The sequence below is a fragment of the Arachis hypogaea genome, chromosome 13 (genome assembly GCF_003086295.3).
Source record: "Arachis hypogaea cultivar Tifrunner chromosome 13, arahy.Tifrunner.gnm2.J5K5, whole genome shotgun sequence".
In the NCBI taxonomy this organism is placed as follows: Eukaryota; Viridiplantae; Streptophyta; class Magnoliopsida; order Fabales; family Fabaceae; genus Arachis; species Arachis hypogaea.
In genome coordinates, this window is record NC_092048.1 from 34,386,153 (window position 1) to 34,458,241 (window position 72,089).

At 34.7% G+C, this 72,089-nt stretch overlaps 5 protein-coding genes, 1 long non-coding RNA gene and 1 other non-coding gene across 9 annotated transcripts; 5 read left to right on the forward strand and 2 right to left on the reverse strand.

Moving 5' to 3' along the window:
• The first annotated feature begins 14,957 nt into the window (after positions 1 to 14,957).
• LOC112738016 (uncharacterized) lies at positions 14,958 to 19,124 on the forward strand. 3 transcript variants are annotated; one of them, XR_011869575.1, is made up of 8 exons: positions 14,958 to 15,489; positions 15,934 to 16,098; positions 16,458 to 16,556; positions 17,351 to 17,546; positions 17,621 to 17,700; positions 17,968 to 18,039; positions 18,570 to 18,691; positions 18,878 to 19,124. It is a non-coding gene; the product is annotated as an uncharacterized lncRNA (long non-coding RNA). The 3 variants fall into 3 exon arrangements; XR_011869574.1 differs by having other exon boundaries at positions 18,614 to 18,691; XR_011869573.1 differs by lacking the exon at positions 18,570 to 18,691.
• A 2,198-nt stretch (positions 19,125 to 21,322) lies between these two features.
• Positions 21,323 to 23,330, forward strand: LOC112738017 (leucine-rich repeat extensin-like protein 2). The gene has a single exon (XM_025788238.3). The coding sequence runs from the start codon at positions 21,885 to 21,887 to the stop codon at positions 23,172 to 23,174; it is 1,290 nt and encodes a 429-aa protein (XP_025644023.1). The 5' UTR covers positions 21,323 to 21,884; the 3' UTR covers positions 23,175 to 23,330.
• Positions 23,331 to 28,418: 5,088 nt separating this feature from the next.
• On the reverse strand, positions 28,419 to 34,713 carry LOC112738018 (uncharacterized). The gene is made up of 2 exons (XM_025788240.3): positions 34,007 to 34,713; positions 28,419 to 29,439 (listed from the first exon to the last, which is right to left on the reverse strand). The coding sequence occupies exons 1-2, from the start codon at positions 34,603 to 34,605 to the stop codon at positions 28,773 to 28,775; spliced, it is 1,266 nt and encodes a 421-aa protein (XP_025644025.1). The 5' UTR covers positions 34,606 to 34,713; the 3' UTR covers positions 28,419 to 28,772.
• Positions 34,714 to 43,099: 8,386 nt separating this feature from the next.
• LOC112733467 (uncharacterized) lies at positions 43,100 to 43,864 on the reverse strand. The gene has a single exon (XM_025782427.1). The coding sequence runs from the start codon at positions 43,862 to 43,864 to the stop codon at positions 43,100 to 43,102; it is 765 nt and encodes a 254-aa protein (XP_025638212.1).
• Positions 43,865 to 46,200: 2,336 nt separating this feature from the next.
• LOC112738019 (derlin-1) lies at positions 46,201 to 49,989 on the forward strand. Its single transcript, XM_025788241.3, has 7 exons — positions 46,201 to 46,462; positions 46,669 to 46,804; positions 47,200 to 47,273; positions 47,388 to 47,481; positions 48,387 to 48,515; positions 48,636 to 48,796; positions 49,568 to 49,989. The coding sequence occupies exons 1-7, from the start codon at positions 46,446 to 46,448 to the stop codon at positions 49,704 to 49,706; spliced, it is 750 nt and encodes a 249-aa protein (XP_025644026.1). The 5' UTR covers positions 46,201 to 46,445; the 3' UTR covers positions 49,707 to 49,989.
• A 3,746-nt stretch (positions 49,990 to 53,735) lies between these two features.
• On the forward strand, positions 53,736 to 54,662 carry LOC112738020 (profilin-like). The gene is made up of 2 exons (XM_025788242.3): positions 53,736 to 54,111; positions 54,200 to 54,662. The coding sequence occupies exons 1-2, from the start codon at positions 53,983 to 53,985 to the stop codon at positions 54,470 to 54,472; spliced, it is 402 nt and encodes a 133-aa protein (XP_025644027.1). The 5' UTR covers positions 53,736 to 53,982; the 3' UTR covers positions 54,473 to 54,662.
• Positions 54,663 to 71,358: 16,696 nt separating this feature from the next.
• On the forward strand, positions 71,359 to 71,466 carry LOC112739856 (small nucleolar RNA R71). Its single transcript, XR_003170791.1, has one exon. It is a non-coding gene; the product is annotated as a small nucleolar RNA R71 (small nucleolar RNA).
• The last annotated feature ends 623 nt before the right edge of the window (positions 71,467 to 72,089 follow it).

The following is a 72,089-nucleotide window of genomic DNA, read 5'->3' on the forward strand; positions in this document are numbered from 1 at the left end:
TCAATTTATTCCTTGACTTTTAAAAAAGACCAACTAAATCCCTGAAATTTGAAAACGTGCATCTCCATTAGTCCCTCGCAGAAGTGCCATCTAAACATTGATGATGTGGAGCATGAACTGCCATGTAGGCATTCCAGCTGTATGCTGATGGGTACCAAGGTTGAATTTGATTCAAATTGGTATCTGGAATTTCTTAATAATACCCAAATTAGTCCATTTTCAATTATAAAGACTAATCCCCAAATTATTGTCTTCTCTTTTTCGACCTCTCTACCCTCTTTCAGTTCATCTTGATTTCTCGTCTGCGTGAGTGATGATGGGTGGTGGCGAGAGAAGCCAAAGTAACTCAAGTAGGAACAACTCTGCAGGGAGACCTTATGGCAGCAAAGGAATGCGCAATAGGGGAGGTAAGAATGCCGTTTTCTACAATTATGGGCTTCAGACGGTGATGAAGTACTCAACAACGGCAGAGAATCCTGGTAGACTATTTTATGGTTGTCCGAACTATGAGGTAAGGTTATGGCTGTGAAAAAAATGTTAAGATGGTTTCACTTTGAGTTTGGATTCACCTGCGTTTTTTACTTTGCAGTATGAAATCCATTGTAATTTTTTTGCTGGGCTGATGGATGTGAAAAACTAGTTTGTGCAACACCCATTCCACAAGAAGTTTTGCACGAGTTAAATTGGAGGATGACAAGCTTGGAGAGTGATGTTAAGACCGTGAAGATAATGACAATGGTGCTATTGGCTTTTGTAGTTACTTTTGGTGTGTGTTTAGGTTTTAGCTTGTTGGGGTTTATAGTAAAAAAATGATGATGAAATTTTAAATTTCTTAAGTGGTATGTAATGTCTTGATGAAGATGGAATGAAATGAAACACTAATTTTGCATGAGTTCAACTCTTGATGCTGCACTTGTTCTGCTAAAATTGTGATCAATTAAACAAAAAAGAGATAAACCAAAATATTCAACAAAACTAATATGAAATTAATTTAACATACCATAATATTTTTCGGAGCATGAAACAAGTGTTGTTTGTGCTAAACATACTATCACAACCCAAAACATCATAGGCTATAACAACATCAAAGGTCATGCATACAGGTTTCAAAGGTTACATCACAAAAAATACATTGTTTAACCATAGCATTTAACTACAAGAGAATGAACTCAAAAGGCCACTACACTTTGTGCTAGCTAGACATTTTTTTCGATCGGTTGAATCCTGGAGTTGGAACAAATTTCAAGAAGGAGGCCAATTTTTCAGAGGTTGCTGCATTAGCTCCCTGAATAGTCTCTCTTGAAATCTCAGTTGGATGTGGAGCAGCCGCAACAGTGGATGAAGTTGTCCTCTTGACAGGGAGTTTGTTGTGCCTCTCACTTTTAGTCCTCAGAAGCCCTTTCTTGACATTTTTTGTAGTCTTTGCAGCCTGTGATAGTAATAACAACAATACATCCGTAATGCTAAAAATAATAATAATGAAGGATTTGTGAGAAAAAAAAATGTGATTATATGGATGATGACACTGTCAAGAATCATAACATGAAACCAAAAACATATCCTCTCAAGTTAACAAAAAAACGGATTTGTTTCTAAAGATTAATATGTTCCACAAGTCAATCCAAATTGATTAACTCAAGCTCTAATTTTGATTAATGTTTTTATTAATATTATTACCTGAGTTGCAGGTTCTTGTTTAGCTCCTTGACCCCCTTCAGTAGCAACTTTTGTTTGAATTTCAATTTGTCCTCCTTCAGCACCAGCCTCACCTTCTACACCAACAATCTTACCTTCCTTACCTTTAGCACCAGCGTCACCCTCATTTGCAGCATCTTTAGCAGCTTTTGCAGCAGTTGCTATCTCATCAACTTTTTATTTTTTTTGGCTATTTTACAACTCCTTGTTGTGTGACCAACATCTCCACATGTTCCACAGGTGAATTTGTCATATTTTCTCTTCAATTTTGTTACAATGCGCTCTTGGCTCCCCCGAACAGGTGCCTTATGTGCATCTTTTTTTCTTGCATAACGTGATGGCCTGCCACGGGGCTTGCTCCTTACAGGTGGTAAGCAATGGAGGTATTGTGAGGTCTCCCACAACTCTTGGCCTCTTACCAAGTTGATATGGTACTCATAAGTCTTGTTGTATGATCCCATTGTTAGCCATGCATGGACATAATTCTTGGGTCTACCATTCATGACTGAAATTGCAACTATTACATGACGACAAGGTAACCCTAGCAAAGAATAAAATTGAGTAATAAAGTGTGTGGATAGGTATACTACCGTGCAATTACACAAAAAGAAAAAAACAAAATATTACTTACCCGATAACTGCCAAGACCTGCAGCTACATGTTTGGTTTCCCAAATCAACCACCACATTATGTGGTTCACCATGCACTTCAAACATGACCTCAGCCGCATCTCCAGACCACATTGGTGTATGATAGTTGCGGTGATACCTCTCCTTCGCAAGTCTACTTTGTTGAATCGGAGGTAGGTGTCCCACATGGCTAGAGAGTTTTAGTTTGTTCCTTGCCATACTAGTCATGGCATACCTCCTAACCTCCTCCAGTAAAGTCAAGATGGGCTTGCATCTGTATGGTTTGGTGGCAATATTAAACACCTCACACATGTTGTTACACAGATTATCAACCTTTGGAAAGTCCTTGTAGTGAACCCTGGTCCATGCCTGCCTAGGAAACTTGTCTAAATATGCCCACACCTTCTCATTCACCCTCTTTATAGACTCCATATGCCCATTAAATTCCTGGACAATCATTTCTCTAGCACACTTCCAAAGCAAACTCTTCAAGTGTGAGTCCTTCCATTGTTTCTAGAAATTTTGCCACAGGTGCCACCCACAGAAGCGGTGATGCGCACCTGGCATAACCTCACGCAATACTGGGATCAGACCCTACAAGATAGTAAAATAGTCACTAAAAAAATGAGCAAATAAAGAATTCTTGAGTTTTACCAGTTATATAATAATAAATTAAAAAAAATGGGCTAATTTGAAGTTATGCACTTAAGGATTCCTAAATTCTGCAATTGGAATAATAATAGTATACCAAATGAAGTTAATAGCATAAATATTGCTACAAACTACAAAGGACAGATAACGAATGGAATTCTTGAATCAGTATTACCAATCCAGCAAGTTTCTAATCAAGTTTTTATACTATACAAATCCATCAAGGCTAGTCACCAAAAATAAATAAAAAAAATTCCAGTAAAGCTAGTCTATATGAATTAGTCTAAGTTAATAAGGGACACCCAAAATTTAATATATCAAATGAAGTACTCCAAAAGAAGTCAACAATTACAGTACAATGCTAGAAAAAGTGATAGTAACTATGAGTTCACCCCAAACATAGCAGACATGATTATTAACAGCCTCTTTTGGCCTTCAAATCAGCAAAATGTCAATGATATTAATCTTGTAAGGGTGTGATTTCAACAAAATATTGTTAGAATTGATTTTATTTTATTTGAAACCAATTGAATTTAAAATGAATTATTGTGTTTGAAACCAATTATTAATATAAAATGGTCCTTCGAATTGTGTTCATTAATTCAAAATGGTCCTCAAAATCATATAACGTGCCTCTAATTGAAGCATATAGGTTACCTTCTGCATGTTAGAGATGAAGCACCAACCATGCTTTGTCTGGTCTCCAATGTCTTCATGCAAGAGCTCCAAGAACCACTTCCAGTTATCTTTGTTCTCAATATGAACAATAGCCCATGCAATTAGGTACACATGATTATTTACATCCTGACCCATGGCGCACAACAGTCAACCTCCATAATAGGTCTTCAAAAAAGCCCCATCTAGTCCTACTAAGGGTCTACAACCACCCACAAAACCTTTCTTATATCTATCCAAACAGACATAAAACCTTTCAAATACACCTTCTTTGTTAGGCATTGGAATAACACCTAATTTGACAGTTGATTCCGGATTAGATCTCAATAGCTACTCTGTATAATCTCTGAGTTTAGCATATTCTACAGCTTCATCCCCCTCACTATCTTCCTTGCATCACCCAAAGCTCTTGTAATTGTAGTTCTAGAAAAAAATATTCCAGTTTTTGCCTTAAAGTAATTAAAAACCTCACAGTGTCTTAAATGTAAGGAGCTTCATAACCTTCTTAACAAGTATATCAGTTACCCAAGACCTAGTTGTACATCTATTCTTGAAAGTTCTCTCACATGTATGATCATCATTAAACGTCTTAATCTGCCAACATCCATTCGGTTTGTTATAAGAACAAAATACCATCCAGGGACAATCTTCATTCTTGCATACCACCCTACATCTGGTAGTGTCATTTTTCTTGTACCTAACACCCCTACCCTCTTGCAACGTATAATTTCTAACCCCTTTCTTAAAAGCATCCCTAATAGTAAACTCCATACCTAGCTCTAACCTCACATGTCCAAACTTGGCAGCATCATTGAAGATGGGATTCACAGCTGGGTCTACATCGTCTTCAGAGTCTGGTGGAGTCTTTAGTTCATCAGATTTCCAACTATCATCAGAAAAAGACACTTCCATACAAATTCATGCATTACATCACTGAAAAAGAAAGAATAAAATCAATACATATATTTAAATGGCATTAATTATAAAAAAATATACTTTACATACATTGCAAGTTTTCTTTTTTCTCATCATCATCTACCTCCTTCTCATAATCATATGCATTCATTGAAGGGGGACGAAAAATATCTTCATCACTAATAGCCTTTTTCTTGCCTTTATCATTGTCATCGCCAGTCTTCCTTTTCTTCCTATCGTTGGAAGGACCAACATCATCATCGTTGTCACTGCTTGAGTTCACACACTCAAGTGGCATGTGTGGCTTGTATAAATTGTCCTCTACAGACTCATAAGAATCAGATGAGCTCTCAACATTCAAGTGAACTAGCTCCTTGCTTACTTGTTTCCTCCAGACTTGTGATCTTGTGATATACCTTCTAGGCATTTTTGTATAAGTGTTGAATTTAAAGTTAATAGGCTTGGCTTATTTCTTTGATGCACTAGGTTTCTTGGTTTGTGCATCGTTGGTTGAGGGGGTGGGTTGAGAGAAGACTTTATCAGATATGAGTTTAGAAGTAATAGGATTTGGTTGGGATAGAGATTTAGGGGACTTGGCCTGTGAAGGTTTTGGGACATTAAAATTGAGGGCAGTGAATTTTGGTGGAATAGACTTGGAGGCAGTGGGCTGGGGCAGTGAACTTGGGGGCAATGGGCTGGGGGCAGTGGATAGGGGGTAGTGGGCAGGAGACAGTGGGCTTGGTATAGTGGATTTCAATTCAACTGGGATAAAGGTAATTGGTTCTTCAAGTTGACTTAATATTGTGCTAGTTTCCTTCACAGCTTCAACACCTTCTACTCTACCTTCCTCCATGGCTTCCATTCCAACTTTCTGGCTTATAGCATGATGATCATCATCTTCAGTCTCAGCCAACTCCATTACATCAATTATATCAGGAACTAAAAGTCCATGCTCAAAATAGATGTGGATGGCGTTGTTATTCTCATGGCAGTGCTTGATTATACTAACAAGGTCCTGGTCCACTTGCAATCTCCTAAAACCAAACTCCAACCCATCTGCAGGGTCCAAAAACCAACATGCTTCAGCCTTGTCATACCCCAATTCTCTATAATAACCTGTTACCGGAAACACGTCAAGATAGTCTTCATCGACTCCAACCCATTTATCATACAAGTCAAATGTGTAGATGAAATTTTCACCGGGATCTGTTTCAAACTTTCCACCATGGTGAAAAATAAGTTTCAATCGATCAGGCATCTGAAGTTTATAGCACAATGTACAAAGCAGGTAGCATTTATCATTTTGTCGCAAAACAACCATGTTGCAAAAAACAAGAAATCAACACTATATTTGTAATAAGAACGCATATATTTACTTCCTATTGACTATAACTTAAACCAAATTATGATTTATGTGGTTATAAGGTTCATATCAGAAACCCTAAACTCTAACATTTGCGCCATTAACAACCAGAACATTCTAAACCACTCACTTATGTATACAACAACTCGTCACACATAAGTATCAAAAACCCTCAACGAAATACAAAAAATGGAAGAGAAGGATCAAAATGAACTCTTACCTCTCACCGTCGGCAGTGTGCGAAGGTGGTGCTTCGTCGATAAGTCCTTCACTGACCGGAGAGAATAAATTCTAAGGATGATCGCTGGCGAGAAAGTGTGAGTGGGAAGTATGGGAGAACGAACGAATAGAAAAGAAGAGAAAGCTTTTTTGAGGTTTTAGTGGGAAATGTTGAAGTGGAGGGGGGACCAGCGAGAATTGTTTATTCAAAGGGGAGAAGATGTTGAACGACGTCGTTTCACACACTTAGGGCATTCTCTCCCTCAACGACGTCATTTAATGGAATGCCCACATGGCAGTTCACGCTCCACATCATCAACGTTTAGACAGCACTTCTGCGAGAGACTAACGGAGATGCACGTTTTCGAATTTCAGGAATTTAGTTAGTTATTTTTAAAATCAAGGACTAAATTGAATAGCGATTTTAAATTCAGGGACCATTTTGGGCATTTACTCATTGAAAAAATTCCTAAAGATAGCAACAATATAAAATTGAAGGATAATGATTCAGAAGTCAAATCTTGATTTGAACTCAGAAATACAGAAAAAAAAGGACAAGAAAAAGAAAAGCATTAGGTTCCTTATGCACCTTGTGGTCTTCAAAGCAATATTTTAATGCTTCCAAGTGTCGCTTCCACACTATTTTGGTGACTAAATTCTAAAGTGGTCCCTGAGATTGACGTTATGTACCAAAATCGTCCCTGAAATTCTAATTGCACCAATTATGTCTTTGCGATTGAAAAAATTGCACCATATTAGTCCCTGACCCATTTTCCGTTAATGACGCGCTGACGTGGCTTGATGACATGGACCTTTGATGACACGTGTCATCTTAGGGTTTGGCCACGTGTAACGGTATGGTAACGTATTGGTCAGCGACCCGTGACATACTGACGTGGATAGTTATGCCACTGTCGCAATGCTATTTTGCCACATGTCGGATTATGCCAGGTGTCGCAATGTTATTTGTCCAATGTGTCATCCACTATGTCACTATTACATATGCACCAAATTGGTCTCTTACTTTGCATCAAATGACTCATTTTAATCCCTGAAATTGAATGTCGTGCACCAAATTAGTCCCTTCATCAGTTTTTTCACATTTTTTTGTAAATTTAAAATGAGTTAAGCCCCACTTTGGTCCCTGAGATTGGCGAGTTGTACTGATTTGGTCCCTGACTTTTCAATTGTTACAATTTGGTCCCCAAATTCAAAAAGTGCACCAATGTAGTCCCTTGTGTATCTTCTGTCGCTGGAACTCAACACTGTTAGTAACGTAGCTCAAGTCTTGTCACGCTAGACATATTAAAACGACGTCGTATGCGTTTTGACGCTAAAGAAGGCACTAAATGACGTAGTTTGAGGGCTTGAACAATACTAAAACTTATACCCCTCCCTTTTAGTATTGTTCAAACCCTGAAATGACATCATTTAGTGTTCTTTTAGCGCCAAGTGAACAACGTTGTTTTAATATATCCAACATGGCAAGACTTGAGCTATCTCATTAACAGCGTTGAGGATGGAGGAACTATATTGGCGCACTTTTTTTAATCCGGGGATAAAATTATAGCAATTGAAAAGTTAGGGACCAAAGCAGTGCAACTGGTCAATCTCAGGGACCAAAGTTGGGTTTAACTCAATTTAAAATTCTCAATATTTTTTTATATACTAATTTTAATTATATTTTTTATTAAACGGTTTTTTATAATAAATTTTTAATTAATAATTTTAACTTGTATCGTTAGAGCACATATTAGCTAAATCCAAAACTTTATTATTACCCCTTGTGTTTATTTGTATCTGTTTTAATACTGTTCAAGCCATGGTTACAGTAAGTGCTTATATTAATTAATAGTGTAATATATGAAAATGCCACCTAGATAAGTTATAGATAAAATGAATTATTATAATCGATAGTATAAATCTATCTTATTAATTTAGTGAGAAGTCAATTATATGGGGAATCGGACATTCTTAAAATGGACGAAAATAATGAATTTATATTAGTTAAAAAGAGTCATATTAAGTATTCTTAAAATATTTATTAAGGTGTTAAATATTAAAAAGTTTGTATTAAGAAATATTATTATACTCTTAACTTACACTCTTTACTAAATCAATATCAATATCTCATATAATTCTTTTAATAAAATATTGTAGAAAAAAAATTGTATAATTAAAACTAAAATTTTAAAAATATTTTATAAAAGTACTTGTATTTAAATAACTTGTGAAAAGATAAAATTAAAATTAGTATATTCAAAGATATTAAAAAATTTGAATTTATAAAAAAAAAAAGAGAAAAAACAGATGAAGGGACTAATTTGGTGTACAGCATTTAATTTTAGAGACTAAAATTAGTCATTTGATGCAAAGTAAAGGACTAATTTGATGCATATGTAACGATGACATAGTGGATAACACGTGGACAAATAATATTGTGACATGTGGCATAATCCGACATATAGCAAAATAGCATTGTAACATGTGGCATAATCATCCACGTTAACATGTTGCGTGTCACTAACCGACACGTTATCATATTATTATACGTGGTCAAACCATGAGCTGACACGTGTCATCAAGTTATGTCAGTACATCGTTAACAGAAAATAGATCAGAGATTAATATGATGCAATTTTTTTAATTCAAAAATATAATTATTGTAATTGAAATCTCAAAAACAATAATGATATATAGAGTCAATCTAAGAACCACTTTAAAAATTTAGTCCCACTTTATATAAGTGTTCTTTTGGAATGAATAAAGAGAATGTTATGAATTGAGATTGTACCATTTAACATATTTTATGTACAAAACGGTGTCGGAAATTACAAAGTCATTTTTTTTCTTTCATTTTAGGATTTTTTTCATAGCTTTTTATTCGACAAGTATAAAAGATTCTAAAAAAAGTATTATAAGAATAATAATATTAATAATAATTATGGCAAAAAAATAATATGTATATATAGTGCTTTTGTTATTATAAATAACAACATTTTCTTACTTTTTTTCATTTCATTTTTTTAAGTAAGAAATTTTAGAAGGCATCATGTTATTAGACATAAAATATTATTAATTAAAAAATATTATTTAAAAAATAATTATAAATTAATATTATTGTATATTTATGTTATGTATTTATTTTAATTGAGAGTAATTTAAGTCATCTCACAGTTCAATTGTTTGCTGAAGTTTTTAATTGATAATAAACGAAGAATAAAAACAGTTATAACTATAATTTGAATTTGTCAAAAATGACGTATCAAAAAGTAACGATCAATTTATATAAGATAGTCTGTAAATAAAATTTTAGACAAACATTATAAATAGTGTCATTCTTTTAAAAAATATTTATTAGAAACTCAATATTTTCAGTCTCTTTAGTATAACAGAATAAAAATAAAAAATTTTAAATAATTTTTTTTAACTCAAACATTTATAATTTTATTTTTTAATTTTTTTATTAATTTTTTTATATATTCTTTTTTTTATGTTTATATTTCTTTCTTCATAATTTTTTTAATTTCATATTTCTTTTAATATCTGCAATTTAATTTTGCCTTCAACATATTACATTTTTTCTTTTTATCTTTTAATTTCATTTCTTTCATTTCTATTGACATTGAGATATCTCACTTTCTATTAAAAATAGAACAAAACTTGAATAAAACATATTTTAGCTATTACAAGAGATTTAATGATAAAGATTTCATTATTTTACTATTGTATGTGGATGACATATTAGTGGTAGATTCCACTAAAAATCAAATTCAAAACTAATAGCATAGTTGACTGGAGAATTTGAACGAAAGACTTGAAATCAGCAAACAAGATTTTAGGGATGCAAATCTATCGAAATAAAAAGGATAGAAAATTTTGGCTATCGCAAAAGAACTATTTGAGAAAGATCTTGTAACGCTTCAACATGCAATAATGTGAGCCAATTTCGATTCCCTTTCTTATAAATTTTAAATTATCCTCAGGTTTGTGTCCTAGTAGTAAAGCAGAGATGATGGAAATATCTCGAGTACCATATGCATCAATAATGGGAAGCCTTATGTGTATGCCATGATCTGTACAAGACCAGATATTATTCAAACAGCTGCGGTGGTAAGTTGCTTTTGGAAAATATGGATAAAGAGCATTGGAATGTTATTAAGAGGATCCTAAGATACATCAAAGAGACCTCGAATGTTGCATTATGTTTTGGAGGATCGGAACTCATCGTCAATAGATATGTCGATTCAGAATTTGTAGGTGATCTTAATAAAGAAAAATCTACTACAAGATATGTGTTCATACTTATAGGAGGAGCTGTGAGTTGGCTATCTAAGTTACAAACTATGTTGTAGCTCCATCTACTACAGAAGTTGAATATATGATAGTTATACAAGTATGCAAAAAAGTTATTTGGATCCAAAGGTTAATGGAAGAACTTGGACACAAACGACATAAAATTTCTATGTATCGTGACAGTTAGAGTATCTTGCATGTTGCAAGGAATTCAATATTTCATTCAAAGACTAAATACATTGAAGTATAATATCACTTTATTCAAAAAGTAGTAGAAGAAAGACATAGAGATATGCAGAAAATTTACGCTAAAATTAGTTTTAAATGGAGATTGTAAAGTTAGTAAAGTTAATGTTATGAAAAAAAATTTAAACAATGAAAAGAAGAAAAATACTCCTTGATAATAGCCACCAAATTTTGATGGCAGAAGGGAGAGAAAGATTAACAACTTCATATTATGGGTGATTTACGTAATAGAGGTTCGCCTATAAATTAAATTTTTTTATTTTATTTTTCATCAATTTTAATCTAATAAAAGTAATAGAAATATTTTAGTTTTTTTGAGATTTTTTTTTCTTTGAAAGATATTTTCTTATATATTTAAAGAAAAATGTATTTTTTTTTCAAGAGAGAATGTTATTATAATCTCTTTTGTAATAGAAAAATTATAATTCTTAAAAATAACTATTTAATTCTTTTCATATTTTATTCAAATTTTTATTTTTTATATTTATATTTTAGTTACATCATTTATCTGGTACTTAACACTTGATTGAATATTTTATTTTATTTAATAAAATATTTTGATAATAATTGTGATATTTTTATTATGATAAAAATTTAGTTATAAAATTTAATATGATATAAAAATTTAATTGACAAAAGTTACAAAATCTAATAAAAAATCGATAAAATTATTGGAATCGGCATAGTAATTAGAGCAATTTATTAAGATGATAAAACGAAAAAGAAAACGGTTTCACAGATGTTTTTGTGCATTTTAACGCACGACCTCCTCAAAGAGTTTCCTTTAATTTAGATATGAAGCATGTCCGAAGCACATATCATCTTATCATGCATTATATTAAAGAATGGAAACAATAACATTTAAATTCCAAAAATCTTTTTAAGTTTTTGTCGTTGAAACCAAAGGTTAGAGATATCCTGTAAGAAAAGAAAAGGGTAATTAAAGACATGATAAGCGTACTATATTTCCCGTGATGTCCAAATCCAACAAGGATACATATATATGCTGGACACCAGTAAGGGTGACTAGACGTAAAAGCCAAGCAATTATCAACACATTTATTCATAGCAACTAACTCAATCGATCTAAGATAGATGGGACCTTAATCAAAACCCATGTTACAATTATTGCACAAGGAAGTGGCCACACCACCACTACTACTTAACCTATTTCTCAAGGCACATGCATCATCTGTAATAATTGGCCACCAAATCTAATATTGTGATCTCAGAGTGCCCAAAGCACAAACTCATTAATTAAACTCCACACATAAACAACCCTTAGTTATCCTCTATCCAGGCCAGGTCATGAGTTTATCAAAATTTTTAGAAAAGTGTATGCCACTCTCGAACATGGGGTTTAAATTTCTTCAAGTAATTAAGGTTTGGATCGGAATACCTAATTTAAGTACATCCATTTAAACTCCTACTTTAATTATACATCTAAGTATTTTTGGTAATTAAGTCTAATTAAATTGGTTTAAATTCAACAAAAATCACTTTGATTATACCCGCGTGTACACACGCGCGTTTCAATAACGCAATATATATTTTTCTTTGTCTTCGTCTTTCCGTTTTTCCGTCTTCTTCTTCGCTTTCCTCTTTCTTCGTCTTTGCATTCTTCCTTCTTCTTCTTCTTTGCGTTCCTTTTTTTTGGCGTGTTTTCTCTCAATCGTCATTCTTTTATTGTTGTTGTTGTTGCTGCGTTTTTTTTCCTCCTTTTAATTGAGATTTATTTGAATCCAGAAATGAATTCGATGTGTTTTGTTGATGATTGAGTCTTTTTGACTGTTTGTTCAAAATTGAACTAATTTCGGTTCATTTGTGAACTAATTGAGGTTCACTTGATACTACTGATAAGTATAGACCAATTTTTTTTATTTCTTAAATAATTTCAGTTCATTTCTTAGTTTAATTGAGGTTCATTTAGATCCAGAAATAAATTGTATGTGTTTTTGTTGATGATTGAGTCTTTTTGACTGCTTGTTTGAAACTGAACTAATTTCGATTCATTTGTGTGTTAATTGAGGTTCACCTGATGCTGCTGATAAGTATTGACCAAATTTTTTATTTCTTAAGTAATTTCGATTTATTTCTTAGTTTATTTGAGATTCATTTAGATCCAGAAATGAATTCGATGTGTTTTTGTTGTTGATTGAGTCTTTTTGACTGCTTGTTCAAAACTGATCTAATTGAATGGAACGGAGTGGAATCTAATGCAATTGAATAAAGTGATAATGAATAATTTTATTCTTCTTTGTTAAAAAATTTGGTCACTACTTATCAGTAGCATCAAGTGAACTTTAATTAGTACACAAATGAACCGAAATTAGTTTAGATTTGAACAAACAGTAAAAAAGATTTAATCATTAACAAAAACACATCGAATTCATTTCTGAATCCAAATGAACCTCAATTAAACTAAAAAATGAACTGAAATTACTTAGGGAATAAAAAAATTAGTCAATACTTATCAGCAGCATCAAGTGAACCTCAATTAACACACAAATAAACCGAAATAAACTAAAAAATGCACCGAAATTATTTAATGATGGCACCAGAGAAAATCAAAACCAATAAATATGTTTGCAAATGTTGGTATTATTGGTGATGACAATAACGAAAGAGAAAGATAACGAAAAAGAAAAAAGAAGAAGAAGAAGACGCAACATCGGGAGAGAAGAAGAAAAAGAAGAAGGAGGAGGAGGAGGAGGAAGATGAGGAGGAGAGAAGAAGGAGAACCTGCGTGTGCAAATTTGGAAGAAGAAGAAGAAGAAGTAAAAGATTTTCCGTTTACGTTAAAAGTGGGAAGTTGTTTACGTTTAAAAGTCAGTTACGTAGTGCATAGATATAGAGGAGGTTAATTATGACAACTTGGTTGGACTTAGTTAGTGAAATCACTTGGATGCAGAGTATTATTGTTAAACTCCAATCCCCTAGTGTGTGTCTCTGTATATATAGTATTCTCCACATATAAGCGCTTTTCACATACAAGTCATACAAGTCATTTATATACACGCGCTTTCACGTTTTTCTCCGTGTCTTCTTCGTAATTTTTCTCTCTCGTTATCGTTGTCATCAACACCACCTCTTTCTCTTCCTCCTCTTCTTCCTTTTTTCATTGGAATTTCTTCTCCTCTTTTCTTTTTCTCTTTCTCCTCCATCATCAGTTATCTCGTTGTTGAAGATAATAAATAATTCAGATTCAAATTGTCAATTGAATCAGAACGAAATTGATTATTGTTTTGAATCTAATCAAGTGGCTGAGGTGTGGTTCAATTTAGAAGAAAAATATAGCATTAGAAGAAACATTTTTCTATATTTGCAGTAAATTTGGGTGTAGTACGAAGATATTTGGGTGTATTTTAAGAATTTTTTGGTGTATTTTTATTCTGATATGTTCTGCATAATTCAAAACTCTTTCTCTTCCTCCTCCTCATCTTCTACCGCTTCTTCTTTTTTTTTCATCATATCACCATCTTCTTCTTTTTTTTCTTATTCATCTTTTCCTTTTTGTTTTACTCTCTCAAGTTTCTTTTTGTTTTAATCTCTTAACAAGAATAAAAACAAAAACATTAAACAAAGAAGAAAAAAACACATAATGCTGCAAAATTACTTGAAAGAGGATGAACTCACATTCATTTAACTAAAAGAAAGAAAGAAATAAGGAAAAAAAGAAGAAAAAAAATGCAGCATTAGAGAAAATATTTTTCTGTATTTGCAGCAAATTTGGGTGTAACACGAAAATATTTGGGTATATTTTAAGAATTTTTTGATGTATTTTTATTCTGATAAGTTCTGCATAATTCAAAAGTCTTCCTCTTCCTCCTCCTCATCTTCTTCCTCATCTTCTTCCTCATCTTCTTATTTCGTTTTCTTATAATTCTTCTTGGGAGGAAAAATCAAACAAAGAAGAAAAAAAATACATAATGTTGCAAAATCAATAGAAAGGAGAGGAGGAAACACTACAAGAAAAATACCCATTCAGCTACATTTTTTTAAGCTACATTTGAAAAGCGTAGCCTATTTATAGAATAGGCTACGCTTTTCTCAGTGTTGCCTTTTTTTTAGAGAAAAAGAAACACAATTCTGGCATCATTTAAAAAGTGTAGCCTTAGGTATTATAGAAATCACTTATAAAGCGTAGCCCTATGTTAATATCTATGGGTCCACTTTTTATATCAAAGGAAACGCTTTTTGAAGGTAGCCTATTTATTAAGTTTTGGGTACGCTTTTAAAATGATGCCTAATAAGCGCTTTTCCCTCTCTTTTTTTTCGATCCAAATTAAAGCAAACTCACAACACTTAGTGAAATTTTCGTTCCCTCCGAAGCTCATTATCCCCTTTATCCCCTTTCTGGAACCACATGAATCACAGCGCCTTTGTTCCCTCCAAAGCTCATCACTCATCATCGCGAAGAACCCTCGCTCATTACCCAGTCACCATTCACCGCCAGTCACCACCCACCACTCACCACATCGCTACGCCGCTCACCAGCTCACCACTCACCAGCTCACACTCTCATCCTCACTCAACACACACAAAAGAGGAAAAAAAATCAGAAAAGTGGAGAACGGGAAGAAGAAGAGAAGAAGAGAGGAGAGGGAAAGGAAGGAGAGGACGACGCCGGCTAGGGCTCCGCCGCGCGGACCATCGTCGTTGCGTGCGCTGACCGTCGCCTCAGCATCGCCATCTCGTTCACTCACCATCGCCGCTCAGCATCATCATCGCGTGTGCTCACTGTCGCTGCTCAGCATCGTCGTCGTCGCTCAGCATCGTCATCGCCGCTCACCTGAGAAGGTATGTATCGATTTTCAGTTTGTTCTGTGAAATTTGGGAGGTTTTGGGTTCCAATTTTAGGGTTTTTAATTAGGGGTTTTACTGCATGAATGGTTTTAGCTTCCTGGTAGCCGAGAAGCAATCACAGACCACTTACAATAATTCTCAATCTCATTCTCTTTGTCGCTCGTCATCTCACTTTTTATCTCATTCGCTCTCTCTTTGTCTCACCCTCTATCTCACTTGTTCTCTGTGTATGGATTTTTCTTCTGTGAATTTTTGAAGGCTTTGGGGGTTCTATTTTTTGGGCTTTCTAATTTTATGAGTTTCTACTTCTTGCTTCGTTAGGGTTTTCTTTTTTGTTTGAGAAGATTATTAGCCTCAAGTGTGCGAATTGTCGCCTCTTCAAACAGAGTTTATTATTTCTAACACCATTTGTGGTTTGTGTGTGCTATGAATTTGCAGAGCTAATGTAGATAGAAGCCAAAAGATTGGGAATTACTGATCAATGGTTCTTTAAGCTCTTCCTTCTCATCACTGATATTTGATCCGTGCAGCCTGTGTCAGGCGCTGAATCTGTTCCAAGAACGCAAAGTCAGTGGAAAGGATACAAAGACTAATGAGACTAAGGTTCGTTCACATCTAGTGGTTCAAAGAATAATCCAGGATTATTGGTTACATACTTGTATTCATTGACTTGGTAGGTTAAGATGCCACTTCCTGATATGATGGTATGCTGAAAATTGGCGTGAATAAGTTTTTTGATCATTCAGGATAGAAGATTTTATAATGAAAATATCATTCTTATGCATGTTGCTTTCTAGTAAATATTAGTGTTTTTTATTTACATAGAAGATGCTTATTGAAATTTGATTGACTTGTATATGTGCCTAAGGCCACCAATAATAGCTCTTGTCAGCAAATCTGAAATATCCACCTCGAACAATGTGGTTAAGTATTATCTAACATGTTAAAATGGATATTCTCAGGCTGCTGTGCTGGCTATGGATGAATCAGTATTAGATGTAGATCAGGTGAAAAATCTCATTAAGTTTTGTCCTACTAAAGAAGAGATGGAACTTTTGAAGGTAAAGATTAACAAACTTATCATACTTAATTCTTACATCTTGTTTTGTTAGCTAAGGTTTCTCATTTGGCGTCTGCTGTTACGAAAACATATCTTTTACTCTGGTTTGTTTGCTTTTCTAATTTTGATTCCCCTTGTTTATAAAGGGATACACTGGTGACAAAGAGAATTTGGAAAAATGCGAACAGGTGTTTACTAATTTGTTATAGCCATATCATTATTTATGATAGCTAATTTAGTGTAAATCTAAGTACTCAGAATTATATAGGATACTGTTTGTAGGTTCCATAACTAGGATCCGTCTAATAGCATTTGATTTCTTAGACCCTTTACTTACTTTAAAATTTGATAGGGAGTTGGGAGGAATGGTGGAGAAATGAAGTAGAGAAAAGAAGAAACTTATTTTAAGGGAAAAAAAAAAGAAAAAACAATTGTTGGCATGGAAACTGGAAATTGCAAAATTCTGGGTATAAATAATTAGCTGCAAAGGTTAAAGAACTGAATGTGGCAAGGCTTTGATTTTGGAAGTGAATCTAACATATGATAATGATCAATAAAATTGTGCAAGAAGTCTCTTTCCTTGGAAGGCAGCTCATATGAATTCAAGGTCTATATCACGTATAGTTACAGATTTGTTGTTGCCTACTTGCTTCTAGAAAGAAAGAAGCAATTTATTACATGTCCCCGCTTTTCCTTTAGATGTTGGTTATAAAACAATTCTTTTGGCCTTTCCTAATGCAATATCATACTATGTATCTATAATCGTATCCTTGTATATATTTGGTCATGTTTCAGTATTTTTTATAGCTGATGAAGGTGCCACGAGTAGAGTCAAAGTTAAGAGTATTCTCTTTCAAGATTCAATTTCTGTCTCAGGTATGGTGGTGCTTGCTATATTTTTCTTTATGTTTGATTCAGTTATGCTTTTTTCATTTTGCAGGTTACAGAATTTAAGAAGAGTTTAAAAACTGTGAACTCTGCTTGTGAAGAGGTACATTGTGCATGAAACTAACAAACTGTGTTATTGGTATTTCTTTGACCTCATGCATTTTCTCTTGGGAATAGGTCCGAAAGTCTGTCAAGCTGAAGATCATGAAGAAAATTCTTTTTTTTGGGTAATACATTAAATCAAGGAACAGCTAGGGGTATGTACTTTTTTCCTTTAAATGTTAATGTCCTTATCATTCTCTAGGACATCGTTCTAGCTCTCTCAATTTTCTATGTTTGGATAATCACAGGCCCTTCTTAATTTTTCAGCAGTTAAAATTTAATTTGATTCTGTTAGATCTTGTCTAACGTAAAATTATAGTTTATGGATTACTATTTATTTATTTAATTTATGCAAGATCGGCAATAAAGGAATATATCATTTGATCACTTACCTTCTTTCCATTTTGCTATTTTGGCTCTAGGTTCTAGCTGATAGGTCGCCTGGACTGCTTGACTTCCACTTAGACCTTGTAAGCCTGGAAGCTACGACTAAGGTGCTGATTTATGCTTGGTTGGAAAAAGAAAATTATTCAACTGCTAATTGCTAGTTTGGTTGGTTTATTGGTTCTGTTTCACTTTGTTCCCCTGTAAAAATGAGCACATATCTCCTCCTCTGACTTCTTGCAATGATATGTGTGTCACTTCCGTTTGTTTGTGGCTGAAAATTGTTTGTACAATTCTGGTTGTTGTATTTCTAATTTTGTGCACTTCCGTTTGCTATGGCTGAAAGTTATATTGCTATTTTTGGTTCTTTTATTTTCACCATGAACTAGAAACATGGGATGAGTTGGTATATATGAATTTTTCCCTATTTTTTTATTCATCTGCCGATAAAAAGCAAATAATACTAGCTATGGTTATAGACTTATAGTATTAGTATTTTCAAATTAAAGTTATTAGTTTTAATTTAAAAAAAAATGTTACAACAGCAGATATAGTATGTATAACATGATAATAATATATTAAAATTTTAGTTTTTAGGTGCTAGTCCTAATCATGTTTTATATGTTGCTGCTGCATGTAGTAGTAGTAGTTGGAGGAGTAATAATTGAAGATTGGCTTGTGTAGGAGAGTTTAACTTTTCAAATGTGAAGAGAATAGGGAAACTTTGTGGCAACAGTTCTGATTCTGGCATTGTGGTGGGAGGTAGGGAATTTTTGTCTAGCTGCTAGGGTGATGATTTTTTAAATTATAGCTCTTTATCTTATGGTTTATAGCTTATATTTTTTTATCTTTGAATTCTAATTTTGGATTTGTGAAACACTACTTTTTTTATAATCGCGAATGTCATTATAAATATTTTTCTAATTACTTTTCTATATAATTATGCAGGATAATATTGAGGATGATGATAATGAAGATTAAGTTGATTATTATTGTGGTTTATTGGCTAAGATAGAGTAGTGTTGGGAATGGATACATGTATAGTTGACTAATGACTTTTATTAGAAGATACTTATGTAGGATATAATATTTTAATTTTTTATAGAGTATTAGTAGTAAATTCTAAGTGATATCATAGTTATTTTGATATGGCTATGTTTATTTTAATATGAGATGTATGAATATTTAAAATTAACATTATTCTAGTACTTTTGGATCATTATTATAAATATATTTTGGTTACAGATAATTTTTATTATTCAAAAAAATTATTTAGTATAATTATGTATTTATTTTTATTTTATAATATTTAACTCATTTAATTAAAAATGCAGAATTATTATATATATATTAAATAAAAAATAATAATAAGGGACCTAAGGCTACACTTATATACAGTAGCTATAGTATACCAAAAAAAAAAAAAAACAAGGGAACTAAGGCTACACTTATAAAAAGTAGCCATGGAATATAATATGGCTACGCTTGACAGGTGATGCAATAGTGTTGAAAAGCGTAGCCTATTCTAGTAAAAATGGAAGCTGAAAAGCGTAGCCTTTGGTCCTGCACAGCATCACTTGAAAAGCGTAGCCTATTCCCAAACGCCAAAAGCGTAGCCCTTGGTGCAGAAAAGCGTAGCCTTTGAGAATAGGCAACGGCCGAATAGGAATCACCCCAAAAAGCGTAGCCGTAGCCCAAAAAGCATAGCCGTAGCCCAAAAAGCATAGCCGTAGCCTAAGGCATCATTTTTTTTCACTTTTGGCTACACTTTTCAAGTGTACCTGAATGGGTGTTTTTCTTGTAGTGAAAAAAATTGCAGCAACAACAACAGTAATAAAAAAACAACGATAAAGATGAAATACGTGAAGAAAAATGAGAAGAAACGCAAAGAAAAAGAAGAAGAAGAAGGAAGAGAAGGAGGAGAAGGAGGAACACGAAGAAGAAGTGTCTCTATAATGGTGAGTGAGAGTACGCTTTGGAAACGTTAAGTGACACACGTGTTATCACGCTTTAGTGAATGAATGTCAGTTTCTGTTAAACTTGGCCTAACTTGTAAAACTTTAAGCTAAAAAGACTTGTATATGTAGTATAACTCATATATATATATATATATATATATATATATATATATATATATATATATATATATATATATATATATATATATAGCGCTGTTTGCGGAGTGGGTTGTTGGGTGTGCTTTATGAAAATTATTCAACTACCAACAGGAACTTCTATTGGTAGACACCCATAAATTCTTATATCGTCAAACATAAATCTATCGCCACATATTTAAAACAAAAGTAGCGACAATATTTATAAATAAATAATTGAGTATATCTTAATTAGAGTAATGCAATTTACATACTTTTATTACATGTTTGGATGTGATAATATTAAACTTGTTTATATATAAGAATTGGAGTGGATATATATTGAAGTTGAATCTTCCTCCTTGTCGAATGTCGATCACACATTTAATTGGTGTTCTTTACCTGGCTAAATGGAAAACCGTTCATGACCTACAGCCATGGAACTTGGGAACTAGTTGCTTCCCATTTTACTAGTCAAAATGATGAAGTGCAGCCTCTCTTCACGGTTGTTTTCATACCAATTAGCTCACTATTCTTCTTTCTAATAATGATTATTTTTTGACCATGTTTCCATCACTCTAGTAGTGAAGCCAATTCAAAATTATATTGCACATCCCACTAACTTGTGTTGAACTTCATGTAGATATTGCAGTAGCCATCAATATAAACTAGAAAACTAGACAGCTTATATTATTAGAAAAGCATATAGATTATATTAGTCCTTTAATTTGGAAAATTAAACCAAGGTGAAGGAAACAATGAATATAGTCCAGCCGGAATTTCACCTTGAGAGAGACATGATGTTTAGTATATAACTAATATTGTTTGAATTGAATGAGCTTGCATTGAGCTTTGAAATGATTAATGCGGCTGCGTGTTTTGGTCTGCAAGAATATGATAAAATTAATGTGCAAGGTTAGAAATTAAGAGACAACTTTTGAGAAGCATGAGCTATAAGTCTATAACCTACCATCTTGCGATCCATTAATCGCAAGTTGAATACTTGTGTTTGGAGCAAGTAACAGTAGGTCTTGAAAATAATAAATAAATTATCTCTCCTACACCCCAATGTGCTCATTCGTGTATGTATATCTATACAATAATAATGGTTCATTACTACCCGGTAATAATGAACGTGTTGTATCTAAAGTTCTCAAGGGTTTCACTTCAAAATTAAGAACCTAACCAACCTATCTGTGCACTGTGCACAAATATTATTGTTCAATTCATTCCACACAAGGCAGTACACGCGTCTCTTTCAATGCAAGTTTAACTAAGTGTCAGGATATAGATTCATCAATAGTCAATAATCACAATGATATCCGTTACAAAATATTAAATGTGTTAGAAATTAGAATAACTAGTTATACTGAAGTTGAAATGGGTCAAGTAAATTAAATTGGTTAGACATACAACAATGACTAATTACAATGACTAAAATATATCTACTTGATAATATACGTCCTGATCACACTTTGTTTTTATTTCAACTAACAACAAAGAACAGATCAGCATGTTATACTATTAATTTGTTTTTCTTTGCAACATATATATTTATAACCAAGCATGTCTCTAATCTTTGTATCTACCCTTAGTTAAACAGGAAATGTTGTAATGTTGACTGAAACATAACACCAGCCGTTCATTGAATTCATAATTGAACAACCTTTAGAAGAAAGAAGAAGAGAGAGAGAGAGAGAAAGAGATTTGTCCCAAAGTTGTAGGAAAAAAATGGTGAATGCAATAGTTAAGACTTAAGAGAGAACCTAACCCCACCACTGAATGTAGCAACTATTTGGAGTACCTTACAACCCACCTTCCATTCCATTTCCTTCACTCTCCTCTTCCCTGCTTTGTCAAACATGTTTCCAAACAAGGCCTGCCTTCTCGCTTTCCTCCTCCTCCTTCGCAGTACCATCCATTTAACCGCAGCCATTGGTGTCTCTGTTGGGGTTGGTGGTGGTTTTGGAGTAGGCGTTGGCATTGGCAATGGCAATGGCAATGTTGGCAATGGCAACACCCCATCAGAGCCTCCCTCATCAAAGTTGGAGAGTGCCTACAAAGCTCTGCAGGCATGGAAATCAGCCATCTCCGATGACCCTCTCAAGCTTCTAGATTCATGGGTTGGTCCTAATGTCTGCTCCTACAAAGGAGTGTTCTGTTCACCCCCTCAAGACGATGAAATCTCTTCTCTTTCAACATCTACTGCCACCGCCAACGTTGTAGTTGCAGGAATCGACCTCAACCATGCAAATCTCCAAGGAACTCTCGTCAAAGAACTCTCTTTACTGGTTGACATGTCTCTTCTTCACCTCAACAGTAACAGGTTCAGTGGCACAGTTCCCGACACATTCAAAGACCTCGTTTCTCTGGAAGAACTGGACCTCAGCAACAACCACCTCTCTGGTCCATTCCCCATTGTTACTCTCTACATGCCAAGCCTCCTTTACTTGGACCTCAGATTCAACTCATTCTCAGGTCAACTCCCTGATGAACTCTTCAACAGGAAGCTCGATGCCATATTCCTCAACAACAACCAATTCCAAGGTGAGATCCCTCAGAGCTTGGGGAATTCACCCGCATCGGTGATCAATCTGGCTAACAACAAGCTCAGTGGGAACATTCCAACAAGTTTTGGGCTCATGGGGAATAAGCTCAAAGAGGTTCTGTTCCTCAACAACCAGCTAACAGGTTGCATCCCTGAAGGGGTGGGTCTGTTTGATGAACTTGAAGTGTTTGATGTGAGCTTCAATTCACTCATGGGGCACTTGCCAGACACAATATCATGCTTGCAAGACATTGAGGTTCTCAATCTGGGACACAACAAGCTCTCAGGAGAGTTATCTGATGTGATCTGCTCCTTGACAAGTTTGGTGAACCTCACCGTTGCTTACAACTTCTTCTCTGGTTTGAGCCAGCAATGCAGCAGGCTTTTCAACATTGGCTTTGATTTCTCAGGAAACTGCATTCCTGGTAGAGACATGCAGAGACCTCAACCAGAGTGTTCTGTTATTCCAGGTGGCACCCTCAATTGCCTTAGAATCCCTACTCCAAGGCCTCTTGTTTGTGCTTCTTTGCCTCGAATCATCTTCTCCAATAATATGCAATCATCCTCACACCATACTCCTTCTTCTTCTTCTTCATATCCTTGATTCATTCAATTACAGGTTCGCTATGGATTTTTCCATTAATTTAATTCAAAGACCTGCTAATTTTATTCTTCCATGGACGATGATTCACTATTACACTGTACACACATATATTATTTGATATTATATTAGTAAAATTTTCTTGATTTTGAGGTCAAACAGAGATATGAATTTAATGTGGTTCGTAGTCTATGATTGTGTTAGCAAACATGATGATTAAGTTTCCTTTATGTGGTTGTTCAATGCGTACAAGTGTCACGGGTTCTTGATAGTATTCTTTTCAGCTTCAATTCCTTCACTTCCAGATGGTTAAATTTCTACGGATTGGACTACCTTAATGGCAATTCAGTAATATAAATGCCGTGTTGTTAGACAATAATTGATGCTGAGAAAAGTCAGAATAGGTTACACTTTACACTAACAGATATATCAGTCCTTTTAAGTAAAGTTAAAGGCCTCACATCAATGATCAAACCATGATCATTAACAATATAATTCAAAAGTCCCTTCCTCACAGACATAGTTCTGCCATATGCAGAATTTCGACGTTATAGCAGGATAATTTTCTATGAGCCCCCGAGTTTCAACTAGTGTTTTCTCTCGGATTTAATAAGCTCAACATTCTAGACAGAAAAGTTGCATTCTTTATTATATGTTATAAACTTTAACTTAATGCTAGATGTCTGATCAACAATTCGAATTTTATGAAGAGTAATACTAGATAACCGATAAATTTTATTATTTTTTTGTCAATATTTAGTTAATTTTAAATATTAAAGATTAAATTTTTAATTTTTAATTTTAAAGGTATAAAATAGGATAATTTTATGATAAAAAAGTTTTTGTGTGAAGAGAATGAAAAAGAGCATATAATTTACTTTAAAAAATTAATAAAATAAAATGACACATTTTCTTACATAAAATGATCTTCATCTCTTTACTATAATATGCACCATAAAAATAAAATGTTGATTAAAGTATTAGTTAATATTAATAAAAAAGTGTTGGTTCTTTTGGCATTTCTCTTCTCTAAATAATTTGCAACTGGCGCCAGAGATGAATCTATTTATATTTGTGTGCGGCCAATTGTCCCATTAATTTTTAAAAAATAAATAATAAGTACATAGTGCCTCTATTTTGATAATAGATTTGCCCTTACATTTAGAAAAAAAATATTTATGGTGAAAATATTTATGTTCTTAAATATCAATAAAATAATAAAAGTTATGGTATTATATATATAAATTTAAGTGGAGCTAGAGTTAAGTGGAATAATGAAGTATAAATGGTATGGGATAAAAAATGCAGCAGAATTGATAGGGTGTTTGTTGATAATAAATAGCAAAATGTTTATAATTTTCTAATGCTGAAGAGGTTGTCTTGAACTCTGTTAGATCATTGTGGTCTTTTAGTTGACTCAGAGAAAATAAATTGGGGTCTAAAGCCTTTTTGTTCTTTAGATGCATAGTTGTTTCATAATGACTTTGTTTCAGTGGTTAAAAGTAAGTGGTGCAGAATAGATAGGTCTGATATATTGCAAAAAATGAAGGCTTTGAGGAAACGATTAAGGCAATGGAATAAGGAATACTTTGAAAGTATTGGGAGTACTTTGATAAAATTAAAAGATAAAATGAAAAAGGTAGATGAAGATAAAGATAAGGGTAGGGATGATGAATGTCTTTTGGCGAAGGCAATCAAAAGCGTGATCGAAATATGGTACAGGAAGAGGGAGGATTACTGGAAGCAGTTATCTTGGTCGCGATTTGCCTCGCAAATGGATGAAAACACTAAGTCCTTTCATTCAGTTGCTAAAACCAGGAGGCAGAGCAAAGTTATAGAGGAGATCCACATTAATGGAAATTGCTATAGAGGTGTTGGTAGAGTCAAATATAAGGTGCGAAGGTTCTTAAGGAGTTATATAAGGAGAAGCAAAACCTTAACATTCTTTTTGATATGTCGCTGGTAAAGTCTATTAATGCAGCCAAAGCAAGAGCCAAAGCAAAAGGTATGGAATTGATCCCATCAAATGAAGAGATCAAGTCAGCTGTGTGGGGTTGTGAACCAAGTTGCACAACGAGGTCGGATGGGTTTAATTTCAAGTTCATTAGGAAACTGTAGAAGGTAATTAGAGATGACTTTTATAGATCAATGAGAAAGTTTTTTGTTGATTGTAGTCTCCCGAAAGAAGCGAACTTGACGTGGGTGATATTGACACATAAGGAAGAGGGCAACAAATGAGCTGAAGGATTATAGACCTATAAGCATGATGGGATGCTTATACAAGATAATTTCAAAAATATTGGTTAGCCGTCTTCAACCTCTAATGCCGAGGTTGATTGGGGAGGTCCAGTCAACTTTCATAAGTGGAAGAAAGATCTATGATAGTGCCTTGATAGCTTGCGAAACAGTACATTAGCTAAAGAGGTTAAAAAAGGCGGCATAGTTGATCAAATTAGATTTTCAAAAGGTGTACACAGGGTTTGATGGGACTTTGTTAATTTGGTTTTGGAGGGTATGGGCTTTGATTGCATTTGGCGAAGGTGGATCTGGGAGTGTTTAACAACAGCATCAATGGCTATTCTCATCAACGAAATAGCGACAAAGCCATTCGATCTATAAAGGGAGCTTCGCCAAGGTGACCTGTTATCCCTTTTTCTCTTTGTTCTTGTTGGTGAAGTTTTGAATAAAATATTTGAGAGATAGTGTAAAAAAGGTCTTTTGCAAATGCTTGAGGTAGGTAAGAGTAAAGTTGAATTGTCGTATCTACAATTTGTAGATAATACAATTCTCTTTTGTCCTTGCGATATAGAGACAATTTTGAATTATAGGAGGGTTCTATATGATTTTGAGCTGCTGTCCGGTCTGAGAATTAATTACGATAAATCTATCTTGATTAGTTTAAATGGGATAGATGGGACGACACAAAAAGCCTGTGAGGTGTTGGGGTACAAGGAAGAAAATTACCGATAAGTACTTAGGTATTTCCTTGGGAGCTATCCTAAGCGGATTCATACGTGGGATCCAGTTATTAGGAAAGTCGAAGAGAGGTTGAAGGGGTGGAAAGGTAAATATTTATCTAAAGCTGAAAAACTTGTTTTGATTAAGTCGTTTTAAATAATCTACCAACGTACTACCTAAGTATTTTTAAGATGCCAAATTTGGTTGCGAAGAAGATTATTTCTCTTCAAACTCGTTTCTTTTGGGAGAATGGTGAGGGTGGGAATGGTTTAGCCACGGTTAGTTAGGAGGTAGTTCAATGTCTGAAATGCTAAGGATATTTGCAGGAGATTTTTTCGAAATTATATAGTATCTTAAGTAATAGAGAGTCTTGCATTTGTGATTGTAGTTTTTGGGATGGTTACAATTAGGTTTAAAGTTTAACTTGGAAAAGGTCGTTGCGTGATTGGGAGGAGCAAAAATTGAACGATATGATGCAAATCCTATCAAGGATTACCATGAACGTAGATGAAGTGAATAGTTTGGTGTGGAAATTCGACAAAAATGAGAATTATTTTGTTAAATCTTTTCTTAATGTTATTTATAAGGATAGGAGTAAGAAGTTGGATTCCAAAATGTATAATTTTGTTAAGATGCTGTGGGTTGACTTTATTTCTCCTGGAGTGGAGCTCCTCACTTAGTTTATCATTTTAGGAAGATTAAATATAAAAGATAGGCTGTACAAACTAAAAATGCTTCAGAATGAGAATGTGAAGTGTGTACTTTGTAGTTCATGATCAGAGTCTATTCACCACATTTTCTTTGCATGTAATTGGTCATAGAATATGTGGGGTGTGATCCTTTAAAGGTGGGACTTATCTTGGGTGTGGCTAAAATTATTAAAAGAATGCTTTGACGGGTGGATTTGAATTTTGGTAATGTGTAAAAGCAAAAATTGATTACTTACTTCTTTGCCACAGTGTGAGTAATATGGAAGAAGCGCAACTGCAGAATTTTTTACAACAAGAAAAGATCTTTTGAGATATGTGTGAGCAACATTCAATTCCTGGGCAATCAATAGTATACCTATAGTATACGGAAATAGATCCTCTGCAGTGAAAAAAACACTTGAGAGAATAAAGTATGATCTTTCACTTTTAATTTTCTAAGTGGACCAAAATTAAATAGAAGAGAGGAAACAATAAATGATTAGATTAAACACAGAATAGCATCTAATTTTTCTTTCACTGGAGAGGATCCACTCCCTTCCTATAGGCACAATATTATGGATGAAATTGTTTGATTGAGATTAATAGTAGTTAAAGATTTACTTTTTCAAGGACTTATTGTTCGTGATGATTATATGTTCTGTCTTAGTGCCTTCAAAGTTTTTGGCATTCGTGCAATAACCTATGTCCTGAGCTTGTGTTATATGTTTGGTTCTTATTTTGTTTAGTTTAAATTTTTTTTTTTTTGTCTGTGCTTTGCTCTTACTTCTTTCTCTGAGATCTAAGTAAGTTTTAAAACTACTAAAAAAATCTATTTTGATTAAAAAAAAAATCAAATATGCTTAAATAAACAAATAATTATAGTGTCAAAAAATAATTGGTTTCGTAGAAAAATCTTACCATAAATATTATATATTGTCAAATTTGGTAATTAAATGACAAGCAATATTTAAATATTTGCTTAATAGAAAAAATATTTTATATATATATATATATATATATATATATATATAATGATGGTTATTTGATTTCAATTTTTGTTTTTTAATTTTTTTGTTTCTCTCACAATTTTAGTAAAAAATAAAAGTTAAGTTATACTTTTTATAAATTTTTTAACTATTAAACTATAATTATTTTTGTATTATACAAAAAATAATCAATAAAATATGAGTTGACAAAACAACATGTATATCTATCAAGTTAATATTAATAAATATTATATAATATTATAAAATATATATAAAAAATACTTTTAAATTAATATATTTTAAATTTTAAATATTTTAATATATTAGTATTAATTTTTTATTATTTTGGTATACTATTTTTGTCCAACTAGTAAAATTTTGGGAGTCAATTATTGCTAATAGCTGTTTCTTTGATAACGACGCGTGATTTTTAAATAAACTTTTAGTTATTTTCCGACGTGGTGTTGAAAAAGACAACTGTATCTGTCTTGTTTTTTTCTGTAAACTTAATACGTCCGTTGGTTGGTGGAATGAAGAGACAATAGGGAGTAGTTTCACTGCTTCAAATATCTTCTATAACAGAGATAGTCATGATATACTGTAAGCAGAAAATAAGTATAAACAGACATTTGAATCTGATATATTCTGTACAGTTTTATACATGCAATCCAGTTTCAGCTGTCGAAAACAATAACTACCCTAATGTAAGCTGTTAATACCCAACCCAACAACTTTGTGTGACATCTCTTTAGTCTTTACTACAACACTCATACTAGAACTAGAAGAAATCAATCAAAATTCAAAATGCACGCAGAAGTAGTGCCGGAGGCGAATAAGAACCTAAACAAACCAAATCAGCTGAAGCTTCAAGAACTCCAACATGAAGGCAAAAAGAATGTCGCAAAACAATTGGCTGAAAGAATGACTAGCTAAAAAGAAAAATGGAGCAGCAAGAACACCGATGAAAGCTATGAGAAGAAGGAATCTTGGGCATGATGACAGAGCTCTTTTCTGAGTTTATGTGAGAAGAGGGTGCAGGCATCCATGCTAAGATCAATGGCAGCAGAGAGAGCAATGAACAAAGCGGCATCAGGCATGCATTTCACATGGTGTGCCCCAACTTGCACAACAGGCTTGCTAACTTTGCCTTCGCCATCCACGCTTGAACTCATCACGAAGCCGTCCCCTGGTAACCTCGAACCCAAGCCAGAATCCTTCATCACTTTGTAATCAATGCAGAATTGGCCACCCTTTTTGACACTCATTGTGCCCTCCGCAATGGGGATTCCATTGGCAGGTCCAGTCTCTGAGAACAGCTCAACCTTGTAGCCCAAGCCATCCACAGGGCCTCTTTCTCGCCATGCCTCTAGACGGCCCCATGGCTTCCAGCCACTCACCGATGCCCCATTAGGCCGGAGGATGAGCCAGGCGCCAGGGTTCGATCGTGATACGCGGTCTGAGCCAGGGGAAGGGACAAATGGAGTGATCATAGAAGCTGCAGCCACTGGTGAGCCAGAGAGATCGTGAATAGTGACCATCCAACCTTTTCTGTCCCTATTTTGACGTTCTCTATCACCGGTTAAGGATCTTCTCCATCTACGGGGATTATTGCTGTTAAAATCCGAGGGAAGAGACCTGAATTGTCCAATAAGAAAAAGAAAATATCATAAATAAGAGACATGGTTAAAGTAATAGCCAAGTAAGCAAAGTGATTAATTAAATACTTGCAGCAACATTATGAATGAAATTGTTAAAGTTTGTTGGGGGAAATCAAATTATAAGAGTAATAAGACGGCTAATTTTTTTTTATATTGGTTAAATATATGTGTAATACATTGTTATTGGAAAATTAGGTGTTTTTTTTCATATGGTGTTTTATTCAAATCGGACGGTCCGATTTATTTGATGAAAAAAATAAATTATAAATCGGAGGGTCCGATTTGCTTGAAGAAAAAATTAAACTCCAAATCAAATGGTACGATTTGTATTTTTTATTTTTTTTATTTGTTAAAATAAAAATCGAACGGTCCGATTTTAATATTAATTTTTTTTTTATTTTCGAAATCACAAATCGAACCGTCCAATTTGTGATGGTTTGTTTTAAAAATAAAACAATGCAAACAAATCGGTCCCTCCAATTTATGTCATCCCATAATCAAATAAAACATCTCTCTTCTCACATCATATTATCATACACATTTCTCTCTCTCACACCAAAAATCAAAAGCCTAATAAGACTTGAGGGATATGCTGTCAGTCACATGGGGGAATCCTAGGTGGTTTTATTTCATAATTTGAAAATGTCAACTTGCCTGTTGAATTTGACCAAACATGAGCATACACCTGACAAAGGCCTATTTATTAATTGATTGACGTTCGACATAATTAATTATGTAGTTCTAATTATGAGAAGTGAATGGAATATTTGTACAATATGTACAATGAAAGATTAGGAAGTATTAGAGATATAACTATTAGTGTTATATTTTGTCATTAACTAAAGCTTTTAGAATAAGTGGTATCATGACATAGTTATTCTAGATAATACGGAGGATGTTTATTTTATAACTCAATAACCCTTATAGTAAAAGGGATCAATAATCAAGTTCCTCTCTCAAAAATTAGTTCTTCATTTTTATTCCTGAATAATTTTTTAATCAAATTAATCTCTCAATAATTTTATTTAAATTACGTTCGTTTTTCTGTTAGTTTCTTTACATTACTGTTAATAATTTGTCGTTAAAAAAATATGAATTCTAAACATTGTTGTTTTAAAAGAAGGGAGACTAACTCTTCATCTTTTCACCAAGAGTACTCATTTGTTCTTCTTCACTTTCACTCTTACTGTCTGTTTCTCTAACCCATAACCACCCATTAGAGTAGTGGTAGAGCATTGTCACTGCGTTGTTAGTGCGTTGACGACCACATCACCGCTCCGCGGCCTCGAGACTCTCACTCCTCCAGCCTCAATCGACCTCAATGAGATCCCTCACGTCGCAGCTTCACCTTCTTCCAACCATGCCGAAACCCTACCGCCGCCACAGAACTCAGTCGTCGACATCGTCAGTGCTTATCACGAGAACCCCGCATCGGTACCAGGAGCTCCCGCCCGCTATCCCGTGGCTCTCCACATGCTCTAAGCCGCTTGGCGTCGCTGGTGTTGTCGTTTGCAACAGCTGTGAGCGCATGGTCCACATCGCATGTGCTGCGAGACCCGTCAAGCGGCGATCCTCAATGAATGGCTTTGCAGCGAATGTATCATCGGTGGTCACTCAACGTCAAGTCCTAGCAACTCCTGGATATCAATGCCTCGTCGTCCAGTGATGCTGACGAAGAAGGTGTTGCCGAGGAATTACAAGATTCAAGATACGTGTAAAAGAAAAACTCTTAGCAAGACGACACTTCTTAAGTGCAAAACGATGTTGTTAATTACGTTGTGCTGTCATTTTACGTTTCAAGTCAGCAAATCCTTAATTAGGAGTGATCACGCGTGCTGTCATTTTACGTTTCAACTTTCAAGTCAGCAAATCCTTAATTAGGAGTGATCATGCGTATTGAGTACTCAATTATGTGTTCGAACTCGATAGGTAATCAGGTTTAACCTAAATCAAACCAATAGTTCTTTCTAGTAATTGGTCCGAGTAACAGTTTTGGGAGTTACAAAATTCGAACCAACCTGTAAATCCGATCATGTGTTAATTAAATAAAAAAATAAAAATTTAAAATATATATACTTTTTAATATGTTTGGATTTTAATGTATTTAGTTTTTAATGTATTTGGTATTTAATATGTTTAGATTATTTCTATTAATTTTACATATTTATTATATTTACAGAATTTTTAAGATAAAAATTTTATTTTTTATTTGTTTTTATGAATTTTTGTTTTATTAATATCCAATTATTTGAATCGAACCAATCTATTCTTAATCGGTTTAGTTTAGTTTAGGATACATATACAAAAATATAAATCCAAACTAAACCGAACTAATTACAATTCAATTAGTTTGGTTCTAATTTCACTCCAAATTCAAACCAACACAATCTGTGATTACTCCTATTAAAGAAACTAATGAAGAGACTAATATTATTTAAATAAAATTATTTAGAGATTAATTTAATTAAAAAAATTATTCAAAAATAAAAATAAAGAATGGCTGATTTTTCGAAGAAGAATTTGACTATTATTCTCCCTCTATATATAAAGAGTAGACTTTTCAAGGGTTAAAATAATTGTGAACGACGGCATGTTAAATTGGAGACATAAGACCATAAGAGAATCTTATGGGTTTTTTCTTGAATTGCGAATACCTTTAAAAAGATAATATGGTTTGCGGTTCAATTATGTTAACTAAATACTAAGATAAACTACTAAAATTAGTCATTAGTATAAAATATATATTATAATATAAATATATTATTAATTAATATTAATATACAAATAATATTATTTTTAAAGTAAAAAAAGGTGGGCATTAAAATCTTTGATTAAATTAAAAGAAGGGATATTGTTGTCATAGAGAGAGGAGACGGTTAGTCTTTACTAAATCGTCTCCTCTAAGGTTGCTTTATTTCGTAGTAATCCATAAGTTAACGCTATGTAAAAATAACTAATATGAGTACGTTTTGGAAAAAAAAATCGTCATATAAAGAAGGAAAATGAAAACACTTAGAGACAGCATATATAATAAAAGGAAAAGTATGAGAAATTAATGTTTGTTTTATATAATGTATATAATAAAAGTTAAATTAAAATTAAAATTAAATTAGAGGTAATTAATTAATTAATTTTGAGTAATTTTTAATTTAAATTTTGAATCAAATCATAATTCTCGTTAGTTATGGAATCAAATTAGGATTACTTCTCTTTCTCTCAATACGGTGTGAATTTTTTCTCTCACTCTCTCTTCGAAACAAAAACCGGTACAGTGCCGCTACGGTTACCAGCCGCCGTCGGACATTGCGCCGACACTCTTCCGACTGGCGCCGTCGTCCGCACAGGCCACCGTACGTAGGGAGGACACGCATATTGTATGAGTTGAGCTCGCGGCACCGCAGCAACTCGGACGTCCAGCACCTCTGTCGCAGCCGGTTTGTGCCTTCTTCCCGTCGCCGGATGTTCATTTTCTCTGTGAACGTGGATGGTTATTCTTGGATGCTTAGTTGTAGACGATGATTGTTGGTTATGATTTATCTAACTATCACTATTTCAAAAAATTATTTTACACGGTCATTTGGTTGGTAGTTAGTCGTTTTATAAAGTAATTATGTTGTTATTTATACACGTTCACATTGGATGTTCGTTTTTTGTATAATTTTGGATGTTCACTTTCTCAGTTTTCGTGGATGTTTATTCTTCAATTAATTCAACAAGACCCAGGCAGCAGGCTAGCACTGAAATGACGCGAGTGCGGGGTTCGGAGCTACAACTCACGTCGGCGACGCTGACAGTTGCAGGTCACGGATGTTCGGCCCTGTGAAGAGTGACGGAGGTTCTTTCGGCGAGGGCGTTGGCGCGAGGAGGCGGAGAAGGAACAGAGGCTATACATCGTGCATAAACAGAACGGTGGGATGCAGGTTGCTGCGTACACGGTGGGGTGGCAGAGAAAGGAGTATTTTTCTGCGGAACAAACAATGGGTTTTTTTGAGGTAGGGTAACGGTGGATGATAAAGGGTTAATGTGAAAGAATTTGAAGTAAATTAGGGGTAGATATCACAAAACTGAACAAGTAACTAGAAATTAGGAATAATAATGTTTAATTTACATTATTAATACATATTGAGTCAAATAAACAGCTATTATACATATCATATAGATACCTCATTGTCTTTCTAGCGGGACTCCTAATAGAAGCATTAAAAGAATGGTGGTGGTTTGCATGAGACAGATAGAAATGAAAATATCTGGTTTGATGAGGAATGAAGAAATAGAATGAGGTGGCGGAGAAGATATCCACCAAATGAGATATGAACAACATACATACATGGGAGGGTACCAGGTACCATGTGAATATAGATCGACATCGACATGCCAGCCCGCCCACATGTCTAATCCTTACAATGTATATATGTTGTTTTCACTATTATTGAAGAGAAATTATTTTTGTAAACCAAGTACTTGCATAATGTATTGTTCCTTTCAACACACATGAAAACGTGACCAGAGCCTAATGAAGTAAGAGAATTGGATAGAAGCAGAACCTGGATCGGTGGTTGCGATCGGCACTGAACTTGCAACTGAAAACGGGTTGCCTGATGTTCCCCTGAATCTGGAAAACCACCGGGCTGCACTCCGGTTCGCCCCCGAACTGGAACACGAACCGAGGGTCCGGTTCAGAGCGGACAACCACGTGAAGCCGGGCCCATGGCTTGTTCTCCTCTCGATGCCTATTCTTGGCCAGCTTGAGCCAGCCAGTGTGGAAGGTCATGGGGCGAGACAGTGCATTGGCAAGGTCAACGGTGACAACCACGCGGCCGAGGAGCTTGGCGGCGCTTAGCCCGCAGGTGTGGGACATCCGGCCATTGTAGACGGAGATGGTGATTGGGAGGGGCTTGGCGGAGAGGCGGCGGAGAGCGGTGGAGTCGAGGTGGAAGGAGGGGGCAGAGGTGGTGGTTTCGGGGGTAGAGTTGGAAGAGAGAGGGAGGAGAGCGGTTTGAGAAGGGAGGGACTTGGCGTGAATGGTGCAGAAGCAAGGGGTGGTGGAAGGGTGGACGCCGGAGAGGGGAGAGGGTTTGGTGGGAGAAGGAAGCTTGAGAGCGAGTGAATCAATGGTGAGGCGTAAGAATGGGTACGGATCCATTGGATTCTTGCTAGGAGCTACCAGATAGTGTATTTATGTGTTGTTGGTGGTTGTCAATTCCAAGTCAGAAGCTGAGGGCTTAGATATAGAGTTAGCGAGGGTGATATGTTACTTAGCTGTTTTGATTAAGCAGTGGCGGTGGGGCCCTCTCACCCCGTAATCCCTATGATGGGAGCATGGGAGGCAAAGGCAAGCATGTCCCTGTTGGAGTCTCCTATCCTCTCTCATTAATAAGTAATAACCCTACTTCTTAATCTTTGTTGCCTTTCTACGCTACCCTCCCTTATTTACCCACGCTAAATTCACCATTCATCATTCCCCTTCAAACTTCAAACCAATTACTTAACCTTTGCCAGCTGCTGACGCTTCTTGCTTCTTCGGATTGCCTATGCCCAATGTCACGTCTATTCATGCATGTCATTATTCATTCTCAATTACAACTACTACTGCTTCCTAAACATATACCAGTAACACTGGTTATTAACAAACTCATCAAGTCACCTGCTTTAAATGTTTAATTGTACAGACTGATCCCCACCATTCAAGGTTCTGGTTCTGGGGTTTTAGTTTAGCTGCTTATGTTGTTGCAACCAATATGTCCTATCACTTTGCTTTTCTTAAACCATTGCTTTTCTTTACTAGGTAATTTTCTTCTTAATTAGCTTCTATCTTTATTCAACTGTTGTTTTTTTTATTCAATTTATCAGCATCTACAATGGCATGCTTACTGATCGAGAGGTGACAAATCTGTTCCCCTACATACAACAAATGAATCAATTTTTTTATTTTCACATGTTAGTCAGAAACTATAAGACAATTCATTTTTTGAATAATTTAGTTATTGTAATGAATTACAGAAAAGTAGAACAAAGGTTTAATTTATAGTCTTGTTACTTTAAGAGAACATGGAAAACTCCAAATCATTATTAAAAAGTAAAAGAATAATTCATAGATCGGAGTATTTTCAAGGTATTAAATATATAAAATATAAAATAAAATTCAGAGTAATAATATATGTGGATCCTAAACCAAGGGAATGTGACACATTACATCCAATGCTTGATCTCTAACGTCTCCAACTCCATGAGCGTAACTGCCTAAGAAGATGATATAATAAAAATATTTGATGAATATAATAATTAAAATATTGACATATATTATATTAACTAATCTAATTAAATACATTAAATTATTTAAAATATTTTTAACTGTTATTTTTATATAAAAATATTTTGATGTGAGTGATCGATCCAAGCATCCAGCAACAAATTTGCCCTGCATTAAAGTGCCCTGAGAAAGCGAATAATAATGCTCTTCCAGAATTAGATATTAACATATAAATACTGTTAGCGTAATTAGTTGTTATTATGCCTTTAAATCGTTACTAACTAAAGTCTTAGATCCGGTAAGCCTTCTCTATTGCAATGAACTAAGCAACTAGAATAGGTCAGAAATTCCAAGCATGGAATAATTAAGTTTGCCTCTTTGTCTGTATGTTTATAAATGAAAGTGATTTTGCCAGCTTCAAATATGGAAAAGAAACAAAGTTGGTAGACACATACAGATAGACACAGGGCTATTAAGGTTGTAATTATATTTTGGTTCAAGATTATTGGTATGTATGATGGACCGTAATATGGTCCAACGAAGCACATATCCGTGGACCAACCTTGGTTTTGATTTGATTTGATTTGCCTTCTATGTTGTATCTATTCCCATTCCTTTAATTATTGACCTTTTCCTGGCCAGTGGCACTGAATCCTTGCAAGCACACAAAAGACCAACCTACTGCATTATTGTGGTGGTTAAACCATGATTAATTGTCACCAAAAAAAAACCATGATTAATTCGCGTTTTGTAATTTAGGACCCTCCATTACACCCCATATATAATGTGCATTGCAGTTTAGGCGATTATTATGCACACCATGACTTAATCAAGACGTCACTACTGACTAAATTCCCAAAACAAACTACATAACCATATTTATTTTTAAAAGTTAAAAAAAAATATTAGATAATTAATATTTTTATATTTATCTTATATTGTGATCACCACTAAATTTTCATTACTTTGCTGGGACAAGTTTATTGGGTTATGTACCACTAGTTCTCTATTATATAGACGATCCAATATTTTTTTTTCTTTAACTATTTGTTAAAATGGTTTCGATAAGGAACTATTTTTTTTTAAAATAAAAATTACCAATTAACAAATTGTAGATGAATAAAAGTTAATGGTTTAAAATTGTTGTTATAGAAAGGAAAAAAATGTTGATTAATTATTAACTAAAAAAATAGAACGAAAAAACTTTTTCGATCAACAATTAGTTAATAATATTTTTCTCATTTTTTATTTTTTTTATTTATTATTTTATTCGCTAATTATTGAACGAAAAAATTAGTTCATTAACTTAGAAAATTTTGTTTGCAGTCTTTTTCTTACCATATCTTACTAGTGAATTAATATTCAAGCTGTAAACACTGAACACCAATAACTTGATTTGGACCCAACTAATAAAAAGGAAAATTGATTTTCACTCCCTGCCTAGGTTAGTTTTTCTCTTTCTCTCACTTCCGACTTTACTATGAGAAATTGAATTGGTAATCACATAGCTCTCGTTATTAGTTTGTCAGTTTAGAAGTTTAATTAATTAGACTCTGCTTCAACTAAAATAACTAAATTATAGTAAAATTGTTAGAAAATAAATTAGAATCAATATTAAATTAATTATTAATTAATATTATTTATATTTATATATTAATTATAAGATTAAATATTTTTATTATTCTAATTTTTCTAGTATTTATATATACTCCTTGTATATTGTACTTTTTTATAATCTGAATAGACACTCTTTTAAATTGTTCTCTGTTTCTAACATGGTATCAAGAGCATAGGATTTTTTTTTTTATGTAAATTCATTTATAACCCCTTTGTTTCTTCTCCTCTAACAGTATTCTTTAGCTTCGTTTTTCAATATTTTTTTAATGCTTTGATTCGTCACAGCCATTCTCACCATGTTTGTCTTGTCGTCGTAATTCTAACGCATCCAGATTCACCGTCATTCGCCACCAGATGCGTCGCCGCAAGACGCTGCCGTGACCAGTATTCTTGTCCTTCCAGATTCATCCTGCGCCGTCAGATTGGGCTCCGCGATCAACGGCCCAACGCTCTCCATGTGTTGCCCCTATTTGCTCTGTGCTGACCTGGCAGCCCGCGTCTGGACCCGACCCGGTTCGACACTTGACCCGCTTTCCAACTCACTCACCAGCATGCATTCCCCTCCACTCAAACGTCGCCACGTGGCATCCATCTACTGACGTGGATGTTGATGTGGCAAACAGTGGGACCCTCCTTAAGATTTTTGGCGAGCTCTTTCCAATTTTGCACTCCGATTTTTTATTTTCTGCTCCGAAATTACAGTTTTCTCTCCTCCCTTTGATCTTTGTGTCTACTATTATGAGAAAGTAAGATTTTTGCTACCACAGACAGAAAGGGTAAATTCTGTCGAAACTATAACCGTTCCAGACACCTCTTTTCCGACTGTCCTTCTGTTGAATATCGTACATGCCACCAAAAAGGTCACATTAGCTACCATTGTTCACAGTTGTTCTGCCATTATTGCAAGCTCTCGAGACATTTGATTACTACCTGTCCTACTCACCCATCACGTCCTGATCAACTCAAGTATCATTCTCGTCCCAACTTCTCCAAGATTGTGCCTGCTTCTGCTGTTGCTACTACTACTGAATCTACCACATTTGCTCCTCTCAACCCGTCTCCTGTCTCTCTATCTGATATTGCATCTCTTCTTCAGCATCTTCTCTTGCTTTCTGGTAATACCCCTGCTGCTTTTTTTACTCCTCCAAATAATTCTAAATGGTATTTTGACTTGGGTTGCTTTAATCACATGTCTCCGTTGCGTAAGATTTTCTCGTCTCTGTTTACCACTACACATGCACCTTCTGTCAATACTGCTAATAGTTCCCTCTTGCACTCAACACACAAAGGGTTCTATCTCCCAGTTGACTCTTAATCTCCCTGATACGTATTATATTCCCAAATTGAACTTTAATCTTATTTCTGTTGATCAACTTGTTGATAAGGATTTTGATGTCATTTTTTCCATTTCTAGTTGTCGTGTACAGGATCGTCGGACGGGACAAATCATCGGGATTGGACGTAAGGTCGGAAGGTTGTTTGAACTCGAGAATCTTCATATTCCTCCTGTGCCAAATCTCGGTGCTGCTTCTTCTCCATCTACCCTTCACTTATGGCATAAATGTCTTGCCCACAGCTCCTTAGGAAAATTGCGTCCTCTTGTGTTTCAGGGTGTTTTGGGTCATGTTCCTAATGAGTCTTTTGATTGTATTTTTTGTCAAACTGCCAAACAACCTGCTTTATCTTTTCCCAATAATTCCTCTCTTGCTTGCTCTTCTTTTGATCTTATCCACTCTGATATTTGGGGCCCCGCTCCTACTGCTTCTATGGGAGGAGCTCGATACTTTGTCATTTTCATTGATGATTATTCACGCTTTACTTGGGTTTATTTGATGACTAATCGCCATGAGTTACTTCAGATTTGTATTAACTTTGCCACTATGATTAAAACTTAGTTTTTCAAGGTCATTAAGGTTTTTTGACGCGACAATGCTATGGAACAAAATGGACGAGTTGAATGCAAACACCGTCACATTCTTGACTCTGTTCGTGCAATATTTCTTTCTTCTTCGTGTCCTAAGTGTATTTGGGGTGAAGCTGTTCTTACTGCTGTTCATGTTATCAATAGACTTCATTCTTTTGTTCTTGGTAACGTTACTCCCTTTGAGCGTCTTTATCATACCTCTCCAGATTACAGTTCTCTTCGAATTTTCGGTTGTGTCTGTTTTGTTCTTCTTCAGCCTCATAAACATAGTAAACTTGAACCTAGGGCTCGTATGTGTTGTTTCCTTGGTTATGGCACTGAACACAAGGGTTATTGTTGTTGGAATCCTCTCTCTAAACATATTCGTATATCTCGTCATGTTGTCTTTTGGGAGCATCATATGTTTTCTCGGTTCTCCTCCATTGAGTCTATTCCTCCTACTCAGTCACCTTTTTTCACTAACCCCAATGTTGATGATCTTTTTCCTAGTGATGATTCTACAGGTTCTATCTCGAGTCACCCTCTACAACCTCCTGTTCTTCCGCATTCTCCATCTCCCGATGATTTCAGACCGGTCGACAATCCTGCTCCTACCGGCATGCCTCCTCCTTCCACTCGTTCTTCTAGGGTAAGAAATCCACCTTCTCATCTTCTTGATTGTCATTATTTTTCTACTATTCTTTATCAACATGAACCTAATTCATTTAGAGAAGCCTCCACAAATCCAAATTGACAATAAACAATGCAGAAAGAAATATAGGCACTTGAAAAAGCACACACTTGGGATTTGGTTGATCCTCCTTCTAATCAAGAAGTTGTGGGAAGTAGATGAATATACAAGATCAAGACTCGCTCTAATGGTTCTATTGACCATTATAAGGCATGATTGGTTGCTCAAGGTTGTACGCAAGAGTATGGTATTAACTATGAAAAGACTTTTGCTCCTGTTAATTACTCGTCTCACATCTGTTCGAGCTCTTGCCATTGCTGCGGTCAAAAAATGGTCTCTCAGTCAGATGGACGTGAAGAATGCATTTCTTAATGGAGATTTAAAAAAGAAGGTCTATATGAGACCCCCTTGGGGTTATCCTTGTCCTTCTAGCAAAGTTTGTCTCATTCATAAGGTACTTTATGGTCTTAAGCAAGCTCCTCACGAATGGTTTGACAAGTTCAGCACCACTATATGCAATATCGGTTTCACTTGCAGTCCTCATGAGAATGCTCTCTTTATTCATAAAAGTGAACGTGGAGTTGTTCTTCTACTTTTGTATGTTGATGACATGATCATTACCAGAGATGATGTTGATGGTATCTCTGATCTCAAATCCTCCCTTCACAATATTTTTGAGATAAAAGATCTTGGTTCTCTCAGTTATTTTCTTGGTCTCGAGGTCATATCTATAGATGATGGTATCTATCTCTCTCAAGCTAAGTATGCTTTGGATCTTCTTGCTCGAGCCCATATAATAGATAGTCGCATTGAGTCTACTTCTCTTGAGCCTAATGTTTGTTTTACTCCAATGGATGGCACTATTTTGGATAATCCTACTCTTTGTCGACAATTATTTGGATGACTAGTCTATTTAATTGTCACCCGACCAGACATTGCCTATCCGATTCATGTTCTTAGTCAGTTCTTGTCAGCTCTTCATACTACTCACTATGCGGCAGTTCTTTGCATTCTTTGCTACATCAAAGGCACCCTATTTCATGGCCTTTATTTTTTTGCACATTTATTTTTATCCCTTCAGGCGTACTCAGATGCTGATTGGGCTGGTGATCCCACTAATCGTCGTTCTACAACTAGTTATTGTTTGTTTCTTGGCGACTCTCTCATTTTCTAGAGAGCTAAAAAGCAAATGTTCACTACTCGATCAAGCACAGAAGCTGAATACCGTGCTCTCGCTGACACCACTACTGAGGTTGTCTCGATTCGTTGGCTTCTCGAAGACTTGGGTGCACCGTAGTCGTCTCCAACTGATGCTTTTTGTGACAACCACAGTGATATTCAGATTGCTCATAATGATGTGTTTCATGAATGTACCAAACATATTGAGATTGATTGTCACTTTGTTCGGCAACGCATCCTTATTGATGTTGTTCGTCTCATCGCTGTTAGAACACTGGATCAGACTGCTGATATCTTCATGAAGACTCATCATCCGACTCGTTTTCGGACTCTGGTATCCAAACTCAAGATGATATCCTTAGCTCCCACTTGAGTTTGAGGGGGGATGTTAGAGAATAAATTAGAATCAATATTAGATCAATTAGTATCATTTATATTTATATAGCATATCTGTATATTAATTATAGGATTGTATACTTTTATTACTCTGATTTTTCTAGCACCTATATATATCCCTTGTACATTGTACTTTTTTACAACCTGAATTGACACTTTTTCATATTATTCTCTTGTTTCTAACAAAAATAATATATAAAATTAGAAATAAATATACAAAACATAAATATATACTAATATAAATTTTAAAAATTTATATATTTAAAGGACAAAACTAACTAAAATTTTATAATTCTATACTTAAATAAAAAAGAAAATAATCAAATATAAAGATTTATATATGTATAAAACTAATAATATTATATATTTTATTTTTTAGAATAATAAATAATACCCAAAAATAAAAAATTATTAGTTTAATTATATCTTTGTAAATTTTTTATTTAAAAAATAATTGTATTTTATATCTTTTAATTTTTAATATAAATTTAGTTAAATTAGATATATTATATTATTAACTTAAAGATAAGTATAATTAATCGTATAAAAAATTAAGAAAACTTAGAGAACGTTTGCTATTATTTACGGATTCAAAAACTAGTTCGCTAAAATTTTCGCTTTTTAAGCTCATCACTCATAAAGGGAGATTTTTAATTTTGATATGGAGGGGTTGATGGAGTATAGCAACGATATTGGGGTTTATGGTGTTTCACCGAGATGTGACGGCTGTATAGAAGTAATCGGACGGACCGATTAGGAGGACGGAAATCGGACGGACCGATTTCACGACGCAGAAAATGCACAAATCGGTGGGTCCGATTTGAGTACCCTGTCCACGCGTCACACATGCAGATGGCTTCCTTGGTTGGCTCGTGACTCTATATCCAAAAGGCGATTGTTTCCCCCCTCCTAGCAGTATCTCTTTCAATCTCGTATCCCTCTCTTCATGCTCCCAACCCCACCACTTTCCTCATTCTTCACCATTGTTGGACCACAACAAACTTTCAAAAAAATTTAAAGAAAATGCCAAGAAGACCAAAAATTAAAGAAGTAAATCAACCAGAACTTCATATTGTTAATTATCTTGGGCATCCAAATTATGTAAGTTTTTATTTTTTAATAATCTGATTTAATAATAATAATAGTGATAATATTAGATTTTATTAGCAATATATATTATAATGGCACTAAGTAGAGATTAATCATGTATGTGTGTATGATTTTATTGTTAGGTGGTTAGAAATAGAAATTAAAATAGGAATTAATCATGTATGTATGTATGTATGATATGGTAAGTTCTACTGTTAAATTGGATTTTTCTTATGGTTATTGGTTAAAATAAAATGAAAGAATGAATGAATGTGATGAATGTAAAGAATGAATGAATGAAAGAAGAAGGAGAATGAGATCTGTACATATTAGATTAGAGTAGATATTGATATATTGTTGTTATTATTAGTATTAGTAATTGAGTTTAATAAATTATTATGATTAATAATAAAAATTTAATAAATTATTTTATTTATGATCATTAATAATTAAATTTTAATTCAGTAAAATTTAGACAATAAATTAGTAATAACTAAAGTTAGATTAGGAAATTAGTATGCTGTGTTATGAGGAATAATACATGTATCAGAAGTTTCTCCCTCCACTATGGCAAATGCAATAGGTACGATGTTGTTATTACCATCTTGTGAGACTGCAACCAATAAACAACCCTTGTTTTTTCCATACAAATGAGTTTTGTCTATCTGCACCACTGGCTTGCAGTGTCTGAAGGCCCTTATACAAGGGTAATAACTCCAAAAGACTCTATGTAGTACACGTATATCAGGAACCAAATCATCCCCCTGGTAAGCAAGCATTGTTTCAAAGTAAACCACTGCTGATGGATCCTTGTGACACATGACCTCAAACCATATGGGCAAAGCTTCATACGATACTTCCCAACCTCCGAAAATTGATTCCACCGCCTGCTGCTTTGCTAACCAAGCCTTGCGATAACTGATGGTGTAGTTAAACTTTGACTGGACTTCAGCAATGACTGATTTCACCTTTATAGACGGGTTAACCTCTACCAACGGCTTAATTACTTCTGCAACTGTCTTGGAATCCAGCTTCGAATGGTCTTGAGAAATAGTAGACCTGGTACAAGTGTGACTTCCATTGTACCTCCTTATCTTCCAACAGTACTTCTTCTGCATTTTGGTAATCCTGATCAACCAGTCACAACCATTGTCATATTCTGTACATTTGGCATAGAATGTCATCGGTTCCGACTCATATACCCGATAGTCTACACCTCTCCGGATGGTATAATCTTTCATTGCCTTAATTACTGCCTCTCTTGAACTGAATTCCATCCCACTGCGAACTCACCATCCGCCACAACAGGAAGCGCTCCATACATCAAAAGTAATAAATCCTTTAATATGAACTCAGTAATAAATCATTTATTACAACTCAATTAATAAACACACTTTACTATGTAAGATCATAATAGTATTTTTTTTTCGCTATTCTATATACGTAAAGAACAACTAAATATAATTCATAACAAAGAACTATTAATTAATAAAAAAATCAAATGCTATGATCACAAATGACTATCCACATATCACATATATTACTCATCTGACTTATTAATCTGCTACTTCAGAGTTTCACATAGCTATCTAGCTTTACGCACCTGCATTCATATATTGCGAAAACTCCAGTGCGTGCATAGCCTCCAAATCCAATGACTGCATGAAAGAAGGCTCCTGAAACGGATGTGGGTTTGCTAGTGCATTTGCAACTTCCGCCACATCTGCATTCATGGTGCCGCCAGCTTCATCTTCATCTTCACCTAGACCAACGATCTCATAGTTACTTTCAAATTCATCCTCGCTTTCACTATTATAATCTTCCAATTCAATGTTACGGTCCGCTTCAGATTGTTCAAACTCAATATACAACTCGATGCACGACATTCGGTGGCAATTTTCCATATACATTGAAAATATTTCATGCATACTCGCTTCTTCCGTCACGTACTTGGTCTGAAATTGAACGAACCCACCAAACACGGACAAAAGGATACCTGTACAAAATACACGATACTCTCCTAGATCTTTGAGAATCCATCTTCTCACAAATCACACCTTTCAATTCCTCAAATGACAATGTGAACGGAATAACAACATCTAATGGATTTTCACACACAAATTGAACTCCCTCATATGTTTGCGATAAAATCTGCCCGTAACAATAAATCTTCAACACAACTCTATCATCCATAACAGTATACGTACTTGACTATTCTCAATCTCACTTAAATTTATTCTACAAGAATGAAGGAGAAGAATGAGAGAAGAGGAAGAACATCAGCTGAGACCGGCGATGAAGAAATGGGGCTTCTGTGATTTTTTTCCATTTTATGTATGCACTTACAGGCAAATCGGACGGACCGACCGCGTGCTATCATTTTGAATTTTTTGCGCATCACAAATCGCTGGGTCCGATTGGTGCACTCCCAGATTAAAAAAAATATTTGGCCACCAGAAATCGGTGGGTCCGATTACTGCACTCTTCGTTTTAAAAAATTGGACACCCAGAAATTGGTGGGTCCGATTTCATGCAAACTAAATTTCTCCCTTCACACAAATCGGTGGGTCCGATTTGTGTTCCTTCCTCTCTCTGCTTGAAATCGGTCGGACCGATTTCTTCCCCTCCCCCCCTCCCAGATTTCTAAAAGCAACGCCGTCATAACAGTATAATTCACCCCTAATGATCATAACCCAGCATAACTCACACCACTAAATCATATAAAAAAAATCAGCCTCATAGAGGAGGTATGAGATCATAAAGCCAGAAAAAAATATTTTTTTTTTCAAAAAAAATACTTACTTGTCGTCGTAGTATTTTTGCAGCTATACGCACCACCTAAAAAAGTCCAAGCTCTCATATTTCTTGATTATCCCGAAGATATCCGAGTTATACCTCATTTGAAGTGATTTGGTAACAATAAAACTAATTTTAAGAAATATGAACGATAAATAAACTTTTAAATAATTTAAAAATATGGTAAAAGTAAAAAATATTATGTTATTTTATAAATAACAAATAATTTTTATATTTAACAAATAATTTGTCCATTTTATTTGAATTTTATGTAAATATTTAGATAACTATTTAGAAGATGCATAAAAAAATCGGAGCGAGATTCAATCTCTAATTTTTTTTTAAAAAAAATTTAAACATTTGGGTCATTCACATAAAAAGGTTGAAAAATATTCGCTTCGTATAAAATTATTAAATTTTAAAAATAAAAATATTTTTTTATTAATTCTTATAAAAAAATCATATCAAAATATGATCTTTAAATTTTTTTTTAAAAATATATATTTAATATTTTATTATATTTTGTAATATTTTTAAATATTTTAAAAATTTATTTATCATTTGTATTTTTTTAGTTTTTTTTTGTCAGTAATATATACTTTTAATTTTGGATACCATTGTTAGTTTATTCATTTTTTTGTCTCTAACTAATAGATTGTTGCATGTACAATGCGAGATTTGACTCAATACTTAATTAAACGGACTAGTGAACTAATCGCTAAACCAACCCAACTTGGTTAATAAAATCTTTGTTATTCACCTAATTAGTAATTATAATCTTCACCAAATAAATTTTCTTACATATACATGTCTTCTTAAAACAAGTTTTTTTTCGTTCAACAAACAGCTTTTCGTTTTGGGCTGTACCTTTTCTTTGTCAGTGATTTCTCGATTGGGCCTATCGGGGCCAATAGTGGGTTTAGTAAGGCACGTGCGGGAACAGAAGCTTCTGGGTCCGTCGGAGACAGTTTCTGAACGGAGAGATCTGCATTCGGAATTCTGAATTTTGCAGTAGGGTTTGGGTTTTGTTTGCACTACCTCTCTCGATCCTTACAATTAGCAATGTCTTCTCCCGCTGAGTAATTTTCTCTTCTTCTTGTTCTTCTTCTTTAATTATTGTTTTTCAGAACTATCATCGAGTAACTGAACTAATATTGACACCGGAATTTTCCATTTATAATTGCATTTGGACGATTATATATGCAATTTTGATCGGTAAATCGGCAATTTGTTCCGATCAGTTTGTTTATCTAATAAAATTGAATGATTCAATTCATTTTTTCAGGTGGTATCACTCGCTTCCACCCATAAGCAAGGCTTATGGCACTGCTTGTGTGTTCGCTACCGCAGCTTATCATCTCGGATTGTATCGTCTGCCTTACATTGCATTAATATACGAAGACGTCTTCTATAGGTTTCAGGTCAGAGTTCCACTCCATCGTTTGTAATACCGAAATTGGAATATTCTATTGTTGCATTCATGCCTTTGATGTCTAGAGAATGTGATCAATAGCACCTCCTATCTTATTTATGTTCCGATACTTGTGGAGAAAGAGGTTTGGCATTGGTGCTGCAGTACATTATTGTATTAGGTAGCAACAGTTTGAGATGAGGACATGAAAATTGCCTTGATATGTGAGTTGTTGGTCAATAAGTAGTCCAGTCGGAGTCTTACCATTGAAATTGATAAGCAACTTGATTTTACTAAGTTCTAACATGCTTCTTAGATGCTTGTCTGATAACTTTATTGTTTTGTTTTCCTTCTTTGCTAGAATCAAACTATTTAATGAACTTGTGTAACACCATATTTTTTAAGGTCTGGAGGCTGGTCACAAACTTCTTTTTCCTTGGACCGTTCTCTATCAATTTTGGGATTCGTCTCTTAATGATGTAAGTAGTTAAATAATTTGGTTCAGTGCACAACCATGGTTTTATACTTTCCAGTATATAACAAGTGGGTGATTGAATCTCATTAAAATATAAAATAATTCCCATAATCTACAGAGCAAGGTATGGTGTCCAACTTGAGAAGGGACCATTTGAAAGGCGGACTGCTGATTTCTTGTGGATGATGATATTTGGAGCCTTGGTGCTATTGGTATGTGGGATGTTTTATGTATCTGTTTTCATTTTCTGCTACATGTGGTGCTTGAATATTGAAAGTGTTGCAGCTTTATTTTGTAGAAGGTACAATATAAAGCTATAGAAAGAAAAGATGACAAACTATGATCGATCTAATTTATTTTGATCTGTCTTCCACATATTAGTCACTCGGTCCCCCATGTCTTAAAGTATAAACTATGCATGATCTGGCCTTAACAAGTAAGGAATGATTAGAATTGTTTGGAAATGGCCAGTGTTAACTGAAACATGGGTAGGAATTTTACAATATGACATTAGGTACTTGATGGTTGAAGATTTATTGAAGGCTAGGGGATCAGAGATTCTGAAGCATGTTGGATAGGATTTTTAATGAAGAGTTATACTTGCTATAGAAAAGTAACAATATGTTTGAGTGGAAAAGAGAATTAGCGCCCGTTTAGATAAATTCATAAGTTACTTTTTTTAACTTTTAACTTATGAAAAGGTATAGTATTAATGTCTGGTACAATTTTCAAAATCAAATTGCAACTTTCTAAAAAGCTATTTTAGTGCTTATAGAGAAGTTAAAAAAAAATGACTTCTCATAATAAAAAACTTTTTATCACTCTTCTCTTAAAATAAGCACTTTTAGAACTAAAAAACCAAACATAAAATAACTTATTTATAAGTTACTTTTAATATAAACATTTATTATTTAAGCTATTTTTTCAAAAGGAGCTTAATTAGAGTTTATAAAAACCTATAGGAAATGTAAATTTTAGTGAAATGATAATTATAAGAGTGCTGCTGTCTTCGGTGCACTAAGATGTTGTGTTTAATTGTTGTAAAATTGTATAAGCTACCTTCCCAACTTTGCCTCTGATGGACTCATTATTCTTTTTAATCTTATTTCCTGGACAGTCTTTGTCTGCCATCCCCTTTCTTTGGGACCCTTTTTTGGCAGTATCACTTGTTTTTATGCTCGTTTATGTTTGGAGTAGAGAATTCCCAAATGCCCAAATCAACATATATGGACTTGTTCAACTTAAGGTAATCTTTCGAATTTCAATCTTGTGTAATGTGTCCTTATTTTTGCTCAGCACTTAAGTGGAGCTGTATGAAAAATAATTTGATTTTTTGTTGGAATAATATCATTGAATTCTTTTCCAGGCTTTCTATCTTCCATGGGCGATGCTTGCTTTGGATGTCATATTTGGTTCCCCTCTTACAGCTGATCTGTTAGGTATCATTGCAGGACATCTGTATTATTTCTTGACAGTGCTGCATCCACTAGCAAGTGGAAAGTACATTTTAAAGACTCCTGCCTGGGTGTATCCTTTATGATCTTCTGTTTGCTAATGTGTTAGGCGTTAAGCATATGACTTTTTCATTTAAAGCATTTTTAATTTTGGACTGATTTGATGCTTAATCAGTCTGATACTGCTATGAAAGCTGAAACCATCAAAGGGTGCCTTATCCTTCTTACCCCACCTGCATTCCCATTATTAATGTTTACAAATTCTCTCTTCCAGATCAAAACATACCCTTAGGCGGCGTTTGTTTACAGGCACGGGACATTGAGTCAGGAACATAAAATTGTATTTGGCAGATAAAACATAGACATAGACATTGTGTACAGAGACATTGAATTAGTGAATTTTGTATCCAACCTGACAGAAAGGACACAAAGGACACAGAGACACTAACAAAAGATACAATTTATTTTTTATTTCATTATTCTTGTTAATTTTTCATAATTATATTTTTTATTATTATATTTTTCTTGTCAATTTTTTTGAAAAAAAAAAAAGAGAATAAATTGGACTTTCATAATTTGTTCTAGTTTATCACCAAACAAAATATAAGAACACTAATTTTTGTGTCTCTGTCCTTTGTGTCTTGTTCTCAGTGTCTTGTCCTGTTCTCAAAATCAAACGCCGCCTTAGTTCCTTATACTGTCTCTGACATATAAAGAAAGGCCTATAACGAGCGTGGTTAAATAGTTAATAAGCTCTTATGAATCTATTTTAGCTTCCAAGACATGAAATGTAGGCACAATCTGTAAGGTTGTTTCTTGGGTTTTCTTAATTGTTATTTTTCAGAGATAAATTGGTTGCGAGAAGGAGAATAGGAGCACCAGTGGCACGACCTATGAGCCGTGGCCAGCCTGTTAATAATACTCCACAAGACAGTAGTTCAGGGGTTGCTTTCAGGGGAAGATCCTATCGACTTGGTGGATAGATAGATGATGAGAGAAATCAAAAGGGGATGGTTTCTACTAACCAATAGTTTCATCTGCCCTTTATTGGTTGGTACACCTCTGACGATTGGAGCTAATCATCCGTTTGGAGTTCTAGTTTGGAGCAGTGTGTGTATCAACCATGACAGTCCATTAAAAGCAAACTTTTTTTCCTTTTTGTGGTGGGCATCCTTATAATTGTGCTCTTCCGAGCTTTTAACATGTACGAAAGGAAAGTTCATGAATTTAGTTTACAAATGTTTATTAGTTGTCCTTTTCTTTCCAGATATGTATCTCTTTTCTCCTTTTCTCGCAGTTTCAATTTCTTAAGTGGACCTTCCCCTGAATAATGAAAATTTAAATATGATATTTAAATTAAAACTAAACCGGGTTTTAGTAACGTTGAAATTTGTTGAACGATCGATTCTCTTATTTTTTTTTGTGCTAACCTCCTCGGCTAAATGTTCTCCTTTTCTTGAATTTGGAACTTGGAAGCCTCTTTTGGAGAAAAGTAGCTTGCAGATGAGGTTTGGCACAAATTGTAGATTTGTTGGGTCTCCATGAAGCTGCACCTGAGTTCAAAACATGGGTTGTAGTGGAATATACGAACCCATTTATTTTTATCTTTTGAATGTAAAAGAACTAATCGTGCACATTGCATTTGAGATTTAATTTGGTACTGAGAGTAGAAGGATGTGTTCCAGGATCAAATCTAAATTCAGGATGCATGAAAAAATTAACTCGAATACTTGAAGGTTGAAACTCCGCGTCAAGAAAAAATCTCAAAAGACCCGATCCTTATATGTATTTAATCTATATTTTTAATATTATATATATATATATATATATATATATATATATATATATGATTTTAATTATTTAAAATTTTATATTTATTTTTTATATATAATTTTGATGTAGGATATAAATAAAAAATTTATAATTTATTGATAGATAAACAATATATAAAATTATTTTTAAATATTTTTTAAAATATATAAGTTATAATTTATTGATATAAAATTATAAATTATGTTCTTATTATTTGAGCCAACTCGTGAGTTTGAGCCAGCTCGTGAGCTTTCGGAGAGCCGAGTTTGAGTTTAAGAAATAGGTTCGATTGTTAATGAATCGAGCCGTGAGCCAAGCTCAATTTTTGTGAGCGGAGCTTGAGCTTATTCCAGCTCGACTCAGCTTGGTTCACTTCCAGCCCTAGGCAAGGAGAATTGAAGTTTGTGTCTAAGATTAAAGGTTTTTTGGGCGCCATTAAATTAATTAAAGAGTAAAGTATCGTTTTTGTCCCCAACGTTTGGGGTGAGTCCTATTTGTGTCCCTAACGTTTAAATCGTCCTATTTGTATCCCTAACGTTTATAAAAGTGATTCAATGTTATCCTACTATCAATTATACTAACAAATCAGATTATATTTTCAATTATTCTCACTTGAATGTATTCATTCTCAATTAGGTCTCATTTGGATGTGTTCGATTTTAATATTATACCCACTATTTGTGTTTAGATTCAATTATGTCCCTAGAAAAGTGAATTATGTAAATGTTGTAGGAATTAGTTTCAACATTTGATGAGCTATTTTTCGGAGTGGATCATCAATTCTATCCCAGACATTTGTATTCTAACTTCAAGAAGAGATTTTTAAAATTCAAACTAAAGCGTTCATGATGTGTAATTGACGGCAGGATAACATTGAATCACTTTTACAAACGTTAGGGATACAAATAAGACGATTTAAACGTTAGAGATACAAATAGGATTTACCCCAAACGTTGGGGACAAAAACGATACTTTACTCTTAATTAAAAAAAGATTTTTTTATTTTTTAATATATTTATTAAATTTTTAGTATTAAAAAATTAAAATAATATTTTTTTGAAAAGTTATAATTTATATTTTTTATTTTTTTAAAAAATATTTTTTATATAATAAATAAATAAGTATTTTTATATTATTATGTCTAAATATAATGGATAAATAAAAAAATATTTTTATACGAGATATCCAAACATAAAATTATTTTTACTTTTTTATAAAATTTAAAAAAAATTAACTCAAAAAAAATATTTTTTAAAAAACGCACTCAAACATCTCCAATAAACATTTATTCAACAAGTTTGATTTATGAAACTGAGTTAAACCCCAAAATGATCCCTGAGATTGACGTTATGCACTAAAATCGTCTCTGAGATTCCAATTGTACTAATTACGCCCCTGAGATTGACAAAAGTGCACCATATTAGTTCCTGACCCATTTTCCATTAACGACGTGATGGCATATCTTGATGACGTGAACTGTAAGTGACACGTGTCACTCTATAATTTGACCACGTGTAATGATATGATGATGTGGTGACCTGTGACACGTGATATGCTGATGTGGATGGTTGTACCACGTGTTACAATGTTATTTGGCCACGTGTCCGTTTGTGTCATGTGTTACAACAATATTCATCCACGTGTCATCCATTATGTCATCATTGTACATGCACCAAATTAGTCCCTCACTTTGCATTAAGTGATTCATTTTATTCCCTGAAATTGAATGCCGTGCATCAAACTAGTCCTTTCACCAGTTTTTTCTCCTTTTTTCTATAAATTCAAAATTCTCAATATTTTTTAATACATTAATTTCAAATTCTATTTTTTCACATGTTAATCAAATAAAAGTGCTTTTATAAAATATTTTTTCTCTAGCGAATACCTAACCGCCGACTTGAAGTTGACGTGAAGCCGTAAAGGCATTTAAAGCACCTTTACTACCATCTCCGACCTCTTTTAGTGCTTTTATAAAATATTTTTTCTCTTGCGGATACCCCTAACCGCTGTTTTGGAGTTAACGTGAAGGCATTTCAAACTTCCCTCATTACCATCTTCGACCTCTTTCGTCTAGACTATAGAGGTCAGAGATGATAGTGAGGGTGTTTGAAGTGCCTTCAATCTAGCTCATTTGCACATAACAAAAACGTGTATTTCATAACAAAGAAAGATGTTTATTTTAATTATTGATTTCTTATTAAAAATACATGTTTTTTTATGGAAAAAAATGTGTCTAATCAATCGTATAATTATTTTTTTATAATAACATACTTATATATTACAAAATTTACCAATGTTAAATTATTAAAAAATTATATAATTAAAACTAAAATCTTAAAACATTTTATGAAAGCACTTGTATTTAAACGATATATGAAAAAATAGAAATGAAATTAGTGTATCCAAGATATTAAAAATTTTAAATTTAAAAAAAATGAGAAAAAAATGGTGAAGGGACTAGTTTGGTGCACGACATTCAATTTCAGGAACTAAAATGAATCACTTAATGCAAAGTGAGGGACTAATTTGGTGCATCTACAATGATGACATAATGGACGACACATGTACGAATACTGTTGCAACACGTGACACAAACAGACACGTGGCCAAATAACAATGTGACACGTTTGCATAACCATCCACATCAGCATGCCACGTGTCACTGGTCACCACATCATCATATCATTACACGTGGTTAAATCATGGAGTGACACGTATCACTTACAGTCCACGTCATCAAGCCATGTCATCACGTTGTTAATAGAAAATGAGTCAAGGACTAATATGGTGCACTTTCTCAATCTCAAGGAATATAATTGCTGCAATTGAAATCTCAAAAACGATTTTAGTGCACGACGCTAATCTTAAGGATCATTTTGATATTTAACTCATGGAAACTATAACCAAACAAAAGTTATTTTAAAAAAGATTACAAGTGTAATGTAGTGGCCTATATATATGACCAATTCTCAACTAGAAATAAGGGATATATCTACCACTGAATAAAGAATATTATTTGAGATAATGCTATAGAATCCTTTTAGTTTATTGTATGCGAATATTAATATCCACTAAATAGTGCAATGGATGTGTCGATGATTCATATTAACGAATTAATTTTGATATCATATATTTTGACTTTTGGTGTGGAAGTGAATGGTACTGGTGATAAAGGTAAACGTAAGAAGCGATGGAAAAGTAATTGTGTGTGTCTGATTTAATTAAGGATCTGGAATGGAACGTATTTCGGGAGAGAATGGGTCCTAAAATGAAGGAGAGCCTTAACTGAGTCTCATCCTTTTTTATTTAACAAGTAATTTCATTGCATTATTCAAAAGCTCACATCGCACACATTCATTCATTCGTTCATTCACTGATTCATTCATTCATTCACATATCCAACACCCAAAAGTAGTTATCAAAACCGCAACCATAGAGTCCCAGAGGATGTCTTGGCAAACCTACGTGGACGAGCACTTGATGTGCGATATTGATGGCTCAGGCCAGCACCTCACCGCAGCCGCCATCATCGGCCATGACGGTTCTGTCTGGGCCCAGAGCGCAAACTTCCCTCAGGTAGCAAGGTCCACACTCATATGAATATATAACTAACTTTGAATAAATAATATCCATAATAAGTGATTATATGAATAATGCATGGCAGGCAAAGAGTCAAGAGATAGCCGACATAATGAAGGATTTCGAAGAACCAGGGCATCTGGCGCCAACAGGGTTGCACATTGCTGGAACCAAATACATGGTGATCCAGGGTGAGCCAGGTGCTGTGATTCGCGGCAAGAAAGGATCTGGAGGGATCACCATTAAGAAAACCGGTCAAGCTCTTGTTTTTGGAATCTATGAGGAGCCTGTAACTCCTGGTCAGTGCAACATGGTCGTTGAGAGGTTGGGCGATTACCTCTCTGATCAGGGTCTCTAGAAGACCTCCCTCCTACTATAATTACTATTGTTTCATCATTTCTTTCTTTGCTGCTACATTTTTCCCTTTTTTTTTCTTATCAACCCTAAATTAAATTGGGAGTTGTTACGTTACACAGTACAATAATATGTCATAATTAAATTAAACATTTTTGCATATTTTAATTAACACGTATAAGTTGCTGCTTCTACCACCTTCTCATGATCTATTAAAATGGACAACGATGTTCCCACATTTTTCAGAAGTGGAACATGTGCCTATCTATGATGGTCCATCGTGATGTGATGATTTCTTCCTTTTCGAGTTTGGGATTTCAATCCAAGTAAAGTCGTTAAGTCAGATCTTGTACGGTATGAGGCTGGCAAATAAATTACGCTTTCCACAGAAATGAAATGAAAATGCAGAAACAATTGATTCTTTATTCAAGTTATTGTGTTGATTTGACAATTTGAGAGCGACGCAATTAACCTCCAGCTTCAATTTTGTGCTGATGATTAGATAGCATTTGAATCAACGTATAAACAATATATGCTTCAACAAATAATTAGCGATGATGTCCCAAAAAAAAGGGAATAAAAACGAAAATGAGGAAACGGGAGAAGATACTAAATGCTAACGACTAAATAATAATTTCAATCCATAAAAAATTGAGGAACTCATAAATTTATCAACGAAAAAATAAAACTGACGTTGTACTTTTAAATAATAAATTTTGATTCTTGACTTAACCCAAATTTTTAACTATAATCTAACTCTACCTCACCCTTAATTTTCAATTATTCGCCATCCCTCACTTAATCCAACAACTTCTCTTCTTCCCCTTCCACCATCACACCAACTTTCTCCACATTCTCCAACCTCTTCAAATTTGATTATTATTGCGTCTGAAAAAATAGATTTCTTAGTTTGCAATTTGTCGTCCTATTTCTTTCTTCTCTATTTGGACAGGCCCAACAGCACAAACACAAATTCATACAATAAAATTCTGATTTTTAATCTTAGAAATCAAAATCTAACATGTCCTGCTATGGGCGATGAAGCAACATCTTAGACAGATTCTTTTTCAATACAAAAAATACGCGATTGGCGCGAGTTTTATCATTGGATTTAGTGTCGGACATTTCCTGCAAATTTACTATTAACTTTTTTGACGAATATAGCATTAAATTCGTTATCTAAAAAATATTACCATTGAATTTATAAATCGAATTCCGCTAGGGAAATAATAAGAAATCTTGACAATACGTACAAGGACTAATTATTTAGCCCAATAAGAATAAATAATAAAAATCACTCCACAGATTATCCTAAATTTAAAAACTCTCATTCATTATTTCACATCAAATTTCAAATTTTAAATCTCTCAATTTTAAATTTCAAATGTTCAAAAAATCCAATTAATTATTTCAAAAAAATAACCATCTAAAATCCTAATTTACCAAAACATTTCACTCCAATACCCTCTTCTTTTTCAACTGGTAGCCACCCCCACATTTATCAATAATCATCCCAATTCACCTTCGCTGCTTGGCTTGCCACACGCCAATCACTCTTAGTAAAAATAACCATCAACTTAAGAATAAAAATAATCATCCGCATACCTATTGAATTGAACATCCAAAATATTTTAATTATATATAACTAAACTCAATTCAGTCAAAATAATCATCTACATAAAAATTAAAATAAACATCCGCATACCTACTAAAATGACCATCCTAAATTGACCATTAAAATAGAAGAAGAAGGAGATGAATAAACAGAAGAAGCAACTATGATCATCCAACAATTTAATTTTTATTAAAAAATATATATAATTTGACACGAGTCTTATGATTTGTTGTAACCATAAAATAAAAAAATAGAAAAAAAAAAGAAAAAAAAAGCTTGAATAGATGAGGAGAAGACAACGGCAGAACCAGTGCAGAGGTGAGCGGCACGTCCGGTTGTGATGAAGACGCTGGCGTCAACCATGCCGCCGACGCCGAGGGCGACGAGGTCGTACCAGCGGAGAGTGCGACGCATGTGAAGGCCGAATTGGACACGGAGGCAGGTCATCTCGTCGTAGGAGGTAGAGACTGAGACGGCACGGGTTACAAAGCGAGAAGGAGTGTGAGAGAGACTTTGGGAGGGAGAAACCGCCGGCGCAGAGGAGGGGTTATATGACTGGCGCGATGCAGGAACGACGCAAACTGTGCGACGGTGCTGCTGGGTGTTCGTGGTACGCACGTCGGCGTCAGCCGAAGCTATGGGCTACGGCGGCTGGTATCTGTGGCGGCGGGACACCGATGAGTGAAAGACGATGGAGAGGGAGATAGAGAGGGAGAGGGAAACTGGTTGGAGGTGTTTGGAATCCTTATTTGTTTTGTATTTAAAATTGAAAATAATTTTGTAATTAATTAATTTAATTATCATTTAATGTTAATTTCAAAAATACTCCCATTGTACACATTTTACACTAATTACATTGGCTCCTCATACTTTCTCTTATAAATCTGCTTCTAAATTCGACAGTAACAAATGGTGCAAAGATATATTAATTGGACATGCATTGTATCGTCGAATTTTTTAACATAAATGCATTTTAATGAAACACATTGTTTTGGTAACAACCAACTTGTTGCTATCAAATTTATAGCCAATTCTATGAAAAATCTGACGATAATTGACAAATATTTTTGTAATGTTTAGACATATGAGAACCCTTTTAGGATATCTTCTCGGTCACTATGTCAAGTCTAACATGCCAATGTCGGCATACGAGAGGAGTTCTATAGCAAACACCCGGGTGAACTGGATGGAAACACCGGAGGCGTGGATCTTACGAGCTAAAGAAGGACGAAGTGAATGTGGAGATTGAGGATTGGGGAAATGGATCCTCTTATTTTTTTAACAATTGAGGGAGTAAAGTGTGATCTCCTACTTTTAATTTTATAAGTAGGATAAAAAATAAATATGAAAGAGAGAATAATGAAAGGTTAGAAATCACACTTTACACTCTAAATTTTTTTTAACAAATGAGAGGATCCATTCCTGCTACACTCACTTTCTCTGGCCATTGTTCCATTCCAAAATATTCAAAATCAAATACACATAGGAATTAAAAAAAAAAAACACAATACACTTAGTCTTTGCTTTTGTATATTAATTCAACTCCTACTCATCTCACCACTTATCTACAGCATCTTCCAATTTTTGGAAATGGATCTTCTCAATTGTTTAAAAAAATTAAAAGTGTAAAATGTGATCTCTAAAAAAAAAATTTGTAATATCAAGTGGGTTGGTGGTGAAAGGTTGGAGTTTAGTGACGTGGCAGAATTAGATTATAGTTAAAAATTTGGTTAGATTAAATTAGATTAGGAGGGAATTTCAAAAATTTAAATAAATTTTTAGTATTTGAGTAGTTTTATTAACTACAATTCATCTTTTAAGGGTATAATATCAGTTTTATTTTATTAAAAATAAATTTGTCAATGTCTGAATTTTTATAATAAAAAAAAGTTATTTACTCAAGAATATGCCAAATTTACAAATAGAATGGGCATGCAATGATAATAATATGTATAGGTCATATCTGCAAATTTTGCTAACAATAATTTGTAGAATGATCCCAAACAAATAAAAGAATGCACTTTCACTAATAATAAGTTTTTTTCATCATAACTATTGGCTTTGGCTTAGTGGGATATATTATTTGAAGCTTGGTGCTCTATTAAAGTTTATCTTCCTTAAATGGTTGGTAGAAATATGTGCATCGGACAAAAAAAGCATTAATAAAACAAGGGTAAAATATAATTTTTATTTTTAAAATTTGACAAAAATTTTAAAAATATTTTTAAGTTTTATTTTGTTTTAATTTTGTCCTAAAAATTTTCGATTTGCATTAAATATATTCTTGACGGTTAATTTTTCAAAAAATTTAAGACCAATTCAACAACAATTTCATAGGAACAACCTTTAATACTAGCAAATCAAACATAACTTTCATGCATTATTATTAAATTGGTCTTAAATTTTTTTAAAATTTAATCGTCGAGAATATATTTGATACAAATCGAAAATTTTTGGGACAAAATCCAAACAAAATAAAATTTAAGGATATTTTTAAAATTTTGCCAAACTTTAGAGATAAAAAATATACTTTACTCATAAAACAACTTTTCAATAGGAACATTGACGCTGACTTTTCAAAATCAACCAAATAACATAATATTGGATTGAGATATAGTACTAGAGTATAATACATTAATTATACATTGTAACCCTAATTTAATATCTACAAGAGAAATTATAATCTCTTATAAAAATGGTTTAGAAAAATCAGCAGAAATTAAAAAGAAAATTAAAAACCAAAGAAACAATAGAATAATAATAGAAATAGAAGAAAGAAAATGATATGTATTCAGCAAAAATGATGGTGAACCAGAATCACAACTTGATCGGAATAGCTTTGAAGTAGTGACATTGAAATAGATGAAAGGAGACGACGAAGTGGAGCAGATGCAAAGGGACACTAAAATTCTATTAAGGAGATTTTTTAGTAGAGTTCGAAAAAAAGAACGAAAGAAGGATAAGATGAAACACAAAAAGATACAATAAGGGAAAACACGAATGTGATAGAATAAAAGAACACACAAATAAAGCAAAAGAGAATGGACAAAAGAGAAAAAGGAGCAAGAAGAGAATAAAAATTGAAAAATAACCCATATGAGGAATTAGAAGAAAAGACAAAATATTTGGAATCAAAACGAGATGTATTTTGCCTAAACCTAAAGTTTGGATTAAGAAAGAATTTTAAAATGTTAAAATAAAATAAATTTTACACACACAATTTGACATTTCCAAACAATTTGTTTTTAATACAAAAGTTTTGAATTTTCGAAAGAAATATGTTACAAAAAATTTGGATTTTTATGATAAATATTTGTCTATAACGTTAGCCGTCTAAGCATTTTTTGAATCAAGTTTTTAACTAAATCCCAGTGTGCTCTTTTCTTTTGAACATGGGTCTTTTTCTTCCTCCTCCTCCTCCTCCTCCTCCTCCTCCTCCTCCTCCTCCTCCTCCTCCTCCTCCTCCTCCTCCTCCTCCCCTTTCGTTATCATCGTCGTCGTCGTCTTCTTCTTCTTTTATGTGTTTTTTCTTCAACGTCGTTGTTATCGTTGCAGTCACCACCACCGTTGTTGATGTCGCTGCCGCCTCCTCCTCCTTCTTCTTCTTGATGTTGTTATTTATTTCTTCTTTTCTTTTTTTCCTCCTCATCCTCTTTTATTATCATCATCATCTTCTTCTTCTCCAACTAATGAAATACACATAGCACAAAAATTTTGATGTGCAGCACAAAAATTTTGATGTACAGCACAGAAATTACTAGAAGACCACATACCCAGAACATTAACGCACTAACTAGAAAAATATATTCACAGCAAAAAATTATGTTTTATGTGCAAAACTTTATGTGTTATATGCAAAAATTCGTATACTATACCAAAGAAATACGCAAACCTATAAATTTTGGTGTAGAAAAAATAATCATTAGTACTCATAAACTTTACGAACGCTGATAAAAGTACCCATCAAACAAGAAAACTAATGTTGTACCCATAAAAGATAGGTTCCATACGAAAAAGTACTTAAACCCTAATTTTTTGTTGACTTTTTAACAAAATTTCCAAATTAACCATATCCTTTTCTCTTTCCCAAACTTCAACAATAGCAGTGTTTCCAAAATTCCATCCATCAATGGCTACAATTTCAGCACCTTTACTTTTTTCTCCCAAATCTTAACATGGCTGAATCGACAACAACCATTCTCATTGCCTGTCACTGCTCTCTCACTGTCGTCGCCTGATCGTCGTCGTGTCTTGCACTGTGCTTGTTCAACAGCATTGTCTCCTCCTGCTCCATGCTCGTTCATCATCGTTGTGGCCTCCTAATCGATCTTTCTTGTCGTTGCCACCTCCAGCAGAATCATCACCGCCTCCAACAGCGTCTTCATCACTCATCATCACTGCCTCTCACAGCCTTGTCATCGTTGTCGCATCAATCTTTCCTTCTGTCGTGGCCACCTTGCTTTTGTTGCCACCTTTCTGTACTAAGTCTGTTTCTCTAATTAACATTTTGGGATTTAGGATTTGTTTAATTTTTTGGCAATTTAAATTTTGGGTATGGCTTGACTTTGTAAATTGATTGGCAATTTAACCTTTTTTTGTTGTTGTTGTTGATGATAGTGGTGTGGGTGGTGGGAAGGACCTTTCAGATTCTAAGTGCTTTGGGTACTTTTGCATTGAAATTTTTCATTTCCAAAGGAATGGACGATGGTGCTGAAGTTTGGGAAAGAAGAGAGGCCATAGAATTGAGGTTGAAGATGAAGGATGAGTTAATTTAGAAATTTTGTTAAAAAGTCAACAAAAATTATTGTTTGGGTACTTTTGTCATACGAAACCCTTCTTTCATGGGTACGGCGTTAGTTTTCTTGTTTGATGGGTACTTTTGTCAGTGTTCATAAAGTTCATGGGTACTAATGGTTATTTTTGCTTTTGGTGTACGACAAAAATTTTAGTGCATAGCACAGAGATTTTGATATGCAGCACAAAAACTTTTAAATGACTACATACCCATAACATTGACTCATACAACTAACAAAATATATTCGCAACAAAAATTTGTGTGCTATGTGCAAAAATTTGTGTGCTATAGCAAATATTTATGTACTATATACAAAAATTTGTATACTGTATCAATGAAATACGTATAACACATAAATTTTGATGTCCCAGCACAAAAATCTTGGTGCATAACATAGAAATTTTGATGTACTGCATAGAAATTTTTGGAGGATTACATATCTAGAACATTGACTCAACCAACTAACAAAATATATTCGGAATAAAAATTTGTGTGCTATGTGCAAAGATTTGTGTGCTATCGATAAATTTGTATTATGTACAAAATTTTCTGTGCTATGTTTCGAAAATTTATATGCTATATCAATAAGTTTCTGTACTCTACAACAAAAATTTATGTGTTACAGAAAATACGAAAAATGAGAAATAATAATGTATGTACACATTTTTTTCTATTGAACTTTACACCAACTTAGTTGAATTTGGTTACAGAAACACTTGTACATGTAACATTACTCAATATTTATTTTATTTGTTATTTTAAAATCTAATTTTTTACTTGTGAATTTTTGTTTAATAATTTAAATTCATTTCTAGAAATATATATTAGACAAATTTCTGTATAATAAAAATTCAAAAATTGGTTCGTAGTTTTTTACAGGATTAGACAAATTACTTAATTAAACTTAAGAATGAATTGATTCTTAATATTCTAATACGAATTTATATCAAGAGATAGAGAATTCAGAGAAAATAAAATAAAAATTTTTAAAATTAGGGTCAAGAGAGAAATTGAATTTCCAATTACATCATGTATACCTACACTAGTACATCTTATTCCTATTTATAGTACATCTTATTTTTATTTCTGTTGATTCTTTTTATTGCTGTTGTGGTTGGAATTCGCAATTGAAAGTTGATTCTTCTTCTTTGGTCAAATCTATGTGGTCTGGATTCATTGTTAATTCTGAAAATTTTGTTGTTGCAGTCTCAAATTTGACATCCTCATAATTTGATTTTGAATTCTAAAATTGCAGAATTGTATGTGTTAAATTTTTTGCTTCTGAATTTGTTGAATGGTTGTATGTTTGTTTTCTTAATTCCTCATTGTTCTTGTTCGTATTAGTTGGAGCTTCGTTATAATCATTTGCTTTTGAAAGTGTTGAATTTTTATTGTGGTTGAAAATTCTGGAATTGAAACTGTGAATTTGATACGGAAAAATTGATAATAATAATTTCACCGGCAAGTATATCGGGTCGTAGTCAAGTAATAACTCACTTTGAGTGAGGTCAATCCCACGGAGATTGATAGATTAAGCAACTTTAGTTAAGTGGATATTCTAGTTAAGCAAACCATTTAATGAATTTTGCGTGTTGAATAAGCACATAAACTAGAGAAGTAAATTGCATGAAAGTAAAGAGCATGAAATTAAATAACTAAATGTAAAAGCAAGAATGTAAATAATTGGAAAAGTAAATAGCATAAACTTAAATTGCAAGAAAGTAAATGTAGAAGAGTAAATAGCAAGGAAATACAAATTGCAAGAATGTAAATAGGATTTGGGGAATGGGTAAACAAGGAATTAAAGAAATTAAAGTAGGAATTGATAATGGATGAGGTCATTAGGGATTGGAGATGTTAGATTCTTCATGAATCAATGGGTTTCAACCCTTTCTCAATCATGTGAAATAGATCTTTGGCAGATTGTAAATAATTGGGTCCCAATCTCTTGGTGGCTCAATTTCTCTTAACACAATCAATTGCCAATCTCTTGATCTAATTGGTCATGAGAAGAGGTGAAGTGCATTTGCTAATCTTAAGCCACACAACCTTCAAGATTTCAATTCAAAGTGGTTATATGTCATGTACTAACTAAGAATGTATCAATCAAGAAAGCTATGAGAGAATAGTCTCAATCTGAATTTCATAACTCCTTTCTCAAGTTTATTATGAAATTCAAGTAGATCCAATCCCTCTCTCGATAGTAATTGAATCTATGAAGCACAAAGACTCTCTTTTAGACTAACAACACTTGGATTGAAAAGAAGAAAAATAGCATTAATTTATTGGAATAAAACAGAGCTCCTCCCCCTAATGAAATAGGATTTAGTGAATTATAGCTCTCATTACAAAAGAAATTCAAAATTATAAAGCTAGAAAATAAACTAAACACTAACTACAAGCAAAGTATGAAAAGTGATGTGTGTAATCCCAACTAGGGACCCTCCTATGAGGTTCAAGGTACCACCTATTTATACTCATTCTCTAGCTCTTTGGATGGCTTTGAATCATGCTTTCAAAGTGAGGAGTGGGCTTTGTTGGATTTGGACTTGAAGGTATTTTGGGCACTTGGCGTTTGTGAGCAAGAGTTGGCGTTGCTGAAGTGGCGTTGGCGTTACTAACGCTGTGCCTGACATTACTGAGGCTAGCGTTAGCGTTGTTAACGCTTTCACCCTCACGCGTATGCGTCACCCACGCATGTGCGTCATCACTATTTTTGGCGCTTATCACGCGTGCACGTCAGTTATGCGTGTGCGTCATCACTATTTTTGGTACTTGCCATGGGTACGCGTCGCCCATGCGTATGCGTGGCTTTTCTCGCTGGCGTTATTGAGATAGCGTTAGCGTTAACAACGTTCGAAATAATGCTCCCAGACCCACAACTAGTGTTTTTCACCCAACGTTAGCGTTGCCCAGAATCCTTATCACGCGTACGCATCGCCTATACGTACGCGTGACCCTGCAAAGATACCCTTCTCACGCGTATGCGTCGCCCATGCGTACGCGTGGCTTGCAAAATTTTCCAGAATCCTTATCGCAGGCATTATTGGGCATAGCGTTAGCATTAATAACGCTAAGCATGCATGCAGAGCTCATCCTGGCGTTAGAGGCAAGCAACGTTAGCGTTGCTAACACTCTCCCCTGGCGTTTGTGAAGCAACGTTGGTGTTGCTAATGCTAAGGGCTGGTGCTTGTGAAGCAACGTTAGCGTTACTAATGCTATGCTTCTTGTCTTCCCCTGTTTCTTCTCTGCATCACCTGTTATCAACCACAACAATTGCATCAAAGCTTGCCATTCCATGAATAATCACAAGATATTCATTCATTTAAAAGTAGTATCATCTTCTTGTATTATTTTCATGAAATGACCATAATTCAACTAGTACTTGATGCATCAAAGCATGTAAAAATAAATCATTCAATTGCTTGTTTATTGATAAGGAAAATGCATGAAAGCAAACTAAAAGCTACTAAAAATAATAAGTAAAGCCACCAATGATGCATATGCATCAGAATCTATGTATTGCTATTTTTAATTTTTTGTGTAATTGATGATTGAATTTCGACCTTGCTTCTTCTAAATCAATTTTTCGATCTGAAATGTAGTTTCCTGCAATATCTGGTAATACTAGTTGAAAGTCTGGTTGATAACGATGCAGGAATGCTAGCTCGAAGGTTGACCAATCTGCCATTGGATTGCGTTGCTACCAGAACCGAAACGAGGTCATATCGCGGCCGATCAGTCCTCCTGTGACCTCTCAAAAACGGTGAGCCTCCAATACTCTGGTTGCATTCCACCGCTTCCAAGAACAAAGGATCCACCAATAACCATTATGACTGTCGAACAAAGGAACGAGACTGGAATCCGAACCACCGTGGAAAGTGGTGATCGGCACGGGCATGTAGTTCAATGAAAACACCATTTGATACGAATTTGTATTAAGAGATAAAGAATTAGATAGAAATTTAGAAAGAATATAATAGAAATCCCTAGAATTAAGGCCAAGAGAGAAATTGAGTTTCCAATTACATTATGCATACCTATACTAGTACATTTTATTCCTATTTATAGAATAATTCTCTAATTAGACTATAAGCCCAATACTAATCCTAACATTTTTTTTGAACGAAGAGCTCAACAACGAGTGGAGCAAGAAGAGTAGCAAAATAAAATCAAGCTAAGAAAATAAATAGAACAAAAAGAAAATGTAGATATCCCTTTGTCATCTCCGGCATTGCCATCAACAACAGAAGGGGTCTGCACCTAACCACTCCTTGTAGTTCAGAAAAGACAAGTTGATAATATCCTCAACCCCTTTCCCGTTGTTCTGAAATATCCTCCGGTTCCGTTCCAATCATATGTTCCAAATGATCGCACAGAAGCACACCATCCACCTCTTACACTCTTGCTTTGTTTTTGAGTTCTCAGTCCAACTTTGGAAGTGTTCCTTCACTGTACCTGGACAAGCCCATTGCATTCTAACATATGACAACCAAGCACACCAAACCTGCCAAGAAAAGCTACAACCAAGAAATATATGGTGACCATATTCAACACCATTGTTACATAACACACATAAATTATCTTCTTGGTGAATGACCCCAAGCCGACTCAGCCTCTCCTTCGTATTGACTCTGCCAATCAGGGCAAACCAGACAAATAACTCTACCCTGGGAGGGACCAGGCCTTTCCAAATAGTCCTTGTGAAACTGTAGCTTGATATATCCGCCGGGACCATTTCCACCTGCAACACCTGCACAAATGAGTTAGTAGAGAAAATTCCTTGTTTATCATACTTCCATACAACTCTATCCTCTCTCCCAGGATCAAGTTTAACCAGCCTCAGAGTGTTGTGAAGCTGGTTCACTAAATCCAACTCCTATTGAAATAATTCTCTCCTCCACTGGAAATTCCATATCCAGGCGAACCCATCCCAAAATCCACAATCCCCTATCATTGACCCTGTTTGGTTTGAAACTAAGAAGAGTGGTATGCGAAATTGCTACTCGGGTTGTGAATTGTTGTTCGAAATTGATTCCCTGGCAATGGCACCAAAAACGGATGCACAGGACCATGGTCTAAACATATCTTCACAACGTCGCATAACTAACCAGCAAGTGCACTGGGTCGTCCAAGTAATACCTTACGTGAGTAAGGGTCGAATCCCACGGAGATTGTCGGTATGAAGCAAGCTATGGTCACCTTGTAAATCTCAGTCAGGTGGATATCAAATGGTTATAGAGTTTTCGAAAATAATATAATAAAATAGGGATAGAAATACTTATGTAATTCATTGGTGAGAATTTCAGATAAGCGAATGGAGATGCTTTCGTTCCTCTGAACCTCTGCTTTCCTGCTATCTTCATCCAATCAGTCTTACTCCTTTCCATGGCTGGCTTTATGTGATACATCACCACTGTCAATGGCTACTTTCGGTCATCTCTCGGGAAAATGATCCAATGCCCTGTCACGGCACGGCTAATCATCTGGAGGCATCACCCTTGTCAATGGCTTCATCTTATCCTCTCAGTGAAAATGGTCAACGCACCCTGTCACGGCACGGCTATTCATCTGTCGGTTCTCGATCATGCTGGAATATGATTTACTATCCTTTTGTGTCTGTCACTAACACCCAGCAATCGCGAGTTTGGAGCTCGTCACAGTCATTCAATCATTGAATCCTACTCGGAATACCACAGACAAGGTTTAGACCTTCCGGATTCTCTTGAATGCCGCCATCATTCTAGCTTACACCACGAAGATTCTGATTAAGAGATCTAAGAGATACTCATTCAGTCGAAGGTAGAACGGAAGTGGTTGTCAAGCACGCGTTCATAGGGAATGATGATGATTGTCACGTTCATCACATTCAGGTTGAAGTGCGAATGAATATCTTAGAAGCGAAATAAGATGAATTGAATAGAAAACTTTGCATTAATCTTTGAGGAACAGTAGAGCTCCACATCTTAATCTATGGAGTGCAGAAACTCTACCGTTGAAAATACATAAGTGAAAGGTCCAGGCATGGCCGAGATGGCCAGCCCCCTAAAACATGATCAATAGTCTCCTAAGATGAACAATAGATTAAAACTGAGACCAAAGATGTCTAATACAATAGTAAAAGATCCTATTTATAATAAACTAGCTACTAGGGTTTACAGAAGTAAGTAATTGATGCATAAATCCACTTCTGGGGCCCACTTGGTGTGTGCTTGGGCTGAGCTTGAGTGTTTCACGTGTAGAGGTCCTTCTTGGAGTTGAACGCCAGCTTTTGTGCCAGTTTGGGCGTTCAACTCTGGTTTTGGCTCCTTTTCTGGCGCTGGACGCCAGATTTGGGCAGAAAGCTGGCGTTGAACACCAGTTTACGTCGTCTATTCTTGGCCAAAGTATGAACTATTATATATTTCTGGAAAGCCCTGGATGTCTACTTTTCAACGAAATTGGAAGCGCACCATTTTGAGTTCTGTAGCTCCAGAAAATTTACTTTGAGTGCAGGGAGGTCAGAATCCAACAGAATCAGCAGTCCTTCTTCAACCTCTGAATCTGATTTTTGCTCAAGTCCCTCAATTTCAGCTAGAAAATACCTGAAATCACAGAAAAACACACAAACTCATAGTAAAGTCCAGAAATGTGAATTTAACATAAAAACTAATGAAAACATCCCTAAAAGTAACTAGATCCTACTAAAAACATACTAAAAATAATGTCAAAAAGCGTATAAATTATCCGCTCATCACAACACCAAACTTAAATTGTTGCTTGTCCCCAAGCAACTGAAAATCAAATAGGATAAAAAGAAGAGAATATACTATAAATTCCAAACTATCAATGAAACATAGCTTCAATCATATGAGCGGGACTTGTAGCTTTTTGCCTCTTGAATAGTTTTGGCATCTCACTTTATCCATTGAGGTTCAGAATGATTGGCATCTATAGGAACTCAGAGTTCAGATAGTGTTATTGATTTTCCTAGTTCAGTATGATGATTCTTGAACACAGCTTCTTTATGAGTCTTGGCCGTGGCCCTAAGCACTTTGTTTTCCAGTATTACCACCGGATACATAAATGCCACAGACACATAATTGGGTGAACCTTTTCAGATTGTGACTCAGCTTTGCTAAAGTCCCCAATTAGAGGTGTCCAGGGTTCTTAAGCACACTCTTTTTTTTTTTGCTTTGGACCTTGACTTTAACCGCTCAGTCTCAAGTTTTCACTTGACACCTACACGCCACAAGCACATGGTTAGGGACAGCTTGTTTTAGCCGCTTAGACCAGGATTTTATTCCTTTAGGCCCTCCTATCCACTGATACTCAAAGCCTTGGGATCCTTTTTATTTCCCTTGCCTTTTGGTTTTAAGGGTTATTGGCTTTTTGCTCTTGCCTCTTGGTTTTAAGAGCTTTTGGCTTTTTCTGCTTGCTTTTCCTTTTTCTTTCTATAATTTTTTTTTCGCCTATTTTTTTTTCTCCAAGCTTTGTTCTTTGCTGCTTTTTCTTGCTTCAAGAATCATTTTTATGATTTTTCAGATTATCAAATAACATGTCTCCTTGTCATCATTCTTTCAAGAGCCAATATATTTAACATTCTTAAATAACAACTTCAAAAGACATATGCACTGTTCAAGCATACATTCAGAAAACAAGAAGCATTGTCACCACATCAATATAATTAAATTAAGTTCAAGGATAAATTCGAAACTCATGTACTTCTTGTTCTTTTGAATTAAAACATTTTTCATTTAAGAGAGGTGATGGATTCATAGGACATTCATAACTTTAAGACATAGTTACTACTACTAATGATCATGTAATGAAGACACAAACATAGATAAGCACATAACATAGAAAACGAAAAACAGAAGAAATAAGAACAAGGAATGAATCCACCTTAGTGATGGTGGCGTTTCCTTCTTGAGGAACCAATGATGTCCTTGAGCTCTTCTATGTCTCTTCCTTGTCTTTGTTGCTCCTCCCTCATTGCTTTTTGATCTTCTCTTATTTCATGAAGCATGATGGAGTGCTCTTGATGTTCCACCCTTAGTTGTCCCATATTGGAACTCAATTCTCCTAGAGAGGTGTTGATTTGCTCCTAATATTTATGTGGAGGGAAGTGCATCCCCTGAGGTATCTCAGGGATCTCTTGATTTGCAGCCACATGTTCTACCACTGAGTTATAGATCCTTTACATAATTGTTTTACCACACCAAACTTAGAATGTTGCTCGCCCTCGAGCAAAAGAAGAAGGAATAAATGAAGAAGAAGATGTGGAAAAAAAAACTAGGATTATGAGGAAGAAAGGTGGGGATCCTGTGGGGTCCACAGATCCTGAGATGATCCTGTGAGGTCCACAGATCTTGAGGTGTCAAGGCATTTACATCCCTGCACCAATTTAGGCATGTAAAATGCCCTTGCACACAACTCTGGGCGTTCAGCGCCAGGTTGGTGCCCATTTTGGGCGTTCAACGCCCATTTGTTGTCATTTCTGGCGTTGAACGCCAGAACCATGCTTGTTCTGGGCGTTCAGCACCAGGATGCTGCCCATTTTGGGCGTTCAGTGCCAGAACCATGCTCTGTTCTGGCGTTGAACGCCAGGCAGATGCTCCTCCAGGGTGTGATTTTTCTTCTGCTGTTTTTGATTCCGTTTTCAATTTTTATATTTATTTTGTGACTCCTCATGATCATGAACCTATAAAGACATATAACTAAGAAAAATATAGTTAGATAAATAAAAATTGGGTTGCCTCCCAACAAGCGCTTCTTTAATGTCAATAGCTTGACAGTAGGCTCTCATGGAACCTCACAGATGTTCAGAGCATTGTTGAAACTCTCCAACACCAAACTTAGAGTTTGGATATGGGAGTTCAACACCAAACTTAGAGTTTGGTTGTGGCCTCCCAACACCAAACTTAGAGTTTGACTGTTGGGGCTTGGGTTGACTCTGCTTTGAGAGAAGCTTTTCATGCTTCCTCTCCATGGTTGCAGAGGGAGATCCTTGAGTTTTAAACACAAGGGAGTCCTCATTCCATTGAAGGACTAGTTCACCTCTGTCAACATCAATCACAGCTCTTGCTGTGGCCAGGAAAGGTCTTCCTAGGATGATGGATTCATCCTCTTCCTTTCCAGTATCCAAGACTATGAAATCAGCAGGGATGTAAAGGCCTTCAACCTTTACTAACACGTCCTCTACTTATCCATATGCCTGTTTTCTTGAATTGTCTGCCATCTCTAATGAGATTTTAGCAGCTTGCACCCCATAGATTCCCAGTTTCTCTATTACAGAGAGGGGCATGAGGTTTATTCCTGAACCAAGGTCACACAGAGCCTTAAAGATCATGGTGCCTATGGTACAAGGTATTATGAACTTCCCAGGATCCTGTCTCTTCTGAGGCAATGTCAGTTGATCCAGATCACTTAGTTCATTGATGAACAAGGGAGGTTCAACTTCCCAAGTATCAATGCCAAATAATTTGGCATTTAGCTTCATGATTGCACCAAGAAACTTGGCAGTTTGCTCTTCAGTAACATCCTCATTCTCTTCAGAAGAGAAATACTCATCAGAGCTCATGAAGGGCATAAGGAGGTTCAATGGAATCTCTATGGTCTCTAGATGAGTCTCAGATTCCTTTGGTTCCTCAGAGGGAAGCTCCTTATTGGTCACTGGACGTCCCAGGAGGTCTTCCTCCTTGGGATTCACGTCCTCCTCTCCCTCATTGGGTTCGGCCATTTTGCTTATGTCAATGGCCTTGCACTCTCTTTTTGGATTCTCTTCTGTATTGCTTGGGAGAGTACTAGGAGGGATTTTAGTGATCCTCTTACTCAGCTGGCCCACTTGTGCTTCCAAATTTCTAATGGAGGACCTTGTTTCATTCATGAAACTCACAGTGGCCTTGGACAGATCAGAGACTAAGTTTGCCAAATTAGAAGTATTTTGTTCAGAGTTCTCTGTCTGTTGCTGAGTGGATGATGGAAAAGGTTTATTATTGTTAAACCTGTTTCTTCCACCATTATTAAAGCCTTGTTGAGGCTTTTGATCCTTCCATGAGAAATTTGGATGATTTCTCCATGATGAGTTATAGGTGTTTCCATAAGGTTCACCTAAGTAATTCAGCTCTGCTATTGCAGGGTTCTCAGGATCATAAGCTTCTTCTTCAGGAGAAGCCTCTTGAGTACTGTTGGATGCAGCTTGCATTCCATTCAGACTCTGAGAAATCATATTGACTTGCTGAGTCAATATTTTGTTCTGAGCCAATATGGCATTCAGAGTATCAACCTCAAGAACTCCCTTCTTCATAGGCGTCCCATTATTCACAGGATTCCTCTCAAAAGTATACATGAACTGGTTATTAGCAACCATGTCAATGAGTTCTTGAGCTTCTGCAGGCGTTTTCTTTAGGTGAATGGATCCACCTGCAGAAGTATCCAATGACATCTTTGATAACTCAGATAAACCATCATAGAATATATCCAGGATGGTCCATTCTGAAAGCATGTCAGAAGGACACTTTTTGGTCAGTCCTTTGTATCTCTCCCAAGCTTCATAGAGGGATTCACCTTCTTTCTGTCTGAAGGTTTGAACATCCACTCTAAGCTTGCTCAGCTTTTGAGGAGGAAAGAACTTGGCTAAGAAAGCCTTGATCAGCTTATCCCAAGAGTTCAGGCTATCTTTAGGTTGAGAGTCCAACCATATTCTAGCTCTGTCTCTTACAGCAAAAGGGAAAAGCATGAGCCTGTAGACTTCAGGATCTACTCCATTAGTCTTAACAGTATCGCATATCTGCAAGAATTCAGTTAAGAACTGAAAAGGATCTTCAGATGGAAGTCCATGAAACTTGCAGTTCTGCTGCATCAGAGAAACTAATTGAGGTTTCAGCTCAAAGTTGTTTGCTCCAATGGCAGGAATGGAGATGCTTCTTCCATGTAAATTGGAATTAGGTGCAGTAAAGTCACCAAGCATCCTCCTTGCATTATTATTATTTTCGGCTGCCATCTCCTCTTCCTGTTCGGAAATTTCTGAAAGGTTATCTCTGGATTGTTGTAATTTAGCTTCTCTTAATTTTCTCTTCAGAGTCCTTTCAGGTTCTGGATCTGCTTCAACAAGAATATTCTTGTCCTTGCTTCTGTTCATATGACAAAGAAGAGGGCACAGAAAAATAATAATAATAGAGATCTTTTATACCACAGTATAGGGATCCCTTTGTGAGTGGGAGAAAAGAG

Excerpts from the sequence above, each read along its gene's own strand:
- LOC112738017 (XM_025788238.3), top strand. The coding sequence starts at position 21,885 with ATGTTTCCAAACAAGGCCTGCCTTCTCGCTTTCCTCCTCCTCCTTCGC.
- LOC112738018 (XM_025788240.3), bottom strand. The coding sequence starts at position 34,605 with ATGGATCCGTACCCATTCTTACGCCTCACCATTGATTCACTCGCTCTC. Across the intron at positions 29,440-34,006 it reads GATCGCAACCACCGATCCAG|GTCTCTTCCCTCGGATTTTA; the intron begins GTTCTGCTTCTA and ends TGGACAATTCAG.
- LOC112733467 (XM_025782427.1), bottom strand. The coding sequence starts at position 43,864 with ATGGAATTCAGTTCAAGAGAGGCAGTAATTAAGGCAATGAAAGATTAT.
- LOC112738019 (XM_025788241.3), top strand. Across the intron at positions 46,805-47,199 it reads ACGTCTTCTATAGGTTTCAG|GTCTGGAGGCTGGTCACAAA; the intron begins GTCAGAGTTCCA and ends ATATTTTTTAAG. Across the intron at positions 48,516-48,635 it reads ATGGACTTGTTCAACTTAAG|GCTTTCTATCTTCCATGGGC; the intron begins GTAATCTTTCGA and ends ATTCTTTTCCAG.
- LOC112738020 (XM_025788242.3), top strand. The coding sequence starts at position 53,983 with ATGTCTTGGCAAACCTACGTGGACGAGCACTTGATGTGCGATATTGAT. Across the intron at positions 54,112-54,199 it reads AGAGCGCAAACTTCCCTCAG|GCAAAGAGTCAAGAGATAGC; the intron begins GTAGCAAGGTCC and ends AATGCATGGCAG.